The sequence below is a fragment of the Cannabis sativa genome, chromosome 1, assembly GCF_029168945.1.
Source record: "Cannabis sativa cultivar Pink pepper isolate KNU-18-1 chromosome 1, ASM2916894v1, whole genome shotgun sequence".
In the NCBI taxonomy this organism is placed as follows: Eukaryota; Viridiplantae; Streptophyta; class Magnoliopsida; order Rosales; family Cannabaceae; genus Cannabis; species Cannabis sativa.
This window is the reverse complement of record NC_083601.1, coordinates 43,041,245-43,096,726: the sequence shown is the minus strand read 5'-3', so window position 1 is coordinate 43,096,726 and position 55,482 is coordinate 43,041,245. Positions and strand designations below refer to the sequence as shown.

Genomic DNA, 55,482 nt, shown 5'->3' with positions numbered 1-55,482 from the left:
TGAAGATTGATAAAGGTAGGGACGGCAGGCCCAAATGACATTCATTATTTTATTTTATTTTTCTTTTAAATGTACGTAGGGTCTTCTTATATATAGAATATGATTGATTTTTTGTATACTTTGTAATTAAATAAACTTTATTACATGGTAGAGCCTTTGATCAAAAGAGATAATTTCATTCTTTAAAGAAAACTATTATTATATTTAACGTTACTTGTAAATGAGCGAGAGAATTCATAAAGAAGCTTTGAATAAAAAGATTATAAATGTTTGTGGTACAAAATTATAAACTTTAATTAGCTCTTTATTTATATTTTCAAAGAAGATGAATTTGGTTTTATGGTTGGTGTTTGAAACATATATCTTTGATAAAATACATCGATAAGCTTGTTCACCCGTTGTGTTTCAAACTCCTGCAATACTATCAGAGCCCACTAATCACTTACCTACATAGTTCAAAAATAATTTATTTTAGGCAAAGTGTAAAACTAAAATTAAAAAGAAAGAAGAATATTAAATTTGAACTTTTGACTTCAATTCTATATATATAATTTAATTTAATTATTACATTAAAATTAATATTATATATAAATATCATATTTTATTATATTTAAGGGCACCTGTTTCTTTACTTCTATGTGAATTCACCCCGATATCTTTATGTATAATATTAAATACACACAGATATAATATATATTCTAAAAGAGAATTGCTAAAAAGTACAATTGTTGTCTAACACTTTCGGTGTCATACTGTTAGTAGTGTAAGTATTAGGTCCCATATAAAAAATATTGTTGCTACCCAATAAGAGCATCTCCAATGGAGTGTCATTGCTATATTTTAGCACACTTAAAAAAAAGTGTGCTAAATTTGACACATGCTAAAAGTTTTTTAAAATTTGGCACAAGATATACCATTGTATCAAATTTAGCCTGCAATAAATGTTGCTTTTTTATTTACTAATATCACTAATTATTATGATTCAATGACTTTTATTAAACTTAGATTACTTTATTAATAATATTACCATTATTTAAATAATAAAAGAATAAAAAATAATAAATTTTGTATATTCTCAATAAAATATGAAATGATCATCAATATAATTAATTATTTTTTTCTATTTTACATCTTGTATATTGGAGCATAATTGTAAATAGTAAGATAAATATAGTATAAACTTATTTTTTGTGTTAAATTTAACACAAATTTTAAATCTTCCATTAGAGATAGTGTAACAATACCCATTTAAAAATATATATGGTTAACTTTATTAGGTTCTTAGAGGGCTATGCTACTTTATCCTTTTATGTACGATGGTAATTAAATAATTAGTTAAGCAACCCGGTATTTAAGTAATTAGTAAATAATTAACTTTTGAGGTCCTGGATTTTATATTGAAAATCTGGTTGACTCTTCTCTCTCTACACTTAAGATTATTATTAATTAAATAATACTAAAATACCAGTTTAGGTGTACACAGATAGGCACAAGTTGTTCATTAATTATATATGGGCCAGATCAATAAATAGATTAGTTATATTAACTAATACAAACTACAAAGACATCCTGAGTTCTGACTCATCATTTCCAAAGAAAGAAGAAAAATTAAACATCCTCACTCCTGTGTCGTCACTGACTCAGCATTATATATTAAGCCAAACATCCATTAAAAATATAATGGAAATTTCAATTTTTATGCTTACATTATTTTTAAATTTTTTTTCTTAAATTTATACTTACTAATATTTTTAATATATGATAATTTTATTGTTTTCTCCAAAATATCCTCTCCCAATTACATCAACTCCTCTCATACCATCCATCATCTTCTCCTAAATGTAAATCAGACCCATCGGGCCCAAGGCATCGGACCCATCAGGCCCAAAGAATCGGACCTATTGGGCCCATTAGGCCCAAGGAATCGTGCCCATCCGACCCTAAAATTGGACCTATATCGGGCCATCGGGTAGTCATCTTCAACCTCCAGCCAACCCCCATCAGACCCGACCATCGGGCCCGATCTAAAAAATTCCATTTTCGACAGATCTCTTCCTAATTTTCCTAAATCTAACCCTAACTAACAAATTTCACATAAAATTGCAACATATTATTATATTTCATGAATTTAAGCACCAAAAATTAAAGGAACAAATTGAAAAAAAAATTAATTATCTTAAACATTTTGGGTTTTTGGCGGTCGGCGTGGGTGATGTGGGTTGAGGGGGGCGGTCAGCCGTGGGTCACGTAGGTCGGTCGGCTGCGTGGGTGGTCCGCCGTGGGGTGGGTGGTCTGCGTGTGTGGGTGCGGCACCGAGAGAGAGAGAGAGAGAGAGAGAGAGAGAGAGAGAGAGAGAGAGAGAGAGAGAGAGAGAGAGAGAGGTCAGGTTTCAAATGGAGGGTAATGTGGGAATTAAGTAAATGTTATCTCATTTTACCAATACCTCTTATTTTAAGTTTAGGGACAAAATTATCCCCTAATGGATGCATAGAAATTCAAATTTTCCAAATATAAATATTCTTAATTTACTTAATTCTTTTATTAAACGTTACTCTCTCATCATTATCCTTCCTCGGCTCCATCTGGTATACGTAGTCCGATCACATGTATCAGTATTTAAAAAAATACTAATTAGGATTTTTGCCCCCTGAACTTTGACATGTACCAAATTATGCTCCCTGAACTTTTAAGGTCGTTAAAAATGTCCCCTGAACTATTGAGATTGTTGGATTTAAGGACTTCTGTCTAATTTTATTCAATTTTACTATTTTAGTGATTGTTTATGTACTAAACTATACTCCACAGACTTTGATATCTACCAAATCATGCCCCTCAAACTTTGACATGTACTAAATCATGCTCCCTGAACTTTCATCCATATTAGAATTTTTTACTAAAATTGGACAAAAGTCCTTAAATCCAATAATCTCAATAGTTTAGAGGGTATTTTTAACGACCTTAAAAGTTCAGGGGGTATGATTTGGTACATGTCAAAGTTAAGGGGGCAAAAATCCTAATTAGTCTTTAAAAAATATATGGTTCTTTTGGTACATCATATAAGAGTCGTATTGTTTTAAATAATAAATAACACTATGTTTGAATAAAACAATGTATTGTACTAATTATTACGACCAATTTTTTTAATACAATATATGTTGTATTTTTTAATACATAACAAATGGTTAGTATTAGCTTGTATTATAATATATACAAAGGATTCCGGACCAATCTCCGACCCGGACCTCAGACCCGAACCTAGACTCAAGACCTGGACCCGAACTTAGGACCCGGACCTTGACTCAGGACCCAAACTTGGGACCCGGACCTAGACTCGGGACTTGGACCTGGGACTTGGGACCCGGACCCGGGACCCAGACTCGGACCCGAGACCCAAACTCGGGACTCGAACCTTAAATCCAAATTTGGAGTCGGTCTGTGACCTACACACAAGACCCGAGACTTGGACCCGAACTCAGACCCTAAATCTGGACCATGACGTAGACATGAGACCCGCGACCCAAGACCTGAACTCAGGACCCGGGACCCAAACCCGTAGTTGGTGTTGGAGTCAAGTGAATTGAAAATACATTATAACTTTGCACAATCTATTAATACAAGTCAATATCAAATATAATATTGTATTAAATAACTAAAAAACAAACCGCTCTTCGCATGCAGTTGTATTTTATTCAGGGATAATTAAGTTATAAAATTATATCAAATTTTAAATTTTAATATAATATTTTTGTTAGTATGAATAATTATTTCACTATTTTTTTTAGTTCAGGCTAATAAATTAATATATCATAAGTTATAGTAAAAAAATTAGAGATTGAATTATCATACAATTTAGAAATCTTAAGGAATATTTTTTTTAAAATCCATTAAAACTCATTATATGATTTTACAATCTTTGTCGATACCGTATATCACTTGTATTTTCAGAAAAAAGAAAAATACTCGCACAATTTGAAAGTGAAAATGGTTCGAAATAAAAAACAAAACTTATTTATCCAAAATTAAAATACGACAAATTAAATTTAATTTTAATTAATTTAAGTTCTTTAATGTTAAATTTACACTATTACAAAAAGACTTATTTACGGCAATTTTGAACTGACATTTACGTTAATTGTGTCGGTTTCAATAATTAACATATATTTTATTGACGCAAAAAAATATATATTTATTTATGCTATTGTTTGCGTTAGTTCCCCACAGATGCACACAATTATAAAAACACATTTTGTTGCACGTGCATCATGCGTCGGTCCAGACCGACACAAACATTAAAAATTAAAAGAAAAAATTACAATATGATCACCATAAAACAAATCTAAAACTAACATATTTGAACATTGAACAAATTTTTCAAAACGGAAAAAATAGATCGAGATGAAAAAAAAGAGAGAGAAATGAGTAACACGAAGTTAAAACCTATAAAAAAGGAAAGAGTGAGAGAAAAATTGAGCGAAAGATAAACCAAGAGAAAGAAGTTATCATCGCCTATTGGTGCGATGGTCGTTAACCTATGCGACTAGGACGAATAAAGATCTTCGGTTAAAAAATAGTATATCATAGTATATTAAACCAATCTAAATATGACACATCAATTTATTTGAGAGTATTTTAAAGAAAAAAAAACTGTCTACATGGCTGGTTAATAGTATTTAAGAAAAATAATTAGTTGAGTTGGTACATTTAGATTGGTTTAATACATCACGAACCAATTTTTTACAAGTGATCTTGATTCCGACTAGGACGGGATGAGGCTCTAGAGTAGGCCGAGGCTGGACTTAGAGAGAGCGGGAGAGAAGGATGAGAGATTTAGAGGTTTGATATGTGTGGAGCGGCTAGATTGTTTCAAAAAACTAATAAATATATATTAGTTATACAGTAGAACCTCTATCCAAGAATACACTTGGGACCAAGTAAATTATATTCTAATTGAGAGGTTATAACTAAATAGAGTTATACTAGAAAAAAAAATTAAAAAAACCAAAAATATCAACGTAAAAATAATAACAATAAATAATCATTAATACTATACCATAATAGAATTATTTTAGAGTAAATATAATATTCATACATGTATTATAATTTAAAATAAAATTATTAATTTTACATAAATAAATTTACAAAATACATATATATATTTTATTAAGATGTAATTATTTTTATATAGAGGTATACTTTGGTAATACGGGACTTAAAAAATATATAACTAATTACAATTTAGAGGTTATTCTTATTTATAACTGGCCCAAATTGGTACTTGATTTTTTTATAATAAATTAGAGGTTATTCTTGAATAGAGTATTCTTAAATAGAGGTTCTACTGTATTTGGTATGGATCGACTTTTAATTACTTAGTTTTTTTTTTCCTTTGTGTTGGTTTAAAATCAATGCAAATGATTTACACTGACGCAAAGTCGCATCGGATAAAAACATACATAAAACTTAAATAAGGTAGCAATCGTGTTGACTCTTGTTAATAAGTTTTTTTAGCAGTGTTAATAGAATTTATCAAGAACAAAGAAATAAAAATTTAGATAGTAAAGAATAAAATTAAGAGATAAGTAATATTATTTCATTTTTTTATATAATTTAACTATGTAATTATATAAGCATATATATATTATCTCATATTTTTATATAGCAGTATGTTTGCTATTGACTTGTAAGAGCATCTCCAACTATATGTTTATTATTGACTTATAAAAGCATCTTCAATTATATTATGTAAACATACTCTTTAGGTGAAATAGGGAATGTTTAAAAAAAAAAAAGAAAGAGTTTTAATCAATTAAAAAAATGTCTTAATAATGAATACTGGGCTTGCTAAATGTAAATAGATTCTTATATTTTTTTTATAACTAATATTATTTCAATAAAAGAATACCATTATTTTTTTATTATTTTATTAGATTTAATTATATTTAATAAATTTAAATTATATAATATTATTCAAATAATTAAATACTAATTAAAGTAGGGACTATAAGCATGATTGAAGCAAAAATAATAAAATTGATTTACTATTTTAACTTTTTAACCATTATATTTAAAATTGATTAAAAAATAGAGAATTCTCTTGAGAATATATACAATAAATTTAATGTAATATATTATTATACAATACATGATCTAATGTTGTTGATCAGTCAAATTCTACATTTTATCAAATAAATTGAGGGGGTAAGTGACCCCTATTAAGGTCTTATTTGGCTCCGCTCTGAAAGATTTTTTTTTTTCTTTCTTGAAAGGGAATGAAAGACTTGGGCAATGGTTAGTGGTCTCATTGGTACATCTCAATATCAAAGAATTTTTGTATGAAAATATAATAATATATACTCTGTATATCGTTTAGAAGTTTCATTCATATAGAGATTTCAATATATATTATACCATATTTTTAGCTATATATGGAAAATTTCCCATATTAAATAAACTCCTCTAAATCATCAACTTTATAGTAGACTGTTTCATTATATTTATATATGTATTAAAAAGCGCTAAAGAACAGATTAGATACTCTTTCTGAAAGCTAATGGACAAGTGAAATGTCACATATATATGTATTGATATTTATATATATGTGTATAAATATATATACGAGGCAACTATATATGTACGTAATCTGCAAGCCATGAACAGTGCCACCAAACAGATAATATAATTTGGGGTTGAATTTTCCAAGAATTGATATAGCTAGGGAAAAGAATCAGAAAAAAAATAAAAGTGATAAGTTGGGTTGAATTAACTATTTTAATACGAAATATCTATTTAATGTTTGCTCGAGATACAGAGCAAAAAAATAAAAAAAATGTGATTCAGTCTCTTGCATTATCATTTAATTATTCCCTTCAGCAAATTGGGTTTATTCTATTGTTCTCTTTTCCTATTTAATAATTGTTTCAAGTCTCTTTACAAGCGTGGATATGTTATTGTTCTAACTAGTGTCATATATAATAATACATTTAAAATATCTTTTTGTTTTGTGTATATACACACACATAAATACCTGCATCTGCATGCTGATTATAGCTAATTAAACATCAAATTAAGTATTAATTTTGTGTTGAATTAATTAATATGGCGAATAAAATTCACCCTGGAGAGGCAAGTAGTTCCTCCAGTACTACAACTGCTAGCTACGTCTCCTCGAAGCAAGAAACTTTCACAATATGGATGAAGTCTCTTATACTCAATGGTAAAGGATGTACCGTTTTCGATTCCAACGGTCGAATTCTGTTTCGAGTTGACAACTACAACTGCAAATCTAGAGACGTTTTTCTTATGGATAGCAAGGGTGAAATCCTCTTCGCCATACTCGAAAAGGCAAGATATATATGTACCCTCAATTTTATATTTGTGTGTGTTGTATAAATGTTTTGACTGTCATAAGTTTTGATGATTTTCAGAAAAAATTATTAGTGTTGAAGTTTTGGGAGGGACATAGATCGAAGAAGCCAGATGAGGAAGAGGTGAAGGAAAAGGGAGCAGCTTGTTTTAAAGTATCAAAAAGGTTTGGGATTTCAAAAGGTCATTCGACATGTGAGGTAGTTGAGGTTGAAGTGAACAAAAGCCAGTGTTTGTGTTACAACATAGAAAGATGTACTAGGAATTCACCTTGGAAGATAGCTGACAAGTTTGGGACACCAATAGCAGAGGTAAATAATGATTTTATATTTAATTTGTATCTCAATTTGTAATTAACGACTTTTTGGTGTTTGATGGATGATTAGATAAAGAGGAAGCAATCAACAAGTGGAGTGCTTTTAGGGGACGATGTTTTGACAATGGTGGTGGAGCCCTTTATTGATCACTCTTTCATAATGGGGCTTTTTGTTGTGTATAGTCTCATCAACTGTCGAATGTGATGAAAATTACATCTGTTTCTATCTCAACATAGATATGCATATATTTTTGTAGAAAAAGAAAAAGAGAAGGGAAAGAAAAAAGAAATTGGGTATAAAGCACTATAGTTTTTTTTTTTTCAGCGAAAACAAAAGGCACTATAGTGATGCTTATTTCCTTAATTTGTGTAAAGTGTAAAGAATTTGACTGCTTAAATAAAGATGTCGCGCGTTGCACCTTAGGCCATCTTCTTCAACCTTATACATCAAATTTTGTGTGGCAATCACAACACTACTGAAATTTTTAAAAATGTCTATTTTTTCTAATATTATACTATTTTTAAATAAAATATAATATTTTTTTTATTATTATTATATTAATTTACTTGTGTATAAAATAATAGAAACAGGCATATAATAAATTTAAATCTTATTTTTGTTGTGTTAATTTTTTTTTTTAAATTTATCAAAATTTAGAAGGTCACCTAAAATAAATACAACCTAAGCAACTAAGAAAAAAATAGACTAAAATATTATTCACATACCAAAAAGTTCGAAACAGATATGGATGGATCAACATCCTTTTTAGAGAATATATTCTTAATATATATTTAAGTTTTTTAAAATATAATATAATAATAATATAAAAACAAAGAACTGTAATGGCACAGTTACAATACACTATATATATATATATTTTTTTTTGAATGAAAGTAGAAAACTTCATTAAGAAAGAATAGCCAAATCGGCCATTACAGCATTGTTGATAACATTAGGAACATTGCTATCAACAAAATTACAATCTGACCAAAAACAAGCGCCACGAGCAAGGCAATGAGCGGCGTTGTTAGCAGATCGTTTGACAAAACAAACATTAACAAAAGGCAAAGACCTTAAAAGATTACGACAATATGTAATAGTAGATCCAAACAAAGATTGCATGACCACATTACTTTGGAGAGCTTGAACAACCACAAGTGAATCGGTTTCCAAAATAACATGTTCCCATCCTTTCATTTTTATCCAACTCAAAGCTTCTTTGACACCAAATGCCTCCACTAAACTGGGTTGAACACATCTCGGTTTGTGCAAACAAAAAGCTTCAATGAGATGGCCATTAGCATCACGGGCGAGACCCCCTAAGCCGAAAGAATTAGATGCAGAAAATAGAGCACCATCAATGTTTACCTTCAAAAAACCAGCTGCAGGTGAAGTCCAATTGTTGCTGAGATTGCTGGTGTCGTTTATGACAGCAGGGAGTGGAGAGAACCTGTTTGAAGCAGCTGCTTTCCACTGGTTCAACACAGTTCTTGCTGAATTGATCACTTCCACGGCTGTAGTAACATTTTTATTCCAAAGCAACTCATTCCTTGCTTTCCAAACAGCCCAAGACACCATAAGAGCCTCTTCCAACACCACGGTCTGGCCATTGTTCAAAATTTTCTCCACCCAGGTTCCAAAATCTGATGCCACAATAGCACCAGTAGGCACACAAGACAAATTCCAAACTGATCTAGCAAAAGAGCAGGAAACCAACACATGGTAAATCGATTCCTCCTCAACGTTGCAGCAGACACAATCCAATTGCACAGGTACATGTTTGGTGTAGAGTTGAGTTCGGGTGGGAAGACAACCGGTTATGGCTTTCCAAGCAAAATGAATAACCTTAGGCGGTACTTTGAGTTTCCATAAAGATCGCCAAAGATTCGATTCCATATCAGCGGACCATCTTCCTTTCGAAACTTGCAGCCATTGGTAGCAACTCTTGACAGAGTAAAACCCAAAATTTTCATGTTGCCAATACCATACATCAGCCACTTCATTAACATTGATGGGAATAACTATATTTTTTTTTTTTTTTTTTTTTTTTTGAAGGAGGGAATAACTATATTTAGTATGTTTGTTTTTTATAAAAAAAATGGTAAACAAAAAATATCATTAATAGGTATATAGATTTGGCTCAAAGAGCATAATCAACAATTTTAAGCTAATCAAGTCTAATATTATTAGTTGAAGGTCATCACAAAATTATTGTTTTTTTTAAAAAGAAAAATCTTCTCTAAAAGTATGTATTTGGCGAGTTTTTCGAAAACTAAATATTTTTTAAAAATAGGTATTAAGACCTAAGTTGTGGGGTTTTAAAAGAATTGAAATAGCAAAAAATGGAATAGTGAAAAAAAGTAGAAGAGGGACACTAGGTAGACGAAGAAAATGTAAATAGGAACTATTTATTTTAATCTGTAACTTAAAAATAGAAACAAAAGTAAAACCATAAAATATAAAAAAGATAAAGAAAAACTGTAACCTTTAGGGATTAAGATTTGAGTTTGTGGATATTATAAATGTATCTTTTATTTTGATAAAAAAAATCTAAATTTGTTTAAGTAAATTTACTATTTTAATACATTTTCAACTGTAAAAAATAAAAGTATAATTTTTTTTGAACAATGAAAAAAGAATTATTAAAAAAAATTTACTCTGAGTACAACATAAGAATAGTATATTATTAGACTCTTAACACACTCGGCTTGACTAGTATCATCACTCTTAACACATTCGTTAAACAACCGGAATCTCCATTTTAACGGCTCCCGGGAAAGTTGCGTCTAGTCATTTTCCCGAGAAAGTGACAAAGCTCAACAACATTTTAACGCCCCCCTTCAAAAAAGAAAAAGACCAAATGTGGCAAAGATCAGCTTCATTTATTCTTGACCAACAGTACCAACGTCAAAACGATCTCGCTTCGTCTTCTAATCAGGAAGTCCTTTCTCTCTCCCCGCCTCCCCCTTCATCCATGGCTGACAACTTCCAAAACCCTAACTCTAACCCCAAGATTTCCGCCTACTACCAGACCAGGGCTGCCCATCACGCAGTTGTCACTAGCGATTGGCTGGCCCAAGCACAAGCAGCTGTTGGCCGCTTATCCGATGACCAAGCCCCTAAGGAGCCCGAACTCCCGATTGCCTCCAATCCCGGAAAGACCTTCAGTGTTATCGACGAGTTTAACAATTGGCGGAAGCAGCCGGATTTGGCTGAGGCTGTTGCGGCGATTCGAGCCTTGGCGGCTGTCATCAGGGCTAGCGAGGCTACCACCATGATGGAACTTGAAATTGAGCTGAAGAAGGCCTCCGACTCTCTTAAAGTCAGTACATTTCTAATCTCCTCGCTCTAACTTTCTTAAATTTGTTTTTCTGAAGGTTAATTTTTTTTTTAGGGTTAGTTTTAGTGGAATTGGGTATTAGGATCAACTTCAACTGTGATTGTGTTGAGCTGAGTATTGAACTTACTGACGTTTATATACATACACTATTATTTGGTAACCATATTAAAAGTGTCGGCTACGAAGTACAATTGCCTCTTGGGTTTTCCTCTACAAGAAGCCCTTTGCAAAATTTTGGTCACACTCGGATGTGTTGCGAAAAGGTGTAGGACATTTGAGCATTAGAAGAATTTTTCTCGATGAATATTGAGAAAAGATGATTTGGTTGAAAGCTTGTTAGTGATCTTGAATAAATTGATTGCTTTGGCAGTATGCCGATATCAAAATAGATTGAGGGAAGCCTTTGGGTTAGATAAGTTAAACGCCAAACTATGTATTTCAGAAGTTAAAGATGGAAAAGAAAAGGACTCTGTATCCAATCCTGCACTTGAAATTTAAGTTTAAAGGAAAAGTTTTACACCATGGAACGTGGCTATAGATGCTTGATGATCTATCAGAAGCCAGAAAACGAATGCAGGGATCAACCCATGTAGTATATCATGTTAATGATCTACATATACACAATACATTTGTATATCTATAGATATAGTATACATATTTTGTGATGTAGTAGTTAGTATTGGGTAGCATCCTCCCACTTAGATTAAGTGTAAAAATGTTAAGCCATACATAAGAAGATGGACTACTTCACTCATCACCAATTAATTTTTAGATGGAACTCTATGATTCTTGTCAGTTAGTAGTATTTTTGTCCTAAGTAATCTTTTGTTGCATATGTGTTTACAGTCATCAGACACGACCTCTATCTCCCTGACAGCAGGCTGTGATCTTTTCATGAGATATGTAACTCGAACTTCAGCTCTGGAATATGAGGAATTCAATTCAGCTAAGTCTCGTTTAATTGAGCGTGCTGAGAAGTTTGGGGAGATATCCTGTAAGGTATGTTTGTCAGTTTCAGCTCTTTGAAGTCGAGGCTAATTTTTTTTTTTTTTTTTGCGCAAAATATTCAATGTGTATGCAATTTTTCCAATGTTCAGGCACGTAGAATCATTGCGATGCTTAGTCAAGACTTTATCTTTGATGGTTGTACTATTTTGGTTCATGGTTTCTCAAGAGTTGTTCTGGAAGTTCTTAAAACTGCAGCACAGAACAAGAAACTCTTTAGAGTTTTCTGCACCGGTATTTTTCTTCTCCTAGTTATTTTTAAACCAAGCTTGGTACAAATTGCTTGATTTACTAAGTAAAAGTATCTAAATTTTTATTCAATATAAATTCGGAAAATTAATTTAGATTTTAATTAAAGTGTATTGGACCTTTTATTCACTTAACCATCATAGCTTCCTGATTATTATGTAAATTGCAGAGGGCAGACCCGACAGAACTGGTTTACGGTTTTCAAATGAGTTGACCAAGCTTGATGTTCCTGTGAAGCTCCTGATAGACTCTGCGGTGGCTTATACCATGGACGAGGTTGACATGGTTCTCGTAGGGGCAGATGCAGTGGTGGAAAGTGGAGGAATAATTAACATGATGGGGACTTACCAAATTGCACTTGTGGCACACAGCATGAACAAACCAGTTTATGCGGCCGCAGAAAGCTACAAGGTTGGCTGAAATTTGCTCTTTAAACACATTTGTTGTCCGTGGTATATTCTTCAATTTATAAAATCAGAAGACAGTCGTTGAATTCAAATTCCATGATATCATCCTATTGTTTTGCAGTTTGCTCGTCTTTACCCATTAGACCAGAAAGACATGGCTCCAGCATTACGCCCCATTGATTTTGGGGTACCCATCCCCTCAAAGGTTGAGGTCGAAAGGTCAGCTAGGGATTATACCCCTCCTCAGTATCTTACCCTACTTTTCACAGACTTGGGTGTTCTCACTCCATCAGTGGTCAGTGATGAACTCATTCAGTTATACTTATAGTTGTAGCGCTTGAAAAAGTCAATTTTGCTTTATTTCCTCCCTCTTCCATCCTTAGAAAGTTAGATTATTGGGTGTATGCTTCATATGAAATGTTTTAATCTTGACCTGGAACACATTAATTTTCGACCATGAAGTTGAGGTATACTTGTTCTCATGTTTTGCTTAAAACATAAGGTGGTCCTGTCATATAGTTCAGTTCAGCGATCCTTGGATTGACGGTGAATAATCGTTACGCTTAATGTCCCAAAATGCTTGTACTCGATCTTGGCCTTTGTTAATGGAATGATTTGGAGGAGAGCATCTCCATTTTAAGTTTGGCAAATTAAGTATTTGGTTTGAAACTAAATTTACAAGTGGAGTGTTAAGCCTTTTGGATCGTTAATTCTGCACAAGTTAAGGATTAGGGGGCCGCATAGGGAGTACTGTCGACTTTTAGCGGTAATCATTTTGGTAAGTTACGATTTAGGAGTTGTGTGAGAAGACAAGGTTACTTTTTTTTTTTTTTTGCTTTTCTTCTGAAGGGATGCTTTCTAGCAATGTCGTTGTAGTTTAATGACTTCTCCTTTTTTTGATACAAAGATATTGTCGCAGTAAAAATTAAAATGGTGCGAATGTGATAAATTATCTATATTGAAATATACAATAAATAAGTATTTTGTGCTTGAATTGAACTATGGACTATGGTCGGAAAAAATAGTATTACCAATGCTAAATAGTCTTCCTCAACATCAGTAATTTATGGATTTTTTGTTACGTCATCTTTAATTTTTCACTGTAAATATAATCAATGTAAATATCCCAAATTATAATGAACATCTTATCTTATATATTTAGAGGACTTATCACGCAAATAAACCTAATTTTTGACTCACAATATGCAAATATGCATTCACACATGTGCATATATATGTCATATATGTTAGTGTCTTGTGTGTACACATCATATATACGTGTGCATATCAATTTCACAATCACATCAAACATAATTTTTTTATTTAAATATAAATTTGATATTAAATATTGGGATAGAATGTATTTTGGTGGACTTTATATTTAATTTCATAGAAAGTTTTTTTTAGACCAATTTGTTTTTCATAATAATACTAGTTGGAGTTATTAAGAGCTAAATAATGTTTTAATAAATTTTGTTTCACTAGTAATTAGTTTTTTATATGCATTTTTTTTTTTGAAAGAACCTCAGTTTAGGACACTGCTGTAGTTATTTTTAAATGCATAAATAGTTATTTTAGCTCTATTTTAGACACTGCTGTAGTGTCCAAAAATATTTTTTTATATGCATAAATATTTTTTAATTTTATTTTTTTATATGCATAAATAGTTATTTTAACTTTATTTTGGACACTGCTGTAGTGTTCCTAAATAAACCATAAAAACAAAAAAACTCTTCCAAGATATACTAAAGATTTTTTCCAAAATATCTATATCTATTATACATATGTAATAAAATAATAAAAAAAAAAAGTCTACACAATGCGGTATTAAATAGTTTTGGAGACGATGTTGATACCCAATGCTAATATTAAAAAATAGACCCATAAAATTTAGAAATAATTAATTTAGAGCCCAATTTGAGTCATGAATATCACGTTTTCTACGACGAGCCAAACTAGATGTTTGGTGGTGGGGTTGGCTTGGATTGTGAAGCTACACACACTCACTGTATATTTATGTCCAAGTACTTTTACTGTACAAATATTCATATATGTTGGTATATATTTTTTTAATGTGGTCTACGACTACAGACCATGGGAAAAGCATGCGCCCGTGGTAAAATATAATAAAACAAACCGAGTTTGCATAAAGTTGTGGGGCTTCATTATAATTTATTATTATGATGTAATATAAAACAGAGAAAAGCAAAAACGTGTTTAATTTTATTTGGTGACCAAAGTTTGTTTTAAATACCCATATCACTTCTCAACTTCACAAACCTCATCTACTCCATTCATCATCTTCTTCTTCTTCTTCAATTTTCTCTGAATTTTATTATCATGGTTCTCAAATTCAGAATCCCCTTCAAACTTGGTCAGAAAGAAAATCATAAGAGTAATAATACTACTCATAATTACAAGAAGTTATCAAACGCTGTTGGATTGAGAATCCTTGTTCAAATATCATCTTCATCATCACAACAAACAAGCCAAGAATCCAATTATGTTATTGTGAAATCTTCCCTGAGATTAAGTAATCAAACTCCTCCTCCTCCTCCTCCTAAAAACTTGATCCTTGACTCTTGCTTTCTCAAAACTTGTCATCTTTGCAACAAAGGATTAAGTCTTGATAAAGAGGTCTACATGTACAGGTATATTATAATAACCCCATCTCAAAGGTTTTTTCCTTCCTAAACTTAGCAATATTAATTGGTTAATTTATACTAAATTAATGTAATTTGTTTCAGAGGGGATCAAGGTTTTTGCAGCATAGAGTGTCGAGACAGACAGATATATCTAGATGACATAAAGGAATTAGAAGCTTCTACCAAGAAAATAGTATCATCTTATAGAAGTAATAATTCTTGTACTGCTAATTATAATTACCCTTCAAGGCATCGTGATTATCAACCTCAAAGACATAATAAACCCATCTCTAACTATAATTACAGAAGAAATCGCACAATCGTTATCTCCTAGCACTACCAGAAAAAGACATAGTAACCAGATCTATATAAATATAGTACTCTATCTCAAATATTACAGAGAACACAGTATGAAATTGCAAAGATTGCAATAAAGCCATCTTCGATTTTCATAATTGATCTGTAATGAATCCAAATTTATCAATAGCAGATATTTTTTCTTCCTAATTTTGTGTGTGGATAAAGTGCAGTATTTATTTTGTGAACTCATATGTACTGTTCTATAAAAATATAGGACTTATTATAATTAATGTTTTTTATTTTAATTTTTAATTGGGGTTAGTTCTTCTGAATCTGATACTAGTGTGGTATAGCATAGTGTAGTGGAAATTAATTATTAGAAATAAATTGATTTATTGTTATATCGTTTTCTTTCTTATCAACAAAAGGGGATAAATATATATATTAGTACAATAATAGCTAGCTGTTTGCCACCTGATAGTGCTTTTCTTCTATAAATGTGTATATTGGAATTGGACAATAACTGTGCTTAATTAATGTATGTCATTATTCTTTCACTGTTAGCTGTTTGGCTGTATCTAAAAAAACATTATGCCTCAAGAATCAAAATAATATGCTTTTAAAAAAAATCAAAATAATATCGTTATCTGATGTTGATTATTGATGCTTCATATCTTTATTAATTAATATTATGCTTCAGTGAAAAAAAAAATTAGGTATCTCCACAAAGCCTTTTTTTAATCTTAACTTTAAAAAAATTATATTAGATAAATTCTATTGTGGGGCTGGCCCAGCTAGGACTATCTTGTAAAATGGAGAAATTATAATCTATTTTTTTTTTTTAAAGGTATATCATTTTTTTTTTTGAATAAGATGCATGTTGTGTTAAAAATAGGTTTCAAAATAATTTATTTTAAGCTCATACAAAATAAATTTCAAAACAAATATATGAATAATATTTTTATATATTTGGATGTTGATCATAGTATGGAAATTTTGATTTGTATTTGCCGTTTTCTCTATCTAGGTTTTAAAAGGTAACATCCAAACAATCCACAACTTTATTGCAGTGTCAAACAACCCAAAAAGTCTATTGATTTTGAATTTAGATAAGATTTATTTATTTTATTTTGCTATTTTATTCTTTCTTAAATTTTTTTAATAGAATGAAATTTATTAATTAAATAGTTTCAACCATTTTGTAAGCTAATAAAATTAACTGTTTATTTTGTAAGTTAATAGTAGTTAGATAATTAGTTACAAAAATTAATTTTTTTTATTTTTGAAACCTCTTGTTTCTTTGATCAGTATAAATAAAGTGACATAGCTAACCGATTGGTTAAGTTTTTCTTTAGTTACTCTTCTCTCAGCTATACCTCTTTTCTCTCTAAAATTTTCTCTATCATTGCTAAGTTTCTATTTGGTATTCGTCGCCTTTAACCAGTGTCTCTGATGGCTTCAACTGATAGAACATCAGCCTCTGACACACAAATCGATCCGCTAAATCGTACAGCTCTTGCTTCCACTGTTCCCGCTACAAATGTTCCTCTAATGGCCGCTCCAACGACTTGGAATTCGTTTTCTCACTTGCTCATTGCCTCCCTCACAATTAAGCTTGATCAAACCCATTTTATTCCTAGAAGTCCTAGGTTGTTCCCACGATTATTGGCCATGATCTTGATTAGATCTTGTTTAGTGGTGTCCCTCCACCACAAGCTCTCATCATCGGTGAGCCTAATCCCCAATATCAACAATGGAAACGACATGACCAATTGCTTCTGTCTTGACTTCAATCCTCCATGTCAGAAAGTGTTCTTGGATATGTTCCTCATTTCACCAATATCTACTATGTTTGAAAAGCTTTAGAGTAACATTTTTCCAATCAATCTCAAGCTCAATTACTTCAGCTCAAAGGTCAATGTTTCCATGTTCAGAAAGGTTCTTTATCAATTTCTGACTATGTTGACAAAGTACCAAACATCACCGATGTTATTGGAGTTGTTGGATCCGCCATACGCGCGTAAGATGTCATCCTCCAACTTCTCAATGGTCTAGGCTCTGATTATGATTCTGTGGTGTCTATAATTATTTCAAGAAGTGATCTGCTTAGTCTTAAAGAAGTCCAAGCGCTCCTAATGGCTCCAACAGGTCATATCAAGCTCTTGGTCGATGTACAACTGCTGATTTTCATAATCGAAAGCAAGGTCGTGGAACTGGAAAAGGTTTCTCTAACTCTCATTTAATTTGATAGGTCTATCTCAAAACAGGACACATTATGACTATGTGTCATTACAGATTTAACAAAAATTGGATTACTCCCAAGTTCGGGACTTTTACACCTCATGCCTTTCTGATCAAGATTGTCAATAATATACTTTCTTAGTTATTCCAAATTTTGGTGATGACTCTTTTTGGTTTGCGAACACTGGTGCTACATATCATGTCACCAACACCTTGAAAAATCTTGATTCAACAATGCAATTCACTGGCCATGAAACTCTTGTTGTTGGTGATGGTAAGAAACTCCATATCTCTCATATTGGTTTAACATGTTTACCATGATCTACTAATTATCTTTTACATTTAAAATCTGTTCTTGAAGTTCCTTTTATTACTAATAATCTAGTTAGTGTGTCCAAACTAACTGAAGACAATGATGTCTTTCTTGAATTTCACAAACATTATTGTTTTATTAAGGATAAGGACTCTAGACAACTTCTGCTCAAAGTGAATGTTAAAGATGGCTTATACATGCTTATAGATGGCTCTACCTTAAAACCTAAAACAACACTGCAATGTCAACTTTTTTCTATTAGTAATTTTTCCCCCTGAAGTTTGAGATGTACCAAATTGTGCTCCCTGAACTTTTTTGGCCGTTACAAATTCCCCCAAACTATTGAGATTGTTAAATTTAAGGACATTTTGTCTAATTTCATTCAATTTTACTATTTCAGTGATTGTTTATATACTAAATCATGCCCCTCAAACTTTGATGTAAATCATGCCCTCTGAACTTTCATCCATGTTAGAATTTTTTTACTAAAATTAGACAAAAATTATTAAATCTAACAATCTCTTCAGAGAGAATTTTTAACAGCTAAAAAAATTCAGGGGGCACGATTTGGTACATGTCAAAGTTCGAAAAGAAAAATTACTAATTAGTCCTAGTTTTTAGGGATTTTTCTTTCCTCATGCTCTTTCTTAAGAAAAATTAAAAAAAAAAAAAAATCCTGCTCTGCCTCTAATTATTATTAATTTCAATGAAATTTGAAACTCACCTAATCGTTGGGTGTTTTTCTTCTTCAACAAAATTACCACAAAAACGTGTCTGTACTGTATCTTAAGTGGTCTTCGTATAAATGAGTTGGTAATTAATAACTTCTACATTATTTCTTAAAATAAAATAAAATCAAATCAAACCAACAGTCCAACTTCCAAATGTAGTAGTCACCTACCTACTGCTGTCAAATAGTTCTTTGTTCATTAACTTTGAAAAAAAAATATTGTTTAATTTATTAATAAGAAATTATTTTATATATTATTTTTTTAAAAAATTTATGATTTAGTTTGCTCCCATAATTTTTTTAGTGATTTTTATGTAAGTTATGTAGATTTTAGTTGTAATTTAGGTTGCTCCGTTAGTTGTTATGAATGTTTCCACGTAGAATTTCGTAAAAATATAAAAAGAAACTAATTTAAAGTGTAAAAATGAAAATAGATTTTTAGACCACATACTGAAATTTTTAACTTTTTTACTTTAAGATGGATTTTTTTTTTTTAAAAAATACTGTGTAAGTTTTATACTGTGTATTGTGTTAAGTTTTCACGGTTGTTCCACGGTTGTTTTTTAGTTGTTCCAATGTTGTTTTAATTGTTCAATTTTGTTGTTTTATAAAAATACAGTATTTTTGTAAAAATTTCCGTGTGACAGTAAAATTGTAAACTTTTACTAAAAATTCAATATTTTTGTAAAAATCTCAAATGAAAAAACCTCTTTATTAATTATACATTTTTTATGGCATTATTAAAAAAAAATTAGAATAATTTATAACATAAATATTTTAGTTTAATTCTTGTTAAAAATTAATGCTTAAATTTTAATTTTTTATAGTAATAATATTTAAGTAACATTTTTAGAAAGTATTTGATGGTTAATGACCACATGACCTTTTGATTGATCCAAGTCAATAAATTTTTATTTTTTGTTTAAAATTTATTTAAATATAATTAAATTTAAATATTATTACCTTAAAAAATTAAATTTAAATATTTATGTACAACTAAAAATTAAATTTAAATATTTAAGCCACAAATTATAAAATTTACTTTTTTTTTTTTTTAAATAGGATGAACCGAAACAACCTTTATGTTATTTTATAGAATTACCTACTCCAATTGACAATTGCTTCCCAATTTTAGTTTTCTTTAAGGACTTATTAAATTTATTGTATTTCAAAATTTAAAAAATGTATATTTTTTTTTAAAATACATTACTATTTTTTTTGCCCTTATGTTTCAAAAAAAAAAGGGCCCTTAAATAAATTAAAACATAAAGCAATTAATTAACATATGTAATTTTTTTTTCGACGTTGTGATTAAAAATCACTTAAATTTTAAAGAAATTTAAAATGAAAAAATAGTTTAGAACAGCAACATGTTTTTAATTTGATTTTTAGAATCTCTATTTTATATATAACAATAGGTGTTTTAATTGTAAATTGGGTTTGCTTTAATCGACTCTTGACATCATTTCTAGAAAAAAGGATTATAGAACATTCATAAATGATTGAACTACACAATCCAACTTACAAACTGATCCAAAATTGGTATAATGATAAAAATTTTCGTATGAATAAGAAAGATTCTTTCTTTTCCAAGCTAACGACTTTCCAATTTAGAAACCCAATTGAAACAGATTAAATAAGTCTGTAGTGTATTTTTAATTCATTTATAGTTCATGTTTATAACCCCAACTCTTATTCCGCCGGCGCGTGTATGTGCACGTGCGTAAGGTGGGAGAGAGGAAAATGGCGGTGGTCAGGACTGGTGCTGAGTTGACGAACTTGAAGCTTTGATGAATAATTCGAAATAATAGAACCTCTGATTTTTCTTTTCGAACACGAGAACCAATATAAAAACTCAACAAATTCCATATGTATATGTATAAAAAGAAAAAAAAAGAAGAAGACAAGTTTATCTTTTTATGTTTTTGAAAATTCACTATTTAAATTGTGTTTTCTTTTTTGTTTGTTTTTTTAATTTATTATGATGTAATGTAAAGAGTCGGACTAAACAAACCCAATTTACAATTTTTGGTTTGTTTGTTCTGTCACCAATCAGGAATTGTCTACTTTTCTTTCTTTTTTTTTCCTATTCATTATTTTTATAATCAGTTCATAAAAAAGTAGTTTTTATGTTTTTTTTTTTCAATTTGAATTATTTTTGATAATGTTTGACCCTGAATATGTTGCAATGATATTTCCTGACACCTACACCTCATTTATGTTTGATAACTTTTTAATTAATTTTAGGAGGACTGTGGCCATTTGATTTTGTGTTTTTGTGTTAGAGAGGCTTGGAAAGAGAAGGAGATAATTTATAATTCTTATCGAGAAGTAGATTCTTTTTATACGGATTATTTTTCCCTTTTTATTATTTTTTTTTTGGGATTTGATTTTTAAGGGCTAGGGTTTGCTGTCTCTATACTTTACTCTCTTCCTTGTTTATGATTATTCAAGGTACGAACTCACTTGGGTCGTTGATATTTTCATAATTCCTCATCTGGGCCACTTGACGTTCCTCTCTTTCGCATCTGGGTCGGTCGGTAATCTTGCTTTCCTTCTCTCAATCGCCTCAAGTCGCTGGATTTTTCCTTGTTTTCTCGCTCGATTCGTGGGTTTCCTCATCTGGGTTTTTGTTTTTCGATTTTTTTCTTGAATTTAGAGTATTTTTAAGGTTAAAATCGAGGGCTTTTTTTTACTACTTGATTCCATTAATTAGTGAAATTTGTTCTTCTGGTTTCGTTTTGCGTTTTTCCTCTGTAAATTTCATGGGATCAAGTTGCTAGGACCTCTGTATGAGTACAATTTTTTTCTTCTTCTGTGATTTAGCTCTCTTTCATTATTGCTCCGCAGAAGGTAGAATTTTTGAATTAGAATACTGATTAGGAGGACATTGCTGCCTGGTTGTGATGAATTTTTCAATTTAGCTCTACTCTGAGGACGTTGACGACTTTCCTTTACCAAAAGGAAGTTTAATACCTTGTCAACTCTCTAGGAATCTGTTCAGAACAAATGTTTCATCCTCAGGGAGCTTCGAAACAATCTTGTAGTCTCTTAGCAGTTACTTGCGGCGGTGTCTCAGAATCAAAACTTAAAAAGGATGTGTTAGGGAATCAGTCGGCATATCCCTTCCCGGAGTTGGTCTCTGCAGGGCGTTTGGAGGTGAAAAATGTTTTCTTTATTTAGTGTCAATCATTCTCTCTGTTATAATTATTAATTATGAGCTCAGTTGCATATGCATCTAGGATTTGCATAGTTAGAATCCCAGGCTTTGTTTCCAGTGTTATATGATTTCCCCCCCTGACTGGGACATTGTATGAAGCAGGTTCAAACTCTGACTAGCCCAAGCAAAGAGGAGTTTTCTAAACTTCTTGAATCTTATAAACCAAATCTTGTATACTTACAAGGAGAACAACTTGAGAATGATGAGGTTGGCGCTCTAGTGTGGGGAGGAGCGGACTTGTCCACCCCTGAAGCTGTATCTGAGCTCTTTGGCACCACATTGCCTTCCACCGTAAGCAAATGTTTCATGTTTAGTTGTAATATTGATTGTGGACTGTATCTATAATTTGTTTTTCTTCCATTCGAAATTCTTACACTTCATAGCTATTACTACTTATTTCTCTCACTTGTGTGAAGTTAAGAAATGTTAATGTTATCACGAAAACACTATGTCTGTAACTTGCTGTAAAATGTGATAAGTACTGGAATGTTATTTACAGTTTCAGCCAAGATGCTAGGGTACTTACTGCTTATCGTGCTTGTATCCATTTGGATTCACAATTTAAAAGTAGAGAGACTTGAGGAAGGTTTCTCGATTTGGAATGTATATGTGTACCATTAAGTGTCAAGTTCTATAAGGACCATCACCGTCCGAAAGGCATTTTTTTTAATGTAGATTGTTTTATATTAAAGATTTTCAACACAAGTAAGTGGATAGCATGGAAAGTAATGGAATTGCAATTTTTTATGTTAAGTCCCAACCAGATTTGGCAAATAATGTGATACTTTTTTACACAGTTATTCCTTTAATCTCCCATTTCATCCTTTCTTGGTGAATTTCCTTCTATTGTTTGCTATGTGCTTTCTTTATCGTGTTCATACTGCTTGGGGTTCTTGATTCCTTACTATTCTTATTTTGGTGTAGGTTTATTTGGAGATACCAAATGGTGAGAAATTTGCAGAGGATCTTCATTTAAAGGTAATTTTTCTTTGCCTATGAACACACATGACCAGTGATTACTGTGAAAGGAGTAATTATTAAAAATAAAAAAAAGGATTGCTTGTATGATCTCTATGGCATTTACATTAGTTTCATAAGTTTCATTGACTCAGAATGCCTCATTCTGCAGGGAATTCCTTATGTGATATATTGGAAGAACACTTTTTCTCGCTATGCTGCTTGCCACTTTCGTCATGCACTGCTTTCAGTTGTAAAGAGGTATAGTATAAACTTTTCCACCAGCCTATAAATTAGCATTTACTATGTGTTAAGAAATATAAGTTTCTTTCTTTCATCACTTTATGTGTTTAAATATGTATAAACTAAACATAAATAATTAAATGTAGGATCTGACTTAGATGGTGTGGATCATTAGTTTGGCATAATTGTGATCCATAAGTTATGGATCAAAGACGTGATCTCTTTCTGTCTGCTCAGAAGCAGCTTGAGGTTTCATGTAGTTCATCTGTATTTGTTTTGCATTGCAGTTCATCAACTCATACCTGGGATGCTTTTCAACTTGCGGATGCTTCCTTTAGGCTTTACTGTCTCCGAAACAACCACGTCCTTCCTGCTAAAGGCCATAAGATTAGTGGTGAACTAGGGCCATGTCTACTTGGAGAGTGTTTAAAAATCAATGTAGATCCTCCGGCAGCAGAGGCAGAGGAAGATGAAGATGGTTCTTTAGATGCAGTCCCTGCCATTAAAATACACGATGATGATGTGAGCTTGAGGTTTCTTGTTTGTGGTGTACCATGTGCATTAGTAAGTTCAGAAAGTACCTTTTTTTTCGTGTTCTATTTACCTTATTACTTTATATTTTTGCTTTTGTACCATCCCTAGAATCCATATTTGAACTTACGAGATTTCTTTTGTAAATTTGATTTATTTTCTTCCAGGATGCAAGCTTATTAGAACCGTTGGAAGATGGCCTTAATGCCCTTTTAAATATTGAAGTAAGTCTTATACTTTATGCTCCCTGGATTAAGACCCTTAATTTGCTTATGTTTGTAGTTTGCCTGTTCTTCCTGATGAATACATTCCATGCATTAAGTGCACTATTTATTTACCAGTTGAAACTGGATGCATTCTTCTGCAACAAATTTCTATTGAAATTAATTTGCTCTGGTTTTCATTTTCTTGTTCTGGTCCTTTTTCTACTTCAGATACGCGGGAGCAAGCTTCATGGAAAGTTCAGGTATACTGCGTGTTGAACGATTTTTCTATAAATGCACATTTATACACTAGAGAGTTCTGTGTTGTCCTCCTGTTGGTTTATTTAATTGGGATGCATTTAGGCGTTGGTTCTTTTTAATCACTGTTTATATGTGACTGTACTTCTCTAAATAGTATCTAGTTTGTTTGTTTTTTTTCTATTTTTTTTATTATCCTAGTTTAGTTTTTCATAGTGCATCTACTGCTCTTTGTGGGTATGTATAGGTTACTAATATCTTTGTAATGTGGTCAGTGCTCCTCCACCACCTCTTCAGGCGGGAACTTTTTCTCGTGGTGTTATTACCATGAGATGTGACGTATCTACTTGTAGTTCTGCACACATCTCACTTTTATTGTCGGGAAGTGCACAAACGTGCTTTGATGACCAGGTGATTGCAAAGAGTTTTAGTTGGAAAGGTTGTTGTGTTCAAGCATTTTGTTTCTTACTGTAATTTATTTTCAGCTGTTGGAGAATCACATAAAGAACGAAATTATTGAAAATAGCCAACTAGTTCGCTCACTTCCCAGCAGCGAGGGAAACAAACTACCTTTGTCTGAACCTCGAAAATCTTCTTCTATTGCTTGTGGAGCAACTGTATTTGAAGTATGCATGAAGATTCCTGCATGGGCCTCACAGGTTTTCTAACTTCTCTATCTAATGTGAAATCTGCAAATGATTTTTTGCTACAGTTAAGCTTTTGTCTTTAAAATTACTGTATATCTTTCTTTGCTTGTTGTTCGTTCTTCCATTTTTCTTTAATTTTAAAAATTCAGATGTATATGATATCTCTGTTTGTATGGGTAGCTAATTTATTTTGTCCTACAATTTCAGGTTTTGAGGCAACTAGCTCCTGATGTTTCTTATCATAGTTTAGTGGCCCTTGGAATAGCCAGCATTCAGGGATTACCTGTTGCTTCCTTTGAGAAAGATGATGCTGAGCGCCTGCTTTTCTTTTGCTCAAGTCAGGAGAGAGACATATCAAATGGCTTGATTTTCAGCAATCCTCCTAGTTGGTTGAGACCGCCTGCTCCAAGTAGGAAGAGATCTCATCCATGCCAAGAGAGAAGCGTGGTTGTGTATGATGGTTATGGTCTTTCAAAACAAGATAATCCCAAAACAAATGAAGAGGACAAGGGGAGAGGGTCAGTAAATGGGGTTAGCACTCCACTACTGCCAGCAAGGCAACGATTGAAAGTTGCAGCCATGAGGCCAATACCTCATGTTCGTAGGCCAAAAATGGTACCCTTTTCAGGAACTTCAGTGGCAGATGGGCATGATGGAAGCCAAGTTAAGGCAAATATTCCGGTTGCTCCTCCCACCAAGCTCAGCATAGTAGGATTAACTCCTGCAACTCAGCGTAAATCGTTGGCAAGCTCATCACAGGCTAAGCAAATTATTTCCTTGAATCCATTGCCTTTGAAGAAACATGGCTGTGGTAGAAGCCCAATACATGCTTGTTCAGAGGTTAGTTATGTTCTGCTCAGAGCTCAAATTAGTTTCTAGTGTTTAAAATATGGCCAGCATTATTATGCTTGGGTATGAACTTCTACAAGTATGATTTCCATTATTTTCTATAATTATTTGCTTGTAGTAGGTTATGAAAACACAAATTTTCAGTTATTTTACTCAACTCTTTTTCTTAATGTCTATTGTTTGTATTTTGTTACCTTGTTTCTCCTACATAATCATTCATTCACATGCAGGAGGAGTTTTTGAAGGATGTGATGCAGTTTCTAATGCTTCGAGGACATACCCGACTTATCCCTCAAAGTGGTATTGCCGAGTTTCCGGATGCCATACTCAATGGAAAGCGTCTTGACCTCTACAATTTGTACAAAGAGGTGAGCTCTTGATCCCGAATTCAACTTGGTTGATTCAATTAAAGTGCAGGAACTCTTGAACTGAATTTTTTGGGTATGGATGCCCTTTCAGGTGGTTACCAGAGGTGGCTTTCATGTTGGTAATGGCATTAACTGGAAAGGACAGATCTTCTCTAAGATGCGCAATTACACCATGACCAATAGAATGACTGTATGTATAGAAATCTTTTAACATGATACCACTTTCACATGCACAGAAGTCCTTAATATGATACTACTATAGTCATCTTATGACAATAAGAATGGCCAAAGAAATGTGACCATAGCCTGGGAAGAGGTGATATTGAGATTATAATATATGCATTAGCGAAATTACGCTAACATTTATAATGTGGGCACTGGGCAAGAATGCAAAGATAATTCAATTGTAAAAAAAATTGAATCTGGACAATGAATCTTCTCTAACTACCACCATTATAATGGCAGGGTGTCGGAAATACGCTAAAAAGGCATTATGAAACTTACTTACTCGAATATGAATTGGCTCATGATGATGTGGATGGGGAGTGCTGCTTACTTTGTCACAGGTTCATATTTTTATGGATTTATCTTATATATTAATATTTCTTTGTGCTGAAAATGTAGTGGATATTATTTACAACTAAACACCTAAAGTCTACTAATAATGGTATTTTTTTGGGCTTCTGTTCTACAGTAGTGCTGCAGGGGACTGGGTAAACTGTGGTATGTGTGGCGAGTGGGCGCACTTTGGCTGCGACAGAAGACAGGGTCTTGGAGCCTTTAAGGTAAGTATATTTCATTCCAAAACAATCTCTCAACTGGAGGGTGGGTTGTGTTGGTACACTCATGTAAATAATTTCTTCCTTATCATATTTTGTTATAAACTTTTTCAGGATTATGCCAAAACAGATGGGCTTGAATACATCTGTCCACACTGCAGTGTCAGTAACTTCAAGAAGAAGTCACACAAGGTTTCAAATGGATTTGGTCAAGGACTAACAGCATCATCACGGCAGCTATAATTCAATTTTGGTTAAGTTTCATTGTTTGGCACTCTAATTACAAGGTCGCTTTCTCCCCTAATCCTGCACGAAAAAATTGTTAGTTTGTTGGAATGTGTACTATTCATTAAAGGAATGGAAGTTGATAGGGAAAGAGAAGTTAGGGGGAGAAAGAGAGGACTAAAAGGTAGGCAAGTATAGAGTATATCAGTATACTAATGTTAATGTAGGCCAATATATTTATCCTAATTAGTAGTAGGAAACCTTCATTTTTGTCTCCTTATATTGCTCTCTTTTCCTCCCCTTTTGTTATGGGGTTTTGGGGAATTTGATGGAGAAGAAATCTACGTTATATAGGAAAGGGTGGTTGTAATATATTTGTATTTCCATTTTCCCGAAATTGACATCTACTAATATTTTTTTTCCTTATTCAATGAAAGCTAATGATAACATCTACCTCGACTAGTCTTTCTTAATTTGAAAACTCTTTATTTTACTTCATTTAAAAAAGTGTTTTGTTACTTCATGAAAAATTAGATCACAGACTTTTTACTTATAATTATTCAAATTCAATTATAACGGTAAGCACAATCATTTATTGTTTTTAATTTTATTGAAACTTGAAAGATTTGCCATACCGCTGCCCCTTTAGCTGCCTAAATTTATTTCATTTATGTATTTAGCGAATGAAAATGTTCATTTCCAAGTTAAACTCATTTATGTATGAGCGACCATTCAATTTTTCAAGATAAACAATCCGAATTATTTTCTAATATGTAGTTCTCAATCCCTGTATATGCATCCATGTATAAATATCTATCTAAAACCAAAGAAAGAATAAGATTAAAGAAAAAACACATCAAAACCAAAATAGAATAATGGCAGGATCATCGTCTACCAATCTCAATCCTTTGGTTGATGATTTTTACTTCTCAGCTCTGTTTGATGATGATGAATTATTTCCCATCTCTGATGAGAAATATGCACATGAATTACAGCTCCAGGAGGCTCTAATGTCAGCAGCATTTTCATCAAGGAAACTTTTCCCCGTTAAAGAGGAGAAAGATCATAATAATATGTTCAAAACTACTGCAGCGGATCGTTTGTTGATGAAAAAGGTTAAGTTAGAAAAAGAAGAAGGTGAGTCTTCTTCTTCTTCTTCACTTGTAGTAGCTGCCGCCGGCTTCTGTCCAATCTGCACTGAACCCAAAACGACAAGAGAGATGTTCCGAAACGACAACTGTTCCCACTCGTATTGCTCTGACTGTATTGGTAGATATGTGGTTCTAAAGATTCAGGACAACATATCTATGGTCAAGTGTCCTCACCCCAACTGTAGAGGCGTTTTGGAGCCGCAGCTCTGTCGTTCCATTGTCCCTGAGCAAGTGTTTGGACGCTGGGAAAATGCTCTTTGTGAGTCGTTGATTCTTGGAGCCAAGAAGATATACTGTCCTTTTAAGGATTGTTTGGCTATGATGGTTGTTGATGATGGGGAGATGTCTGTGACGGTATCTGAATGCCCCGGTTGCCATAGACTCTTCTGTGCTCAGTGTAATGTTTCATGGCATGAAGGGACTGAGTGTGGAGAGTTTCAGAGAGTGTCTGGGAAAAGTGGTTCAACAAAGATTTCGTCTTCGGAGAAGGAAGATAAGATGGTGCTAGAGCTTGCCAAGAAAAAACAATGGAGAAGATGCCCCTCTTGCTGTTTTTTTGTTGAGAAAACAGAAGGGTGTCTTCACATTTCATGCAGGTCAATTTTCATATTTGATTAATGATATCTTATACATGTTAGTTTTTTTTTTAAAAAAAATAAAAAATAAAAAAATTGCAGGTGTGGAAATGAATTCTGCTATGGATGCGGATCCAAATGGTCTTCAAGCCATGATTGTTCTTCTAATTAAGAGTAAGGAAAGGACTGCAAAACAATGGACCAGGGAAGAAGATGCAGAAGAAGAACAATATATGCTATTTTAACATTGTTTTCTGAAAATTAATTGCTTGGATTATAAGTATGCTTTTCTAAGACTTGATTTTTCTGCCATGTATGCTGATTTTTGACTGTCAAGTTGTCGTTTCTTTTCAAACCACTGATCTTTTTCACGACTAATTTCAGAATTCACCAATCCGAAACAAATAACACGACTAAGCCAATTTTTGGATTAAGTATTTAAATGAAGGTTGCATCTTTCGGCTTGTATGTCATTCAATGAGAAATTAGACATTGACAAAATGTCATTTTAGCATTGTTGTCTAAAGATAATTTACACAACATAATTATATTTTTTCTTCTGATCATGCATCCACATATTAAATCATTTTGCAAGTCTGAAGTATAAAAATCTGTAGTAAATTAGCACATATATTCATTATTTTTTTTTTGATTCACTGGCTGAATTTGGGAGAATGAGTCGAAGATAAAAGATAAAATCCTACGGTGAATTTGATACATTTAGATTTTTATATTTATCCTATTTGATTATATCATTATTTATTTTCTGAAGTCTGAAGAATTTAATAGAAACATAAAAATATTCTACGAGCAATTTGGCAAAATATTAACAGATTTGCATTTTCTCTTTCAGTTGTGCATCCACATGTTATTTTATAAAGTGTAGTGACTCCAAGAATACGGGGAAATTAAATTCTTTTTATACCTCTTTGAGTATATCAGCTAAAAAGGTGAGTGGAGATAATTTTGTTATTAATTGTTTTCTTTTATCATGACCGATTTTTATAACGGTTAACACACCCCTTATTAAGAATTCCACCGCATTTTTTTGGTTAAGAATTCTCGATCTAAGCATGTATGGATTAGGATATGAAAGAGGTCAAAGGTTAGGAAATGAAGTTATTTTCCATTATAAGCATTTGTAATTATTATTTCCCTTATTAGTTAGTGTTTATGGTAGTTTGTTGATTTTATTCTTATTACTTGTATCATAAATATATTCTCTACAGTACGTCAAAAAAAAAATTCTTTACATAAATATGTAAAATCACAGAGAGTAAGATTAAGGGGGGGATAAAAACAGAGAAATGGCAGGATCATCATCTGGCAGTCTCAATCATTTTATCGATGATTTCTACTTCTCAGCACTATTTGATGATGAAACTGCACTCCAATCTCTGATGAGAAATATGCACACGAGTTACAACTCCAAGAGGCTCTAATATCAGCATTTTCATCATAAAAAAAACGTTCTTTTCCCATTAAAGAGGAGAAAGACGAAGAGTTTTTAAATAAAAATGTCAAGTTGGAAAACAATGAAGGGCAAGGCTCTAGGTTTTGTCCAATCTGTACGCACCAAAAAGCATAAGCAGAGATGTTAAAAAACGACAACTGCTCTCACTCGTTTTGCGTTGGGAGACATGTCGTTTCAAAGATTCAGAAAAACATTTATCCATGGTGAAGTGTCTACTCCCCAATTGTGGAGGCCTTTTAGAGCCGTGGCTCTGTCGTTCCATTGTTCCGGAGCAAGTGTTTTAACGATGGGAAAATGCTCTGTTTGAATGTGTTATCCTTGGAGCCAAGAAATTTTACTGCCCTTTTTAGGATTAGTGACTAAATCTGAGTACCCCAATTGTTATAGACTCTTTTGTGCGCAGTGTAACGTTTCGTGCGTGGCATGATGAGACTGAGTGTGGAGCGTTTGAAAGAGTAACCAAAACTGGTGGAACGACGTCGTCTTCGGTGAAGGAAGAACAAGCAGCAATGGAGAGTATGTCCCGTTTGTAATTATTGATTTATTTATTTTTATGTTGAGGGTAACTGAAGTCAAGCTGTGATATTACATTTGATTTGATGCAGGTCATTTTTTATTACTTTTATTTTCACGGTTAATTTATAACATTTTATAATTTTTTTCATCATTAACTTTAAAATTTTGGAGGTTAATTAACGACTGAGCCAGGAATAGAGGGGGGACAATTTTTTTTTTTTTCTTTAGATTATATATATTTTCAGGGTAGGTTAACATACATTTTTACATTTATTATAATTTCTTTTTTCTAACAAATAGAAGTAATAGAAAAACATGGCCACCTGCCCCATATATAGCTTTTTATATATTATAAATATAGTCTATTTGTTATTCCAAATAATAATTTACAGGTACGGATATTAATTCTGCTATGGATGCGGACGCAAAACTGACTTTTTTTTTTTTTTTGGAAAAGCCCAAAACTGGACTTCAAGGCAATATTGTGTTCTCATCTCATCGAATAGATGAAGGAAAAGAGAAATAAGGTATGTAGTTCAGAAAAATGTTGTTTTCATAATCATATTAGAATTTGGGGCTAAATTTAGTGGAGCTTTATCACAGTCACAGATAGCAGTTATCATTTGAATTTAGGTTTAAATTTTTTCTTATTATTAATTAAATTAATTTGTTCAACCACAAAAAAAAAAAAAAAAGAATGGAAATTTGTGGAGTTATCAATTTTAGGTTGGATTTTGAATTTTTTCTTTTACAAAGGTAGCTTTTTTTTTATGGATAGTATTTTTGAAAAGAATTCCGTGTGACAGTATTTTTGTAAAAGTTAACTAAAATTTCAATATTTTTGTAAGTTTCCCTTGAGAAAATTAATGTATTCCTCCCTATATATTCAAGCAGGCTTAGAAAAAATCTAGATGTTTTTCTTTTGGTCTCTATATTCTTTTTTTTTTTTTAAAGCGTCTCAACCCCTAAACATCACGAGCAACAAGTACTCGAAAATAGTGAGAGTGAGAATTTATTCAAAAATAGTATATGCTATTAACATATCCTGGATACAATTAGGATTCTCTGGTCACCAAATCATTCTACTTTTTGCCGTTAACGTAAGTTTGACCAAAGTATGAGTAACATCATTACAAGATCTCTTACAATTAACAAAACTAATAACTTTGAGCCTATTACAAAAACCAAAAATATCATCCAAAAGTAGACACTAATTCATACGCATATAAAGTAAAAAAATCATACGTATAACAAACTGTGTGAATCATATTAGAATTATAGATGTGCATCAATACATTTCCTTTGGGGGTAGAATTTTTCCAACATTGAAAGCTTAATTACAATTGCAAATAAGATGAGTAATCGCAAGTTAATTTGAAGTTTTTCTTAGAGTTTTTTGGAGCAAAACCATCTCAACTATCGTTTCACTTGCATTTGATCTTCTAAGCTCAAATTTTGACGGTAAAACCTCCAAATTATTAAACTAGTAACAAATTTAAGGTGTTATTCAGTTAACTGTCACTGTGGGCTGCTTATGTGTACACTCTTGTACGCATGGCATATATTTATATTGGTACACCTAATATTATTATTTAAAAAATATTTTTAAATTTCATTTTAAAATTAAATAAAATTATAAAAAATATATTATAAATTTTGAAATAATTTTTATATTATTAATATAATAATATTAGGTATACCAATATAAATTTGACACATAAACAAAAGTAGTTTATATTGAAAATTAACTTTAAAAAATGAATGACACCTTAAATTTGCAAATAGTTTAGTAATTTAGAGTTTTAGCGTCAAAATGAAATAATAGTCGAAGGAATTTAGAAAAAAAAAAACTCATTTTCTTATAAAATATTTGTGACAGTGTCTATCTTTGTCTGTGGGGTAGGAAAATGAATTATATCTAGTATTGGGCGACAACGTGTGGGTCAGCCATGCGTGCTATCTTTTCAGTTTATTATTACCTTTGACCACATATTATATGATCCATGTCGATCCATAGAGTACTATTGTCCATATATATGAATCGTGATGATTCAAGAGGATGATCATGTTATTTTAAAATTTCAAGTTCACAGCTGAGATATATATAATAATCTTAATATTAGAACACATTGTTATAAAGGATCACAGTGAACAAAATTTATTAATTCCAAATATATATATTAAAATAATTATATATACATTCAGTTATGAGTACTACCGACAGTTTTGTTGTCGTCAAGATTTGTCAACTCAGTGGGAAGTAGGTGTCTAAATTCATAATATTATGATTGAATTATAACCTTGTAATTAATTAATAATAACCTAGGATTATTTTAAAAAAAATCTGGTTTATTTATTTAGTACGTACTGATAAAGATTAAGTAAGAAAAGTTTATTCAAACTAATTAAGTCATATAGACAATTAATAAATTTCGTGGTGAGGGAGGTAGGTGAACTCATAAAAACGAGCAGAGATCATAGTAGACAATAGTTATCGAGAGGTGTAGGTACATGACATATTTATGGACACATGGTAGCCTAATGTGATAATATTGACCAAAATGAGAGAATAATATTATGGAATATGCATATTCAATGAGAGCTTCTGATTTTGGGTCACACACTCACACTACTGTGCAGATGCCTTGGGATCGCACCTAGCTACCTTATAAAGTCGTGTACTGCATGTTCCTTCTCAATCGAACTATCGTATAGGATCGTAGGCCACGGAAAGAAGAAACAAGTGATGATGACCTAATTAATTAACCAATTATTCTTGACACATAATGCACTGCTTTTAATAGGTTGCCACTGTATGAGGTCCACACTAGCTCTACAACATCCAAGTGCTACTAAAAATAAATATTCATGTTCTTTCTTATGCAAGAATTTTAAAGGGGAATTAAAAGCATCATGGCGCATGAGCTCATGTTACAATCACTTAATTTATTTAGTACATATATACCATTAAAATGCTGTACAATTTTTTTTTTTTTTGAACAATCTATACTAATTTCTTCATCTACTAACCCACTAATTTATAGGAGTTGTTGATATGAGGCATTGAAAGTTTTGAAGTAGTTTTAATAAGGGTGTTGCTATATTTAAAATTAAGCAAATGTCATGTGCATTACATATCTCAATCCATATATAATTATTAAGGGTTTTTAGGTGAAAATAATTAAACACACAGTACATATAAAAAAAAAGAGAAGAGTTGTCCGATTTTCAAGGATCGAAATAACAAAATAATAATAATAAATTAATATATATAAGAAGTAGTGGATATGTGTATTAATATATAATATATAGATCTCTTATAATTATTAATTACCGCGTGGCACCATCAAATCGAATGATCCACCAACAAAAATTAATGTCAATAAGTCATGACCAGACCAAGAAAGTAAACGACCAATTTCAACAACCATGCTGTAGAACGATCTCCTTTTCCCTCCTGGGCATGCATGGCCAGTTTTTGCAATCTCACTTCAAAATTAAAATATATTTATATGAAATTAATAATAATAATAATAATAATGTAGGGTTTAGAAAAAGTTAGTAAGTAAGATCATGGCAATAAAATAATTATGCATTCTAAAGGGAATGGATAAGTACCATTAATAAATAAGACACGAGATGATGGAAGAAACTTCTTTAAATTTCAAATTCAACCCTTACTTTACTTTTTTTTCTTTCGCTTTTATCAAACGTACGTGTTTAAGCAGCATTAGCCCATATCTTTTTTTCTTCTTCAAAAGAGAAATATACATATTTATATATTTATAAGCATACAATATCACAACATGAAATGGGGGGAAAAGCAAAAGGTTTCCAATACTACTAATAATGAAAGGGTTAGCTTTGATTTAAAACCTAACCTAGCAAAGAGGCCCATGCATATTGTCTTCTTCCATCCCTTTTTTTACCAATTAGGCAATTACCACTACTACTACTACTATTAAGTAATATATTCAATGCTTTTAATAATTGCATGTGAACTGTATTGACCCCACACCACATTAAGCAAGTCTTCTTCATATTCCAATTCCAATCTGTATCCCATTCTCCAACCTTTTCTTTATTTTGCTCTCTAATATTAGTGGGCCCTCTTGAACCTTAATTGGCCCACGCGTTATTTTTATTTTTGCTCTCTTTTCTTTTTCTCACCTGCCTCAACTATATCTGCAATATGTTTTTTTGATAATACATTACACATCCTGCAACAAATTTTGGCTTTTAAGAACCTGGTATACAATCACACACTATATACAGCACACACATATATATAAGACCAAATCTCTAATTATGCATTTTACTATTCTTTCAACCTTATTTACCTTTGTATTCTTCCTATTGGCAAACAAGGCTGGAAATAATGGTCCACTTAATTTGTAATTCAATTTAGGCTGGAAAAGGACAATCTCAGTTAATGTCCTTATACTTATAATTTTGGGTCCCCGCACCTTCAAACTTTCCATTGTCTTTTTGGTTTGATATTTGAAAGTGTTGTATGAAACTGTACATATATATCTAATTAATAAGACCAATTCTTTAATTACATGGTCGATTTCGTAGCCCAGTAAAATCAAATGAAATTCATGATGAGGCGTTACATTTATAAAATGTATAATATATATCATCAGTACTAGTGTTTGGTTCTAGGGAATAAATATGGCCCACTGCCAACATTTATTTTTTCCCTTCCAAATAATAATGATGATAAAAATGAAAGAAAACAACTGTCATATATATATTATAGCCATGCGCAAATATCAAGTAGTACATTTGCATGTTGGGTTCTATTATCTTAAATTTAAACTTAATTTTGTGAATATATAACTAGATATAAAAGTCACAAGCTTATTTAATTTGTACAATACGACTATTTAAACAAAGGTTGGGATTCTATGCTACTAGTATATAATATGCTACAATACAATATATTCTGGTGTTTTAGTACATAAATTTAAGATTCTTTTGCTTGAATTCTACTTAATAATTAGCATTATATTATTATGCACATTACAAGAGTAGTGACAATAATATTGATACTTAATAATTATTAATCGGCACAAATGATCAAATTACTTTGAAATATGATCTATAATTAATCATATGTTCTGACATCATGCATATAAGATTAACATCAGTAGTATATAAATCGGTGAAGCAATTGATATGCCCCACTCCCAATCGTCACCCTCTCCCCTCACCAACAAAACAAAAGCATAATAATTTTCCCACTCAGCACGTACTAGGAGAAAGCAAACTAATAATATATGTATATGTTGTTCCTTTGTCTATCTCTATATATTTAATATTTATTTTGCTACTCTTATATTTAATAATAATATATAGATTCGATATATATATACCATTATAATAGAATATAACGAATGTCACTTCAGTGCTAGAATGATGAAGAATGACAAATTTAGACGGTTGCAAAAAAAGTCCAAGTTAGACAATTTTTCTGCTTTATTAAATTTTTAAGAATATAATTAGTTGCCATAATATTAATTTAGATGCATTTTGCAGTTTCCTAGTGAGCGGCATATATATATGCTAAAATTTAAGTAGTTTTTATTATTTAAATGATTGCAGAAGCATGCAGTGCTACATATCTATAATATTTAGAAAAAAAAAAACATAAATAATTTTTTATTTTGTTGGAATTGGTTGATTAATATTTTCACAATAATAATTTGATCAAAATCAAATATTTTCCCAATAACATTCAATAATTTGTTCTTAGTAATTATTAATTTGATTTTAATAAATAAACCAAGAATGATTAAATGTGGTAATTTTATATATAAAAATAAATTGTGTGTTGTTCCACATAGCTCATGTGTGAATAATTTGTAGTATTTATAATACACTTAATAGTTACTAAATCATAACCAAAGATTCATTTTTGGTAATTAGAAAAAAAAAAGCTATATTGTGTGATTTTATTAAAAATAATAAAAAAAAAATTACTCTCTTGCTAATCTCAAACTATTCCCGCTCAAATATATTACAGGTATAGTATTTGGTGAGATCTTTTTATTGGCTACATTTATTTGATTTTTTTTACTTCTCAAGCTCCCCCACTGCACAAGAAAAATCCTTATGTTATTTTTCACTGTTTTTTATATGGTTTCTTTATCTTAACCACAAATAACATATAAAACTTGTACATATGTGAATGTATAATAATGTAATAGAGAGATGAGTCAGCTAGTCTATATAAAGCCTGTGAAATACATTGGCAAAGTATAAGTAAGAAATTCAGCCTAAATAATGACAACTCCCCGACACAAAACCCAAAAGACATCGAAATATGATCTTTATATATTTTATTAATAAGAAATTTTATTTTTTATATAAAAAAAATATAATCCCAAAATCCAACAAAAATAATATATATTTTTATTCCACCGTCCATTTTGGTGTCACGGACCAAATATATAGATAAATAGAAGTGATGAATGAAAAAGAAAATTGTTTTTACAAAAGGAAAGTAAGAATAGAACTATATTTATATATAGCGATTTAGTAAACAAGCGTATAAACATAGATATAGTTTCTTTGGGGTACGTATGAGTAGCAATATGTTTTGGCAAAATTCAAATATGTTCTAGTTATAACTTATATTAGGGGTGTCAGTTGGTGTTTATACCTCTCGTGTTGAGACTTCAAGATTTACTTACCTACTAATATCAATACGATTCGTGATACAAAAAAATTATTAAACACTGACATGCACAAATACGTCTTGCATAAGTTTCATGTCATATCGATCTAACCTGCAAAATTTTGGGTTATGTTGGTGTATTATAAACTAAATTACTGTTTTTGTTAGGGAAATTTGAAATTGCATGCTTATAATATATTAAAATTTGTTTCCTAAATTCATAATTAATAAAATTGGTCAAATATGACCACATTATTATTTTCCCACAAATACCCCTCCCATTTAAAAAACTAAAATCAAAAGACTTAGTTCTCTCTCTCCCTCTCGCACGGTACACCCACACACCACATCGGTTTCATCTCCGACGACGACGGACGACCACCCACCGCCATCGATAGCACCGCACGATGACGGACGACCACCCACCACCACCACCACCGTTATCGGACCACTCCGATCGAGACCCGGACTGTATCGCACAAAACCATTTTTTCTGGGTTTTTTCTGGTTTATCTCTCTCTCTCTGAAAACGCAAAAAAAAAAAAAAATTGCTCTAGGTCCGATGGTCGGACCCCATCGGACCCATGGTCCGACCATCGGACCTGGAGCAATTTTTCTCTCTGAAAACGCAAAAAAAAAAAAAAAAAAAAAAAATTGTCCCGAGTCCGATGGTCGGACCATGGGTCCGATGGGGTCCGACCAATCGGACCCATGGTCCGACCATCGGACTGGGACAATTTTTTTTTTTTTTTTTTTTTTTTGCGTTTTCGTAGAGAAAAAATTGCTCCAGTTCGATGGTCTCGACCATGGGTCCGATGGGGTCCGACCAATCGGACCCATGGTCCGACCATCGGACCTGGAGCAATTTTTTTTTTTTTTTGCGTTTTCAGAGAGAGAGAGATAAACCAGAAAAAACCCAGAAAAAATGGTTTTGTGCGATACAGTCCGGGTCTCGATCGGAGTGGTCCGATAACGGTGGTGGTGGCGGTGGGTGGTCGTCCGTCATCGTGCGGTGCTATCGATGGCGGTGGGTGGCCGTCCGTCGTCGTCGGAGGTGAAACCGATGTGGTGTGTGGGTGTACCGTGCGAGAGGGAGAGAGAGAACTAAGTCTTTTGATTTTAGATGGAAGGGGTATTTGTGGGAAAATAATAATGTGGTCATATTTGACCAATTTTATTAATTATGAATTTAGGAAACAAATTTTAATATATTATAAGCATGCAATTTCAAATTTCCCTTTTGTTATCATGCCATTCATGTTGATTACATGATCGAGTTCTTAAATTTATTTTAGAAGATTGATAAAAATTAATAAAATGTAGACAGAAACACAATCTGCATAAATTTTTATTGTGTCCAACTCACGAAATCTATCGTGTTGTGATCAAAATTATTTCACAAAATTAGATTTTAAATAATTAGGGTGGTTGTTTTTTATTAATTTGCTCCTAAATCTTGTATGTATATAATTAATTTCTTTTACCCTTAATTTTAATATTGTAAATTATTTAAAATATATCAAAAACTGATATATCTGTCATGATACCATTTATATAAAATCTTAACAAATTAGTGAAGCAGCAACAAAGAGTTTCTCTAAGTTGGCTTTGCTTCTAGCAAGTGTGGTGGCCTGCAGTCAATTCAGATTTATTCAGAACATTGTTTTAGCAGAGCCATGTTGATCAATATATGGTCTCCTCTTTTAGAGTTATTTGCTCTTTAGGAGGTGCTGTTTTTCTCAACAAAAAAAAAAAAAGAGTTTTTCTATCATATATATTATAGGATATAATATGAAATTCAAAAGTGAGCTGGGGTAAGGTAGAGAGGTTTGATTCCAAAACAATTCTACTTTTAGCATATACTACTTTGATTTTCACTCGAATATTTGAAATATTAATTAAATATATATTCATTTGGAAGTATGTAGTGCTATCAGTACTGTTGCTATGTTTACATGATAATGCTATATATGCATTAGTTGATTTCCATATATGTTGCATTTGGGCAAGTGCACTATTACCTGCAAGGAAGGGAAGTTGCTACCTGCCACTATTAATTAATAATAAAAACTAAAGAGAGAGAACGAGAGAGCAAAACCAAATTATTTTCAATATCTTACATATACACGTAAGTAGTAGTTATTTGTTGTTGTTGTTTTTTATTAAAATGCACATTTCATATTATAGGACTTGATTATAATTATTTTTCAATAACAACACTTATAAACAACCTATATATACTGAAGTTGAAGTGTCAAAAGCACAAGGGGTATCATATTTTTATTAGTGTCTTTCAATAGGGATTCGCACTTTTTAATTTTAAATAACAATATGAAAAACCGTTAAATAATTACAAGCTCACATCGGTGTTGTGTTGTGTATCTTCATATTATATAATAATTCTTATGATATTATTATGAGATTATTTCATAAATACACAAAAATAATAAAAAAAAATTATAAAAATATGATTTCGTGAAATTTTAAATATTTTTACGATTTTTTTTTAATTTTATTTACAGAAAAAACGATTTTTTTATGTTACACTCTTTTTAATTTATTGTTGATTTTTTGTTATCTATATGTTATTGTTTGTTATTGTTTTGATATTATTTAGATGTTATTTTTATGTTACTTTTGTATAGTTTTCTTTTTATATTTTATGAAAATCCGTAAAAATGTGAAAAAAAAAAAATAAACGTAAAAAAGTAATTTTATTAAAAAAAATAGTGTGTTATGTTATTATTTAGAATTGCTTACCCAATTGTTCTTTTCTTCTTTTGAAAAGGGATTGCCCAATTGGTCTTCTCACATCTCACTCTTTCGGCCAAACCAAAAGCAACGTATGGGTGTTAATTTTCTTTATCCTATTCCTACTAATAAGACATGACTTTCCATTTAGTAGGGTATAGTAATTTTACGCTAAACCCACAAATAAATACAATACTATATTAATAATACTTAACAAGTTTGAAATCAAGGGATGATTATTAATATTAATTTAATTAGAAAAGAAAATGGATTCAGCTTTTGAGAAAATTAAAAGAAAGTGAAAGCACAAACATTCCATCCTATCCTACTAATAATAAAAAGAAAAACACCAGGGCATAAGATATAGAGAAGAAAAATAATAATTAATATATATAAGACTTATATAAGAATGACATTACAAACAAAACTCAGAGTCACAACTCACAACTCTGCCCATTTCAAAGTTTTTGAAAATTTTGGCAAAAGTGCAAACGAAAGAATGATTCTGTTTTTTCTTTACTGTTTTTTTTTTTGAAATCTAATCCTGTGGTCATATAAAAACCCTCTTTCTGCTAGTGCTAATAACCAACCCCCATTATACCACTCATAAATAACTTCTAGCCTTCCCCACGTTACAGTCTCCGAAATGTAATACATACATTAAAATCCTTTCCCTCCTCTTCTTCTTCTCTACAGTTCTCTACTTCTATACCTCCATTACTGATTTTCATAAATTTCCTCTTTCTTTTTTTCTTTTCCATTTCTTTTTAAAGGGTGTTATTGCCTCACTCTTCAGTAGCAGAGCAAATCTAGCTCTCTCACACTTCTTCTTCTTCTTCTTCTTCAACAATGGCTTCTTCTTCTCTTTCTTTCCTTTGTTCTCTCTGTCTCATTAGCTCACTAGTCTTAGCTTCTTCTTCTACTACTACTGATAGGAAAACCTTCATAGTTCAAGTCCAAAGACAGGCCAAGCCTTCTATTTTCCCAACCCACAAGAACTGGTACGAGTCTTCTCTGGCCACTCTTGCCTCTTCTTCTAGTGAAAAGACCTCGACTTTTGACAATGCTGTCATACACACTTACGAGAACGTCTTTCATGGCTTCTCTGCAAAGCTTTCACCTTCCGAGGCTTCTAAGCTTGAATCACTTCCCCATGTCCTTGCCGTTATTCCCGAACAGGTACGGTACGTGCAAACCACGCGCTCCCCTGAGTTTCTCGGCTTGAAGACCACCGGCAGTGCTGGACTTCTGAAAGAGTCTGACTTTGGGTCTGACCTTGTGATTGGGGTTATAGACACAGGAATCTGGCCTGAGAGGAAGAGCTTCAACGACCGTGACCTGGGTCCAGTTCCTTCCAAGTGGAAAGGCCAGTGCATCGCAGGGAAGGACTTTCCGGCGACTTCTTGTAACCGCAAGCTCATCGGAGCGAGATACTTCTGCGACGGTTACGAGTCCACTAATGGTAAAATGAACGACACCACAGAGTTACGCTCACCTAGAGACTCCGATGGCCATGGAACACACACCGCCTCAATCGCCGCCGGAAGGTATGTTTTCCCTGCCTCAACCCTTGGGTATGCTCGTGGAGTCGCCGCCGGCATGGCTCCCAAAGCTCGCCTAGCAACCTACAAGGTCTGCTGGAACGCCGGCTGCTACGACTCTGATATTCTGGCTGCATTCGACGCCGCCGTCGCAGATGGTGTTGACGTCATCTCCCTCAGTGTCGGCGGTGTCGTCGTTCCTTACTACCTCGACTCCATTGCCATGGGGGCTTTCGGAGCCGCTGACGCTGGCGTCTTCGTCTCAGCTTCTGCCGGTAATGGCGGCCCCGGTGGACTCACCGTCACAAATGTCGCCCCCTGGGTTACCACTGTCGGTGCTGGTACGATGGACAGAGATTTTCCGGCGGACGTTAAGCTCGGTAATGGTAGAACGATTCCTGGTGTGAGTGTGTATGGTGGGCCGGGTCTTACACCGGGTAAAATGTACCCATTATTGTATGCCGGAAACGTAGGTGGTGATGGGTACTCTTCTTCTTTATGCTTGGAAGGTTCTTTGGACCCCAAATTGGTAAAGGGAAAGATAGTACTCTGCGATAGGGGAATCAATTCCAGAGCTGCCAAAGGGGAAGTAGTTCAAAAATCAGGCGGAATCGGAATGATTCTTGCTAATGTTGTATCCGATGGGGAAGGGTTAGTCGCAGATTGCCACGTGTTGCCTGCCACTTCAGTCGGTGCTTCAGCCGGTGACGAGATTCGCAAGTACATTACCTCATCATCAAAGTCACAATCTCCACCCACTGCCACAATTATATTTAAAGGAACTAAGCTAGGAGTGAGGCCTGCGCCGGTGGTTGCGTCATTCTCTGCTCGTGGGCCCAACCCTGAGTCGCCGGAGATTCTAAAACCAGATGTGATAGCACCTGGGGTTAACATTCTCGCGGCTTGGCCCGATCGAGTTGGTCCATCGGGTATTACTTCTGATAAGCGGAGAACAGAGTTCAACATACTTTCAGGGACTTCAATGGCGTGCCCACATGTCTCTGGCCTGGCCGCATTGCTTAAGGCTGCTCACCCTGATTGGAGCCCAGCGGCTATAAGGTCAGCTCTAATGACTACTGCTTATACAGTGGACAACAGGGGAGAGACCATGTTGGATGAATCAACAGGGAATAGCTCAACGGTTTTAGAATTCGGGTCGGGCCACGTTCACCCGGAAAAGGCAATGGATCCTGGATTGGTTTACGACATAACATCTTATGATTACATAGATTTCTTATGCAATTCCAATTACACCACTAAGAACATTCAAGTAATCACTAGGAAAAATGCGGATTGTAGAGGGGCTAAGAAGGCAGGCCATGCTGGGAACCTCAATTACCCTTCCTTAGCTGTAGTGTTTCAGCAATATGGGAAGCACAAGATGTCAACTCATTTCATTCGGACTGTGACCAACGTGGGCGAGCCTAACTCAGTCTACCGTGTCACGGTCAGACCGCCGAGTGGCACTCTGGTTACAGTGCAGCCAGATAAGCTTGTGTTTAGGAGGGTTGGTCAGAAGTTGAACTTCCTTGTTAGAGTTGAAGCCACGGCAGTGAAGCTTTCAGCAGGAAGCTCAGATGTGAAGAGTGGCTCTATAGTTTGGTCTGATGGAATTCACAAAGTCACAAGTCCCTTAGTTGTGACTATGCAACAACCTTTCTAAGTCTTTGTGGTGTTGTTTTAGGATTTTGGTTGGAGGGGTTTTAGGAATTTTGAGTCTCTACTCCTTAGTACTTGCTTTGTTGTAGAATTATAAGTTAATTTCTTTGCTCCTTATAATGTATAATGAGAGGATGTTCTTTTTTATTTTTACAAGGTTCAGTTTTCAGCTCCAGAAAACTAGTGGGGGTTTGTTTGTAATGCACAGTCAAGAAAGAAAAGGCAATATTTTCTGATATTATGTAAGATTTTAAGGAAGAAATAATATGTTTGTAGAAAAGTTCTGTGTTTTGGTGTAAAAGATGCTGATGATGAAAACGTAATCTGTTTCTTTCATTTTATATTCAGAAATCTAGAACTTATCAAGTACTCCTTCTCCTTGGTCAATATTTTTCTAATCCAAGTATCTGAACTTAAGCTAACTGCTTTGTAACCAAGACACTGTGATAATGACAGTCATAAGGACAACAATCATGTGGGGTTACTAGTTTCTTGTTATGCTGTGGGGTTACTACTTGATCCGGTAACCCAAGAAATCACACTGCCCCACAACCAAATTAATACAAAAGAACTAAATAAAGAATTTATTAATTTGTGTAGCCCATATGCCTTCCTGGTTAATTAGTCATTTTGTCACTACTTTGCTAAATTTGATCATATCCTTAGTATTTTAGGGTATGATAGGTTCTGAAAACCAGACTATGCATGCTTTTCTGATTTCAATATTTATTATTTAGTAAGCGCCCCTAAAATGATGCCATTTTAATAAGATTCTGAGAAAAGTTGGTCTTTTCTGCCTGACACCTGAAAATGAAGCATTATCAATGTCCTTTGTTTCAGAATGCAATGCAATTCAATCGGTGGATACTAAAAGCCACTTGAGAGTGGAGATGGAATTGCTTGACAATATGAGTTATGGGATATTTTCATTAAACAATACAACTTTGCAAATCTTTCAACTGCCTTTAATTCAGTTACCAGCTGAATCTTCTTTAGTACCTTAAAATGTTAACCTACAAACTTCGCTGAAGCTCAGTTAATAACTCGAATATTACAAATTAATCTTTCTATAAATCATGTCCAAAAACATGTGTGTCTAGAAAAAGATATTTCATGCTATGTAATTACAGAAAGTTAAAATAGTACCACTCTAGTCTCTAGGACTAGTTTGTCCTCTGCATCTATTTTTTGTTGGACTCACATGTGACCAATATTAATAGTCCATATTTGCTTGCTTAATTCATTTCCTAAAAAGAGAAAAATCAGGGCTCAGGTCCTTTATAGATGGCTTTAAATTTAAACCTTTACTTTTTCATTTGATCCAGCTAATTTTGAGCCACAAACATATTCCAGTATTCCAACAGCTGAATTATATACAGTAAGTTTGTCACAGAAGTTGGGCCAAATTAGGACCAATAAAGGCCTTTTCTATTCTGCCTTTCTTTCCTGTGCCACCAATTAGTGTATATTCGTCAGCATATCTATATGGGCCTAAACTAGGCCACATATAACAAGTTGAGTATCACTTGTCCTTATCTGTAGATATTTAGTCTTCTTCTTACCAATTGGATTTCTATCTAAGATATTAAACTCATATCAACATTTAATACAAAAATCCAAATACGGGGAAAATAATCAGATAAAGTAATCTGAAAATAGCTTTTGACAATTTCAAATGGACAGAGAGAGAGAGAGAAAGAGTAGTATTGCATGAAGAGACTCGTGAAGTTCCATCTTGTCTAAACTGTGATAACACTACTCTCTAGAGACTAGAGGGCTTGTCACAAAATGAGTCATTCTTTTAGAATCTTTCTTTTGGTTTCTCATATTATCGAACAAGCTCAGGCCTCAAGAAATCACACATGTCGTAGTAAAAGATTAAATTAGGCCCAAATAAGTGAAGTGATTTGAATGATTAATGATATGTGGGATAAAATATAAAACCAAATATAGTAGATAGATGAAATCAAAGCAGGCCACCTTATAATCCAAGGTCACTTATTTGTCCAATAGTGATATTGTACAGATTGCGTACTACAGTAGCCAGAGATTTCGACGATCCCTATATAAATATATATATATATATATATATATATATATGATATATGAGTATGAATGATCTTCTGTAATAGCGTCATTTTCATCAAAACCATACATACTGGGTCCACAATCCAAATCAGTTGTATTAAAATCACCTAAGATGCACTATTCAACCAAAAGGGAAAATAGATATTGGGTGGTCCTAACTCCTAATCTTGGGATTTTAACACTTTAAAAGCTCTTAACTACGATTTTTAGTATTGAAATAAAGATGTGGACCTTATATATGGGACATCATAACAATCGTGTTATAGCAGTTAAGTAAACACCTATCTATATTGCTTTAATTATTGACAAGAAAAATACATAATAAATTAGAAGCAACGTTTATGAACAGTGTATTGAAGATAAAATATTGCAAATAGATTGTGCCAGTTGTCTTCACATTTCTATCCACTAAAAAAAGAAATTGTTTAATTACTCAAGTTGTATTATAAAACAAATACACCTATCCACCTTACTCTTTTCTTTTTCTTCTTCTTATTCAGGGTATTTCTTTAAATAAAAGAAAAACAATTGCTAATCATTTCCTCATTGAGCTTGAGACCGACATGCAAACTCAATTTATTAGGTAATTATGATTTTATTTAAGTCATCTCTTATTTTGGTGAAATGGAAGGAGAATATAGATGATGTAGTCTTAATAAAGGACGGAGAATATAAGACAAAGAAAGAAAAAAAAAATAACACTTCTAATTTGTTTGGTAGGAGAGATAGAATAATGAAAGCATAGATAATTATTTATTTATGAAATTATTATGTTATTCTTATAATTATATTTTAATAATATTTGTTGAAGGTGTGTATTTTTCATAATTTATAATAATTGAAGATGGAAGAATTCTTAATGAGAGGTGTGAATAATTTTATTATTTTTTCACTTTTCCTTTCTCTCTTTTAATCCCTTGAGATTTGTCATCATCTCCATTCATTATATTTTTTTAGGGGACCTATGAAGGGGCAAGGGGTCGATTGACCCCTCAATTTTATGTGGTACATGATATTTTTTAATTGATATAATTTGGGTATTTTAATCCAAACTATTATTTATAACAGGGTCATTACACTAAATTTTATGAAACTTTTCAAAAAAAAAAATATGAATAGTTTACATTGTCAATTTTAGATTTTGAACAACATTTTTCACGTGGGTAAAAAGAAATAAGGACAAAAGTAATAAATTATTTACTTTATTTTTTGCACTATAAAATATTAAAAAAAATAAAAAGTACATAAATTTTACTAAAATACTATAATGAATACCATCATAAAAAATTAAAATGAAAATACTTAAATAATGCAAATATTTATAGAAATTTGTACTAGACATAGATTATATTATGTCGTATACGGTTGTGACAGTCAGAAGTCCCGTGATCCGTAAGGGGAAACACCGGGTAAGCTGTGCAATCCCACACCGCCTGGGGAAAGTCAAGTGGGATGATTCTAAGACTGTGTAGGTATGGGACTACACAGTTAAAAATGGCTTAAATGGATTGATTGGTACTACCTATATCAACAAGGTGCATCTTGTTTTCCGGTAGCCCATCACAAAAGAACTCCACAGTTAAGCGTGCTTGACCTGGGGCAATTTTAGGATGGGTGACCTCCTGGGAAATTTTCCTAGGAAGCGTGCGAGTGAGGAGAAAGCACGCTGCAAACACTCGTGTTGGTCTGTAGGGTCAGTCATCAATCCAAGAAGCAGCCAAAGTGACGTACTCGTGTATAAGAGCCATTCATTCTGTGGGTGTAAGGACCTAATGGAGGCTTGAAGCGGGGACATTACAAATGGTATCAGAGCCTTGACCCAGCCGGAAGTGTGGTCGACGAGAACGTCGGACCCCGTAAGTGGGGGTGATTATGACACCGTGATCCATAAGGGGAAACACCGGGTAAGCTGTGCAATTCCACACCGCCTGGGGAAGGTCAAGTGGGATGATTCTAAGACTGTGTAGGTATGGGACTACACAGTTGAAAAGTGCTTAAATGGATTGATTGGTACTACCTATATCAACAAGGTGCATCTTGTTTTTCGGTAGCCCATCACGAAAGAACTCCACAGTTAAGCGTGCTTGACTTGGGGCAATTTTAGGATGGGTGACCTCCTAGGAAGTTTTCTCAGGAAGCGTGCGAGTGAGGACAAAGCACGCTGGAAACACTCGTGTTGGTCTGTAGGGTCAGTCATCAATCCAGGAAGTAGCCAGAGTGACGTACTCGTGTATAAGAGCCATTCATTCTGTGAGTGTAAGGACCTAATGAAGGCTTGAAGCGGGAACGTTACAACACTTTCTATTATACATATAAAAATTTGGTGTAGTATTTTTTTTTTATCTTTAAGATATTAAGAATTTTAATAAATATTATTTCACATTTATTTGGATTCTTTTTCTAAAAAAAAATTGAAGTGTAAAAAATTTGAACATTGACCATGGTTTCATGCATGCATTAAAATAAGTTATATGATAAATTTTAAATTTTGGGTAAATCTATCGTAAACCTCTTTAAGTGCACATTTTGATAGAATATTTATCTATTTCGATATTCAAAAGAAGTTTTTTAAATCTATTTTTTTCGTGAATGTGTATATAATAGTTATTTAACATTATTTGTAAAATTTAAAAAAAAGTTGAGTATTTTACAATGCCCAAAATAAAAAATATATATATATTGTTGTACACATGACTATTTTTCTTATATGCGTAGTAAAAAATTGGTTGAACCTTATTTTTTGCTACTGAAAATAATTCACAATTTTTTGAAAACTTATAAGTGATTTTATATATATATATAGTCTACACGACTATGAAAAAAATAAAATAAAAAATCTTTTTAAATGCCGAAACACATACCAAGTATACCTAATATCATTTTAAAAGAATGTATTATATATTTTTCTTAAACCTTTTGCTCCCACTGACAAAATTTTTTTGAGTCCGCCACTGTCTCATGCTTCTCCTCCTACCAAACATGTAAGTGTTAATTGGCTAAATATTACTATAATGGCAGCAAATATGTATTGGTGAAGTGGGATAAGGTTGATTGAAATATTTTGGACACCAAGCCCATGTTGTGCTTCTTTTCTTCTGATGAACTCGGTGGATCACTTCATTTTAGGGAATATTCAATAGGGATCAAGAAACCTCCATATGTGATCCTAGTAGTCAAATACATATTACTACAAAAATAGTTTCTCCTAACAATTTTAAGCAGTCGTTTAAAGTATTTATATCAATTTTTATCACTGTTGTCTCTACGATTGTCACAAAATTAGTAAAATAAACGACAATTAAAAATCGTCGCAAATATAGATTTTTTGACGGTTTAAAACCGTTGCCTATAACAGAGTATAAACAATAATTTTAAATCGTGTCTTATACTATATACGACGGTTTTCCAAAACAAATATTTACATTAGAAGTACTAAAAGAAAATGAGATTTTTTCTATAATAAACCAAAAATAGATGAAATTTACAATTATGACCCCAAATAAGGAAATAAACAAAAGTGAACACTAAAAAGTTGGTAATTACAAAAATACCGGCAGAGAAAACGAAAACCTCCATTCTCAACCCAGCAGCCGATCCTTCTTCGTGACCCAGCCATCCAACCCCAACAACCCATTCTCAACCATTTTTTTTCCAAAACCAGCAAAATCAAAATCTAAAAAAATGTAGATCTTATAGGAAGACAAGTTGAATCCCGAAAATCCAAATACAAAAACGGAAAGAAAAAAAAAACAGCCAACCTCCATTGATGTACAAAAAAAACTCAAAAACAACAATCATTGAAAAAAGAAATCGCGATCAGAGGTGAAGAACCGAATAGAAGGAGATCTGAAAATCAACCAAAACACTGTAGTTGTTTGTAAAAAGTAAAAATTTTATAATGATAAACAACCAAAACAAAACTAACAATAAACAGATTAACAACTAAAAGTATTAACAACACTGTAAAAGCTAGTTAAAAATGAAATTTCTAAAATGTTTCTCGATAATAATATTGTGATAAACAACCGAAAAAAAACTCACAATAAACATATAAATAACTAAAGTATTAACAACACTGTAACATCTTGTTGAAAATGAAATGACTAAAATGCTTCTCAATACTAATATTGTGGTAAACAACCGAAAAAAAAACTCACAATAAACATATAAACAACCAATGGGAAAATTGCAGTAAATAACTGTAACACAATACGAATTGAACTGTGTAATTTAAAAACAACCAAACAACAACTGAATAAAAACAAGAAAACAACATCAACCACAATACATGACAGAAATACATAAAGAACAACCAGAAAAAAACTAAAGAAAAATTGAAAAACAACATAAAGAAACTTACATCGCGTGCAGACTTGGAAATTTTAGCTCTCTTAGGCTTAGGAGCGTCGACCTTAACTGGAAGGGCTCTTTTCTTAGTGTCCGATGTCTCTGGAACATCACCCACTAATTTCTTAGCAATTTTTTTTAACCCCATCTTAGCTTCGACTTTGGAAGAAACAATTGGAGGTTTCTTAGATTTTTTAGGGTGTTTCTTGGCCGGAGATGGGGATTTCGAACCACTTCTAGTGGTTGCCTATATAGAAAAAAAAATAGGGGAGGATGACAATGTAGGTTGAGGAAAACGTGGGTGAGGGCTTGGAGAAGGTGATCGTGGGAAGAAGAAATGGGTTAGGGCTTGAAAATGGTGATCGTGGGAAGCAACTGTTGAAGACGAAAAGAAGCAGAGGAAAAAAAAAATTCAAAAAAAAGAAGGAAAAATAGAGTTATGAGGTGGCGTGCGTGAACGTGTGAAGAGAAGATGACATATACATGGTAAAGGTAGTTTTGTAATTATGAAACTTTTTGAAAACTAAAATTGAAAAATGTAAAAGGTATAAAAGTTTAATAAACCGTGTAATGACAAAAAAGTAAAAAAATAATGAAATGTGGCATCAGGTGTAAAAATCTCAAAGAAAATGTCAAATAGATCGAATTAGAGAGTAATAGTTTTTTTTTTTCGCAAGGTGTTGTAGTTACAATATTCCACGTGCATTAACAATAATGTATATATATCTAGAAGGAGAAGGGATCATTCATTTTTGTCTTTGATGGAGTATTATTCTACAATTAGATTGGGTAATGAACAATTAATTATTACTCATTATTCTTCATTATCAACTCAGAGCTCACAGTAGGTTAAAAATAGATCTGAAAAGATCTTATATAGTAAATAAAATTAGGTAGATAAGAAGAAGAATCGAGGAGCACTAATTATATTTTCAACTTAATTATTTTATTCTATATATAAACAATGATATATATATATATATAAATTGTGTTAACGGTGGGGGCACTCACGCCAAACTTTGGTTAAAATAATTGACTAGAAGATTTGTATATTTACAAATTGCATTGAATATATACTCTTGTCTCTTTACACGTATATATTTAATTTTTGTTCTGTTAACTTGTGTTATGGAAGAAACCAGAAAAATCATTTCGACTATTTCAATAAAATAATGTGTACAATTTAATATTTAGGGGCTTCAGTATCACATATGCGCATGTTCCCTTTCATTTAATAGAGCTATTGCGACAATTTAAAATTGCTGAGTTCATAAACATCAAAGACGCCTTGAGTTAGATTGCGACTCATCCTTGAGACAGTGTGGTTAGAAACGGATAGTTTGGTATGTGTCCAAGCAGTCCAAAGTAAATGGCCTCCCAACTTGATCTTATTGTTCAAGATGTTTGGAATTTACTTTTGGTTTTATTTTTTGTTGAGTTATGTTTATTAAACGATCTGCAAACAAGTTGGCTCATTGTTTGGCAAGAAACTCTTGTTTCTCTACAGGTTGTGTACGTGCTTCAGTTGGAGGATTGTTCCTCTGAAGTGTGTTCTATTATTTTGAGCGAGTTTATTATTTAATAAATCTCTTGATTAATTCAGAAAAAATATAAAGCTATTAAAAATTAAAATTAAAATACTCATGAATTCCTCATCAATAAAAATTATTTACCTTAATTATTATTATTATTATTATTATTATTATTATTATTATTATGTGTTTTTTAAAAAATATAATAGCTTTATTAAGAAAAAAGATTCAGCAATAACAATAGAAAGCAGAGCATTGTCCAAACTGAAAATTCAACCTCTAGAAAGATAAGAGCTATGTGCAAGTGTGCAACACACGGCTTTGATTAACAATTATTATGTTAGTTATTTATTGGGATAATTATGGCAAAATCTTTAAAAATTTAAAATTGATGTAGATTAGTCTCTAACTTAAAAAATTAGTAGTAATAATTCTAAGGTTACATGTTTTCTAAGTCCGTAGTCTCTAACTTAATTGATCTGTTTATTTATTTTAAAAATATCACGTATTGATATATTATTAGTTCAAATCATAATTTTAATTAAAAATAAAAAATCATTATTAAAAATTAAAAACATTATTTTTTTTTTCCTTTTCTTTTTCCTGTTTCTCTCGTCTTTCTCACTACCCAACCACTCACCATCCTAACCTGCACCCGTCCCTATCCCCATTACCCCTCCACACACAGTGGTTCAAGCTTGTACTTACAAGCCCTGTGATTATGAAAACCCCAACCCAGAAAATCTCGACCCCCGTCTCAGTCTCTCTCTTTCTCCTCATCTCTTTCTCTCTCTTTGTATCTCATTGGCCGACGTTGACGATAGCTAGACTCATCGTACCTGAAACCCCAACCCAGAGATCCTAAGCCATGCGTTGCCATCCTCCAGTTGCAAGCCAATCGTCGGAGTTGAAACTTCGCGACTCTGTTATGGCCGCTTTGAGTTTCATTTAGCCAAATAATTTTCAAAAATGAGATTTACTCTTAGAGATCTTCCAAATCTCGTGGTTGAATTCTATATGCGCTGTCGATGATGGTAAATGACTACCGTGCACAGTGGAGCTTAAGTGAGCTTAGGCAGTAGCCATTATAAGGGTTCTAGTCTTGTTTAGAGCCCTTAAAATCACTGTTAGAGTAGGTTTGAACTAGCAGATCTGGGGATGGGTGGGTGAAAGTCGGGGTGGTTTTGAAATCACTGCTGGGTGGGTGAAGGTCAGGGAAGACGAAGAAGAAAAATAAATATAAAAAAATGGAAAAAAAAGATAAAAAAAAATAAATTTATGATTTTAAAATATAATTTTTAGTTTTTTTTTTTATTTTAATTACAATTATTATTTTGACCAATAAAAAATTGACACGTGGTATTTTATTTAGGTTTGACATATCAGTTAAGTTAGGGACCAACGGACTTACAGAAAATGTGACCTTGGGGACTATTACCGTCAATTTTTGAAGTTGGGACTAATCTGCATCAACCGTAAATTTTTGGAGACTTTTACCGTAATTAACTCTTATTTATATAATAACAATAATATATATTTTAAAATATAAGTGGTGTTTAGTATTTAGTAATTAATTTTTTGTTTTTTTCAATTAAAAGAATAAAAAATATTTAAAAAAAAACATGTCTTTTAAAATTATTTTTTACTTTTACATTTTTTAATTTTTTGAAAATTTTGTTGTTAAAAAAATTTGAAAAAAAAAATTACTTTTAAAATTTTTTTAATCAATATTTTAGACTTCCATCAAGCCAAACTTAAACCCAAATCCATACTCCGCCCTGACTCGGACATGTACTCGAACTCCAGACCCATACCTCAAACCCGGATCTAGATCCCAGACCAGACCCGCTCCAGAACTCAATCCTCGGCTCTGGACTCGACTTCAGACCAGACCTCAAACCAAACTTTGGACTCGGCCTAAGGACCAAGACTCCAGTTCCAGCTCCGGACCCGGACCTAGACCACAGACTCAAAGTCTGACCCCGAACCCAATTCCAACTCTAGACCTCAAATTCTAAACTCCGACTTTGGCCCCAAACCCAGACTTGAATTTTGGATCCTAACTCCAAACTCAGTTCTGAACTCTAAACCCGAACTCACACCCAGACCTAAACTTCAGTCCCGAATCTAGTCCCATCCTCCAATTCGCGAAACAGCTTAAATATAACGATGGCCTATTTAAATAAAATTAAAAAAGTTAAAATATATATGATACTTAAATTGGCCGAGTAAGAAAGGCACACACTCTTGTAGTTGTAAATTGTTACGGTAATATGGAAACGTGTAATATGTTTTTGCTTTAATGAAATGAAAACGTGTAATATGTTGTTAATTTAAAAATATATGATAATAGCAAATGAAAAGACAGGCCAAATTATTTACACAAGTGACAAGTGTGTGTTTTACTACTGACCATATGGGCCTACCACCTGACATTTTTTAGTTTATGTTATAATTTTCAAAGATTTGTCGTTTTGCTTGAATTTTATCATTTCTATTCTCTCTCTCTTTCCAATTGTTCCTTATTTTGTGGCCGATAGTATATTCTGATTTTGGGTTCATGAACCTCTTTCCTCCTTATTTTCTTTTTCTTTTTATTTCGTCAAAAGCTTTCTCATAAATAAACAATAATAATTTGAAACACACGACAATATTCAATTTCAATTTTCAAATACAACTTTTTTTTGCTAGACGATTCCATTTAGAAATTACAATTTATTTTTTTTTATTTTATTTATTTATTTATTTTTTTTTATATTTAGTGTATACATTTATCATTTATGGCGTTATAAGTATTTTTTTTTTTAAAAAAACAAATAAACCTAATTATTTTTTTAAACTGATGTGAAAATTCTCAACGTAAGTATACCTATTATTTTCAATCCCACAAAGACGGTAGCGAGTCGAGAGGCACAAGTAGACTTTTTTTGGTAAGAAAATCAGTAATATTTTGGCTAGGAATAACAAATGGGTAGGGTCGGGTCTGACCCGACAGGCCACTAATCCAGACCGACCCGACAAGACATTGCTGATAGAGATATTTATAACTTTTAGCTATATATAATTCTTTCAATATTATTTGGAGTTCACATGTTTTCAAAAGCTGATAGAGATATGTATAACTTTTATTCACAATGTTTTCATCTCATTAAACAAGTTTTTTCTTTTTTATTTTAATTCGTATTATGAAATTTAACATTTAAACTTAAAACAACTAAAAAATAAGTATAATTTTACACAAAATGAATTTAATTAACTAAAACACACTTCTAAAATACTTTATAATATGCACTTAAAACTAGTTTATCATTAATGCTATAAGTACACAATATTTATAAAATTATAATTTTCATCTAATTTCATTAATGAAGTTTTCGTTTTGAATTTATTAAAAGAATATTTAGCCTTTCTTTTATAAAATTAAAAAATAAGTTAATCAAGCCATTTATAAAAGAAAAATTAAAGATACTTTAGTGCACGTTTGGAAAGTTAGGAGAAAAATGAAATTGAATGTAATTATATTTTTGCATGTTTGTCTAACCACATAATTATAATATAGCTGTATAATTGGAAGTATTTAAGAGATTTCAATTATACTCTCCAACTTTTATGTTTCATGAGAATTAAGTGTAATAATATTGTATAATTATTAAAAAATTTCTATTTTAAATATTATGTATTAAAAATTATTTTAATTTTATGTAATTGCTAATTATATATCCAAATAAGAAATTAAAAATTTATAAGTAATTATCATATTATATCTAAATCCGTATTTTAATATATAGTGTAATGGCTATTTTAGTTATTACATAGTTAAAAGCACCATGCAATTGGAATGAGAGATGGTATAAGTGATATTGTTAGAAAAGTGGGTCCATATAACTCAAAAATTTTGACTTTTCAATGGGTAATAAAAGTATAGTTGCTTCTGTTGAGCACTGATGCTTACATATTTTTTATTTGTTATTATTTTT

At 32.3% G+C, this 55,482-nt stretch overlaps 5 protein-coding genes across 5 annotated transcripts; all 5 read left to right on the top strand.

Moving 5' to 3' along the window:
• Positions 1 to 7,095: 7,095 nt before the first annotated feature.
• Positions 7,096 to 13,674, top strand: LOC115707179 (uncharacterized). Its single transcript, XM_061110024.1, has 9 exons — positions 7,096 to 7,341; positions 7,425 to 7,673; positions 7,749 to 7,881; positions 9,116 to 9,342; positions 10,423 to 11,001; positions 11,866 to 12,018; positions 12,117 to 12,258; positions 12,443 to 12,684; positions 12,802 to 13,674. The coding sequence occupies exons 1-9, from the start codon at positions 7,096 to 7,098 to the stop codon at positions 13,006 to 13,008; spliced, it is 2,178 nt and encodes a 725-aa protein (XP_060966007.1). The 3' UTR covers positions 13,009 to 13,674.
• Positions 13,675 to 14,943: 1,269 nt separating this feature from the next.
• LOC115703650 (FCS-Like Zinc finger 17) lies at positions 14,944 to 15,959 on the top strand. Its single transcript, XM_030630889.2, has 2 exons — positions 14,944 to 15,331; positions 15,428 to 15,959. Exons 1-2 carry the CDS (start codon positions 15,021 to 15,023, stop codon positions 15,657 to 15,659), a joined length of 543 nt encoding a protein of 180 aa, XP_030486749.2. The 5' UTR covers positions 14,944 to 15,020; the 3' UTR covers positions 15,660 to 15,959.
• A 4,391-nt stretch (positions 15,960 to 20,350) lies between these two features.
• On the top strand, positions 20,351 to 27,642 carry LOC115707177 (AT-rich interactive domain-containing protein 4). The gene is made up of 15 exons (XM_030635051.2): positions 20,351 to 22,068; positions 22,232 to 22,420; positions 23,054 to 23,107; positions 23,259 to 23,347; positions 23,617 to 23,893; positions 24,028 to 24,084; positions 24,295 to 24,326; positions 24,597 to 24,732; positions 24,807 to 24,980; positions 25,176 to 25,808; positions 26,048 to 26,185; positions 26,277 to 26,375; positions 26,651 to 26,751; positions 26,880 to 26,970; positions 27,079 to 27,642. Exons 1-15 carry the CDS (start codon positions 21,919 to 21,921, stop codon positions 27,205 to 27,207), a joined length of 2,349 nt encoding a protein of 782 aa, XP_030490911.2. The 5' UTR covers positions 20,351 to 21,918; the 3' UTR covers positions 27,208 to 27,642.
• A 131-nt stretch (positions 27,643 to 27,773) lies between these two features.
• On the top strand, positions 27,774 to 29,726 carry LOC115707108 (E3 ubiquitin-protein ligase RSL1). Its single transcript, XM_061116237.1, has 2 exons — positions 27,774 to 28,936; positions 29,018 to 29,726. The coding sequence occupies exons 1-2, from the start codon at positions 28,065 to 28,067 to the stop codon at positions 29,085 to 29,087; spliced, it is 942 nt and encodes a 313-aa protein (XP_060972220.1). The 5' UTR covers positions 27,774 to 28,064; the 3' UTR covers positions 29,088 to 29,726.
• A 10,975-nt stretch (positions 29,727 to 40,701) lies between these two features.
• LOC115707174 (subtilisin-like protease SBT1.5) lies at positions 40,702 to 43,839 on the top strand. The gene has a single exon (XM_030635049.2). The coding sequence runs from the start codon at positions 41,188 to 41,190 to the stop codon at positions 43,540 to 43,542; it is 2,355 nt and encodes a 784-aa protein (XP_030490909.2). The 5' UTR covers positions 40,702 to 41,187; the 3' UTR covers positions 43,543 to 43,839.
• The last annotated feature ends 11,643 nt before the right edge of the window (positions 43,840 to 55,482 follow it).

What these genes read in the sequence shown, in the direction of transcription:
- LOC115707174 (XM_030635049.2), top strand. Translation starts at nt 41,188, where the DNA reads ATGGCTTCTTCTTCTCTTTCTTTCCTTTGTTCTCTCTGTCTCATTAGC.
- LOC115707179 (XM_061110024.1), top strand. Translation starts at nt 7,096, where the DNA reads ATGGCGAATAAAATTCACCCTGGAGAGGCAAGTAGTTCCTCCAGTACT. An exon ending in TTGGGGAGATATCCTGTAAG is followed by an intron (nt 12,019 to 12,116) that starts GTATGTTTGTCA and finishes TCCAATGTTCAG; the next exon opens with GCACGTAGAATCATTGCGAT. An exon ending in CGGCCGCAGAAAGCTACAAG is followed by an intron (nt 12,685 to 12,801) that starts GTTGGCTGAAAT and finishes ATTGTTTTGCAG; the next exon opens with TTTGCTCGTCTTTACCCATT.
- LOC115707108 (XM_061116237.1), top strand. Translation starts at nt 28,065, where the DNA reads ATGGCAGGATCATCGTCTACCAATCTCAATCCTTTGGTTGATGATTTT. An exon ending in TGTCTTCACATTTCATGCAG is followed by an intron (nt 28,937 to 29,017) that starts GTCAATTTTCAT and finishes AAAAAATTGCAG; the next exon opens with GTGTGGAAATGAATTCTGCT.
- LOC115703650 (XM_030630889.2), top strand. Translation starts at nt 15,021, where the DNA reads ATGGTTCTCAAATTCAGAATCCCCTTCAAACTTGGTCAGAAAGAAAAT. An exon ending in AAAGAGGTCTACATGTACAG is followed by an intron (nt 15,332 to 15,427) that starts GTATATTATAAT and finishes AATTTGTTTCAG; the next exon opens with AGGGGATCAAGGTTTTTGCA.
- LOC115707177 (XM_030635051.2), top strand. Translation starts at nt 21,919, where the DNA reads ATGTTTCATCCTCAGGGAGCTTCGAAACAATCTTGTAGTCTCTTAGCA. An exon ending in ATGCCCTTTTAAATATTGAA is followed by an intron (nt 24,085 to 24,294) that starts GTAAGTCTTATA and finishes TTTCTACTTCAG; the next exon opens with ATACGCGGGAGCAAGCTTCA. An exon ending in AAACGTGCTTTGATGACCAG is followed by an intron (nt 24,733 to 24,806) that starts GTGATTGCAAAG and finishes ATTTATTTTCAG; the next exon opens with CTGTTGGAGAATCACATAAA.